General features: G+C 35.5%; 1 protein-coding gene across 2 annotated transcripts; it reads left to right on the top strand.

Moving 5' to 3' along the window:
• The first annotated feature begins 4013 nt into the window (after window positions 1-4013).
• Window positions 4014-37023, top strand: LOC149535462 (ADP-ribosylation factor 2). 2 transcript variants are annotated; one of them, XM_089807189.1, is made up of 7 exons: window positions 4014-4118; window positions 5561-5716; window positions 29232-29302; window positions 34903-35022; window positions 36279-36397; window positions 36566-36647; window positions 36730-37023. In XM_089807189.1, the coding sequence occupies exons 2-7, from the start codon at window positions 5569-5571 to the stop codon at window positions 36733-36735; spliced, it is 546 nt and encodes a 181-aa protein (XP_089663315.1). In that variant the 5' UTR covers window positions 4014-4118; window positions 5561-5568; the 3' UTR covers window positions 36736-37023. The 2 variants fall into 2 exon arrangements, with proteins under 2 accessions (XP_089663315.1, XP_089663316.1); XM_089807190.1 differs by having other exon boundaries at window positions 5442-5716.
• Window positions 37024-61067: the final 24044 nt, after the last annotated feature.

Below are 61067 nucleotides of genomic sequence, written 5' to 3'. Positions count from 1 at the left end.
ATGTATGTATATATGTATGCATGTATGTATATATATGTATGTATATACATATATATACATACATACATATATATATACATGTACATATATATATATACATACATGTATGTATATATATATATATACATACATGTATACATACATACATGTATGTATGTATACATACATACATGTATGTATGTATACATACATACATGTATGTATGTATACATACATACATGTATATATATATATATATATATATATATATAAAATTAATTAAATGCTCATCGGTCATTATTTTCATATTTGTTTCTATTAATGTCATTGTTTACTCTTGCAAATTTAACCATTGCTTTATCATATTAAGCATCTTTGGAAGCAAAGAATATTACATAGGTCTTTTCCTTCTCCATCGTATGGACATGCTCAAAATAAGTTAGTAATATTTTCTCCGTAGTCTCTGAACTATCCTTACTCTTAGCCATCATTTTATCAAGCTGAGCTCTAGTGAGACAAACTCACAGATCCATCCAAAGGCTTTCCTTTAATTCCCATATGATGAACAAAGTAAGAATGCAAGACAACATGGCTTGGATAATCCTCCAGGATTAGATCTAAGGTCACATGCATCTTCACCTTCATTGCTTATCCATCCAGCTTCATGACCTTCACCCACCCATGTCCTATGGACAATATTGCATTACCCAATCTCAAAAAATTCTCAAAACAAAGCATTGGAATCTTGAAAATAATATGAATACTATGAGGATATAGATCCATGATTTATAGGAGACAGTGTAAAATTTAAAGATAATATTCTAATCAAAATGGTTCAAGATTGGATAATATCTATCAGTTTGGATTTTCCTATCCCATTGTTCCAGATTTTTGAAGAGCGTAAATTCTTCAATTCTATTGATTTTGCATCAAAGATTTGTTTAAAAACAAAAAGTTTTATAGCTCCCAAAGTACTTCGAAAAAAATTCGAACTTGCCAAAGTTGCCCTTCCATGTGGCTTTGTAAGATTAAAAAAAATGAATTGTATTTCTGTCTCTACACAAATTGGTCAAAAAAAACCCTGAAAATGACACAATTCCACCCACATTGATTTTACTAGATTTTTATAGTGGGGAGAGGAACATTGGTTGAGTAGTTTAAATTTGTAAGTTTAAATTATTTTCAATTTATTGTAGTAGTTTATTTGGTAACTGATATGTTTACAATTGAAGTTTCATATTGGGTGGTCAATGGAAGGGGTGGGCTTGTTTACTAGTGCTGGCAGTAGTTGAGCCATTGGTGGAGACAATTCTTCAAAGTAGTTACTTTATTGGCTCTCACAATTAGAGGGAGAAGCTAATATTGATGAGGGAGAGTTGATTCGTGATATCACCACAAAGTTTCAAGTTGGGTCATCCTTAGCATGGGCATGGCGAGTGACTAGTGGTTGTAATAATTGATCGATGATTGGTAGAGATGGTGGTTAGTAAGACTCCTCAAAGTGGCTCCCTTGGTTGACTATGTTGATTTCACCTACAAAGATTGAAGACAAAGCTAAAGAGGAGGGAGAAGCTAATGTTGATGAGGGATGGTTCTTTCCCGATGTCACCCTAGACCCCATATTAGCACTTGGATCTCACCACCTTTGTCTTTTCCCTCACCCACAAGACTGAAATAACAATCATTGATGCTCAATATGGTGAGCATCTCTCATATAGAGTGCTCCACCACAATGTTAGATCCTTGAGCATGGGTCTAGAGCATCTTGGGATTTGAAAGCGTAGTTTCCATAGTGCAAAATTGGAAGTATGTTAGCTTGTGAATAGTGATGTCCAAAAATAAGGACAAAAAAATTACTCTACATTTGGTTAACAAGGAGTGTGCCAATCTTTATCAAATAACAAAATACATGCCAACATAATAAATAATATAATGCCACATCAAACCAAAAGTATACAAGCTCCTATCTACGTGTCACTTTGTTTGTTTTGTCATTTTTATATCAATATGACATAGGATAAATTTGTTAATACAGAGTATTTGAACTCAATTTTTTGTAAGACTGAAAGAAAAGTTGAAAGAGTAATTATGGATTACAAAAGAGAGGTTACCTATAAAAATAAGATCACATTGCAATCATGTGAGAAAAGTAAAATAATGATCAACTAGTATGTATATATGAAAGATAATTTGATCAATATACACACTCCCAAATCCTCAACAAAGTGCTCACACATAAATACATTTTTTTTGGAATTCAAGAGTATAAATGCATTATACATCAATTCATAATAACTAAGTGCACTAGGATTAACCAATATATTAAGAACAAACGACGTTCTCATAGGTGGGTGATTAATATGCTCACAAGTAATTAATAGTTTCTATGATTCATATTTCCTACATGAATTAGCAATATTCAAATTTAGAAATACAACTATTCTATGCCTACCCCTCTCCTCTTTACTATTTAAACAAAATAAAATCTTCAATATAACTTTGACGTACCTATTGACACCAAAGTGCGATTCCTAATTCTAGCACTCTAGTGCATCAAATTTTTGATAATTTTTAAATTTTCTTCCTATGCCACTTACATTCATATAGATTTTCATTAAATTTTAATTTTTACAAAATCGAGGAAAACACTAAGATTTGTTATACCCACAGGTATGAATAAATGATTTTGTTTTACTAGTTTACTCTTATCTCCACAAAATTTGCACTTCATCCAACACATACATCTAGATACATAATCACATCTACACTCTCAGGGCCCATTTGGTTGTGGGAATAGGAAACTGAGAATAGGAATGGGGAATGAGATTAGGAATAGAAATGAAGAATAGGAACTGAAAAAAAGAATCGATAATAGGAATAGGAATAGAGATAGGAATAAGAGTAGAGATAGGAATTCTACACTTCGTTTGGTTGTATCAAATCTGTGTAATCATTTGATTTGGAATAAAAAATTTTGTTCTACATTTTCAGTCAAAGAGAGGAGCTCGCTAGTCCATTATTTCTCCATCTTTTAAATGGTTGTATACCAGTCTATCTTTCTGACCACAACATTTGGATCAACCTCAGATGATTCAACGCATTCAATGTTGCATATGATTCAACGCTGCATAAGGTAAAAAGAGCCTCACCATTTACACTTCGTCTTCTCATAAATTCCACCATTGTTGAGAAAGGGGAGAAATGGGAGAGTCTTGAGTCTGAGTCTGTTGCAGCAAGTGATATATATTAGTGGATTGTAATCGAGCAAAGGAGTGAATTAGTTATAAGATGGGTTCGATTACAACAACAGTGGGCAACAATGGAATGAGTTCACCCGACTATGAGATCTCCGCTCGCATGCAAGCAACCCTTGTCATTGCTGTTTTGGAAATTTTGTCAAAGCATGCAAAAAATGAGGTGTATGTGGCACAGTTGCAGGGCTCCACCATGGATAGAGTAGATGATCCTTGTATTCAAACTTTACCAGTGTAGGGGCGATCTCGACGGCAAAGACTACCAGAGACTGACGAAAAATGGCTATGGAAATCTCGAGCCAGATTCTTGATGGCAGAAAAAGTGATTTGAATTTGGGTGATGTATTAATCTTCTCTGTACATTTATCTGTACAGTTATTTAGGGCAATAGAGTGTAGCGGACTTCAAAATTTATCAAATAAGAAAAAAAATTAAAATAAGAATAGGAATGGCTATTTCAATTACAAGTATTTTTTAGAATGGACACATGCTCATTTTGGGGTCAAATTGAAAATACAAATTCTATTTTTCAATTTCAATTTGACGTACCAAAGAGAAAATTAAAAATAAATTCTTATTCTCAATTCCACTTCAACACACCAAACAGAATATTAAAAATAAATTCCAACTCTCCGTTCCCATTCCAATCAAATTCCAGCAAACAAAGTGGCCCTCAACTTGACCTCAAGCCCAGCATAACCCCGTTCACATGCAATAACTACAGTAGCATAACAGCAGTCAACCGTCGTCAAAACCAAGCCATCTTTCACTCTTTTTAATATCTGCTTTCTGCCCTTCGTTTTTTCCTCCTGTCTCGGCTCTACAGTTTTCTCTCTCGCCTTTACTCTGACCAGATCTGAGAGTCGAAGCGGAGAACAATATCAGGTGTGCAACATATTTTCTTATTGCTGTAAATCATACGTTTTGTTGTTTTGACGATTTTCTTTTGTTGGGTTCAAAATGTTATTTTGTTAGGGTTCTGCTAAAAACGCTTTGATTTTGATTAGCATATACGTCGGAGGCCCAGTGTTCTCCGATTTCAGTTTCACGCTGAATTGTGTCAATTGCGTCTGAAAAGTATAGATTCGGCAGGGAGGTCCAGTCTGTTTGTCTTTGGGCAGAATTTCTAGTGGATTTAGATGGGACTGGGGCTTGTGAGGGAACTCTGACGCCTTGTTGCAGCATTGTCTCTGTATGGCCTGAGATCTTAGTGATCTGTGTTATCCGTTGAAGCCTTAAATTTCGTGTTTCGTCCAATCGACCAAATGCAAATTTTTGAACTGAGTCATTTATCTCTGGAAATGTCGGATTTGGTACCGTGGGCGTAAAGTGCTTTTCCTGGCCTAAATTGTAGTGCGCTGCTGCGATTAGCATTGTGGTTTTATCGCCAGGAGATCTCTCTCTCTCTCTCTATCTCTCTATAGAGACACACACAGAATGGAGACCGCTTTGTTATTTCACAATTTTCAGGTTGCATGGATTTGTTTAGATTTGAATTGTGTCGTTTAGCTCGGAAATATCTAGAGTTTCGCACGGAGGTTTATCATAGATATTGGTTTTAAACATATTGTGCTTTTGGGTCATACATGACGCGGTGTTGAGAAGCTGGTGTAGTTCCTTCTATGCAATGTTTCTCTGTGATTTGCAGTCTCTATTAGTATTATGTACTTTTTTTTAAAAAGGGCGATCTGTGTTTTTTGAGCGAGGCTACGAATTTGACGCTTATTGGATTTCAAAGTTCATGCTAATTTCTCAAATGAATCTTTAACCCATGAAGAATATTGGATTTGACCATCAGATTTACTTAGTTTTCGGATGTTTAGGTTTAAAACCTAAATTCTGCATGATTCATAATTGGAATTTGGGCAGCCTTATTATATTTCATGCGATCGATGTTGTTTTGTTTTGTTGGTATGTTATTTCTATTTTTGGATGCCTAAATAGGACTAAAATATTATTCTTAAAAACTATGTATTGATGAGTGATGGCAAAAAATCGGAGGATTTGATACCGAGATTTATCATAATAATTAGTTTGTAATCTTTTATTGTAGCTCATTTAGACAGGATCAGGGTTCAAAACAGGTCTATATGACATTCATTGGTAATTTTATTTAATGTTTTGGGAAGCGATCTAATTATTTAACTTAATACGGCGAGAAGTTATCTAATTACTTTCTAATATTTTTTTTGTATTTTATATTGGCAGTATTTAGGTTCCCGAGAGAGCTCTAACATTATTATCTGCGAACTGTTTATTTGCGTTGAGGAACTATCCATGTTTGTAAATCTCTGAAAGGTGCTGATCAGTCTTTTGGGATTGACCAGGTTACACGATGGGGCTCACATTTACCAAGCTTTTCAGCAGGCTTTTTGCTAAGAAAGAAATGCGCATTTTGATGGTGGGTCTTGATGCTGCTGGTAAGACTACCATTTTGTACAAGCTGAAGCTTGGGGAAATTGTTACTACCATCCCTACCATTGGTGAGTTTTCCATTTCAGTGCAATTATTTTAAATTGAACACAATGTCTTTCCTTTTGGGCCTTTTATTCTTTAATTTAAAAGCATTGCTGATGGCTTGTCCTGATCATTTGGAAACGGAAAACTAAATCACCTAGCATGACTGACTAAAATAGATTGCCTGATTCAACTCTAATTACACAACTAAATATAATTTTCTGTCTCTGACAGAATAGAGATCACCATTCGCTGGTGGCATTTGCAATGTGAATTCACTTGTCTGATTCAATGAATTTATAAATTTGTTGATGTGCTTTGTCTTGCAACTATCCTGATGCATCATCTTCAACCATTAATTGGGGGTAGCCCTCCAGCAAAGGTCTAGCAAGAAAAATGTAAATTCTTCATGAAATATTGCTTGTCAACTGTGCATGGATTCTCCTTGGCCATCTATTTTAAGACTTTGAATGTATCAAAGGTTTTTTGGGTGATCCGGTCCATGATCTTCCCAACCTTTTCTATTGACAGCAGTAGGGTTCTGAGGTCAGCTTCTTTCCTCCCAACAGTGTCTAGGTGGGCCTTAAGACCTTGAATTTCAGACTTCTTGGCATCTAGGAGTCCCGTCCTGAACTCATCAGTGAAATTCACTATTGTTTTATCTCTCATTAAATATCTAGAGTTTCTCAACTAATATTTTGATTGGCAACACATTCATTTCAAAAGGAAATAAATTATACACTATCGATGCCAGATAGACACACATTATCATGGACTGTGGCTAAGTCACAGGATTCGCTGAATTTCATCCATGAAGTTCAAATTTTAGTGATTTTTTATCCTTTCCGAACTTCATCCAAATTTTATGATATTTAATATAATATTGTTATTTATAATAATATTATGTTAGTTTAATTATTTAGCAATTTCAAACTAATTTTGACAATTTTGTGGATATATTACTTATATTTAAAAATAAATAAATCTATATATGTTAAACTGAATATTGATTTTTTTCCGAATTTTTACCCTCGTCGAATTTCATCCGAATTTTATGATCAACAAACTCGAATTTGAATTTGAACCTTATGACTTAGGACTGTGGGAACACCACATCTCAAAGCAGAAATAAGGGTTTACTAGCTTGCCTTCTACACAAAGCCTGGCTGAGGACATTGACTATGGAGCTAGCGCAGCACCTGCAAGCTTGTCCTTGACAGATTAAAAGATTTACTAATGCTTGCTTGAAAGTTGAAACTCTCAGACTTCTAGTGCAATAATGACTACTAAATGCATAAATAACAACCACAAAATACTCCAGCAACAATTATACTTCTGTTGTTATATTTTTTAATTTTCTACAAACAACATACATTCAAGGGATCTCTACCAATCTAATTCAAATTAATGGGTCCTCCCAGCTTACCAATTCTATACTAACTGATGTATACTGCTCCAATTCTATACCAATTCTATACTAACTGATGTATACTGCTCCAATTCTATACCAATTCTATACTAACTGATGTATACTGCTCATGGGTCCTCCCAGCTTACCAATTCTATACTAACTGATGTATACTGCTCCAATTCACCCAGCTGTTGTAGCAGCACCACTGGCACTGAAATGAAAGTTGAATGTCAAGTTAATTTTCCGAAAGTCCCCTCTCTTCTGCCTTATAGCCTGTTTATAGACACAGCTCCATGTTATCTTCAATCATGGTATGTCAGTTCACAAGTGGTGTCAACTAACGGACCTTTAATGTCTTCAAATGTAGGCACCTAACTGAATAACACTCCAAGTTGTTACTCTACCAATCTAATTCAACTTAATGGGTCCTCCCAGCTTACAAATTCTGTGCTGACTGATGTGTACTGCTCCAATTCACTCAGCTGCTGTAGCAGCACCACTGGCACTGAAATGAAAGTTGAATGTTAGTTAATTTCCAAAAGTCCCTTCTTTAGTTAATTTCCAAAAGTCCCCTCTCTTCTGCCTGATAGCCTGTTTTATAGACACAGCTCCATGCTATCTTCAATCATGGTATGTCAGTTCACAAGTGGTTGTCAACGAACTGACCTTTAATTTCCTTAAATGTAGGAAACTAACTGAATAACAGTCCAAGTTGTTAATCCACGACCATAAGCAATTGCTTCTGAATTTGGTCGTAGTTGCAAGATGCATATTTTCGACTACTATTCCACTGGAGAGAATACAGGGCTCAGCTAGCTTATTCTTAAAATGCTATGTACATTTCTAACTGAAGCCTGAAAGTAATTAACCTATTTAACAGCTAACGCTACATTGAAAATCCATTCCCTAAATAACAAATAGCTATGGATTGCAAAAGGGGACATAATAAATCCTCCCTCAATAGATACAGATTGTAAAAGGGAATATAATAGATTCTTCCTGAATTTTCTTGCCCTCAGGCAAACAAAGCTGGGTGATCTATGACGCCAGCCGAATCCCAACTGGATCCTACAACACTTTCTGGTATGCCTACTGGTTCTACCTTATCTTTAGCCCAATAGATTTTGCTCTTTGTTGCAGTGGAGATTCCTTCTCAATGAATTCGACTTGTTTGCCCAAGATGCTCAAGCACAGTTCATCTAGTGGAGTCATCAATGTCTTGGTTTCAAAGTCTTCATCTTCCATAGTTTCTTATTCAATCAGAAAAACAGATTTCCTATTTCCAGTAAGATTTCCCTTTTGCTGTGCTGCAACTGCTGCCACTCTTTAGTTAGGACTAACTAGAAGCTCGTTAAACTTGGCTTCTAATCCATCGTTGTTGAAGAGCTCATTGCTGTTGCAGCTTCCGATCCATGTATTGCAGATGAGAACTTTGACCTTTTTACGACTTGCTTGAGATGGTACATCAGCTGTTTGGATTTATGAATTGTTGTGGACTGACACTTACCTCTTTTTTCAGAGCATAGTGGGGTTCTATTTATTAGAATATATAATGTTTCTTTAATTGTCATTTTAGGTAGTCTTTAGTTTATTGGGTATTTTCTATTCCGTCTTTAGTTTGTGATTGTTTCTTTTAGAAACATGGTCTTTGTAAATCTATATAAGGACCTTTCATCTCCTTTGTTTAATATTACAACAACATTGATTTACCATAACACTATTGTATGTAGTTTTTATGGTCTGTCCGCACCTTAAATGCTTACATTGTAATTACATGGTATTAATAATTAGAGGGTGCAAAAATTCTGTACTGCCATTTTAAAAATTTTTTTGGTGGTAATCCGATGGGTGGTCAAAGTGGGTTATCCTCAATTTTTGAAAGATTTGTTTCAGCATCCAAATTCTCTCGATGATTTTTAAATGAACACGAATCAACTAAAAGCGTAAAAAATGTTTCGCAGATATGCACCCATCAACATGGCTGCCTTGTAAATCATTTTTGCATGATGATGGTTCCATCTTTTCAATGCTTGAGATTGACTGATATTTCAGAGTTTCTTGAGCATTGCTACCAACCATTGGAGTATCTCTTCCAAGTATTAATCTTTGCACTCAGCATGCAATGTGGATGCTTCTTCTTCTTCATCACACTTTTGTTGTCATTCTGTCCTCTTCTATTTTGAAACCTTTTTTTGAGTATAGTCAAGTAATTGAAGAGTTACTGCAGCTTCTAATAAGTCTTTCAATTTTCCTTGATACATCGAAAAAGTGTGTCTTGTTTTCCAGATATGCACCCATCAACATGTCTGCCTTGTAAATCATTTTTCCATGATGATGGTTCCATCTTTTCAATGCTTGAGATTGACTGATATTTCAGAGTTTCTTGAGCATTGCTAGCAACCATTGGAGTATCTCTTCCAAGTATTAATCTTTGCACTCAGCATGCAATGTGGATGCTTCTTCTTCTTCATCACACTTTTGTTGTCATTCTGTCCTCTTCTATTTTGAAACCTTTTTTTGAGTATAGTCAAGTAATTGAAAAGTTACTGCAGCTTCTAATAAGTCTTTCAATGTCCCTTGATACATCATAAGAAGTGTGATTTGTTTCGCAGATATGCACCCATCGACATGGCTGCCTTGTAAATCATTTTTGCATGATGATGGTTCCATCTTTTCAATGCTTGAGATTGACTGATATTTCAGAGTTTCTTGAGCATTGCTACCGACCATTGGAGTATCTCTTCCAAGTATTAATCTTTGCACTCAGCATGCAATGTGGATGCTTCTTCTTCTTCATCACACTTCTGTTGTCATTCTGTCCTCTTCTATTTTGAAACCTTTTTTTGAGTATAGTCAAATAATTGAAAAGTTACTGCAGCTTCTAATAAGTCTTTCAATTTCCCTGGATACATGATAAGAAGTGTGTCTAACTTTTATGACATTTCTGAAACGTACATTTAACTTTGAAGCTGCTTCTTTTGTTTTAGTAACTTAATCATTTTATCTTGGCTCCTCAGAATTTCATCATGTATAAAAAAAGTCTGTCCTCTCAATATTTCACAGGCTAGCAGGATGGCAGCTCGGATACCACTGTGGTAATTTACTAATTACACAAATAAGAAACACAAAATACTTAAGCAAAAATTGTACTTATTATAATATTGTATTAACAACATGGATTGAAAGAGAAATTTACCAATCTATTACAACTTACTGGGTAGTCACAGCCTGCAAACTCTCACTGATATGTACTTCTCCCAAAGTTTTCTGTCCCTTAAATGATAGTTTCATGCCTGAAGAATTTTTTCTCTAACGTTCCCAGCTGTTATAACAATGTTTACAAATACCAAAATTAGAGTTGAATAATCGTTAATTTTTTCAAAAGTTCCCTCTCCCCTGCCTTATAATCTGTTTTACAGAGCTGGCTGTAAGTGATCCTCAATTATCAGGTTTCTTAAAATTGGGCAGATAACTGAACAACAGTTCCCAAACTGTTGATCCACAATCATAAGCAGTTTTTTCTAAATTGATGGCAGTTAACTGGTCATACCCCCCTCAATCAATGTGGAGTTAAGCGACAAGCACTGTACACTTAGTTGCTGCTTAACAAATATTCAACCATTGCACCACTGCAGGATACACGACTCAGCTTACTTATTCATAAAATGAAACAGACATTTTTAACTGAAAACTGAAATAACTACCAGCTTGTCTAATTGCTAATCCTACACTGACCCATTAACGAAATAGTTGAAGTCTTGAAGATAAAGAAGCGGACATCACATTTAATTTCTTCCCTTGTTAGTATTCTTATCTCCCAGCTTATACTTTGTTATCCCAACAGATGTCAATTACGACATTTTCTTGGCAGTCACTGATTGTTCGCCACATAGATCATGTTCCTTGAATGTCTTGAGCTGTATATAAAATGTTTGTGTTTCTGTTTACCTTCCCTGCCTGTGAATCTTGCTGATCTTTCTTTTCTAATTGCTGAAAAGTATTAAGTTTTAACCCTTTATCATTTTTGCTTTCCTTGATGCCAGAAACCACGAATCAACCTCCTTTGATAAATGCCAGAGAATAATGGCCAAAATTGTGCAAGTGAATGATTGAGGATGATGACAATGTTGATGAAGAGTGTAAAGGAAGTTTCCACCATTAAGAATAGCGTATTTGTTCATCAATTCCCACATGCCCGCCCTGCTCAGCTGGAATTCAACCCTCTTGCCTCCATGTTGTCCATCATTCTCACTAGCCCCCTCCGTCTCATCATCAATCTTCCCAAAATTATTGAGAAGTATGTTTTCTTCCATTGTCCAAATTGATATAGCAGCTTAGAATGGGATGGATCACAAGTACATGTTGTATCCTCGCTAGGCATACCACCATTGGGTATATGCCAGAGTCAAAATGTAAGACCTCACTCCTGAACCCCTGCCCTAGACATATCTTTACTGTTCTAACCCTTATTAATTGCAACACTGTCATTAAATGTCTTCTATTTATGTTAATGTCTGGAATATCTGCACTTTTGGAGCTATTTCTATGATGGATCTCCTCCTTCAAATTGTTTCTTACAGTGGAATGCATTTTGGGATAATGATGATGGATCTAAATGTTGCACTGGTTTTTAGTGTTATTCTCATTAAAGGTAACTTTGTTGAAGCCATAAAATGATTATAAACGCCTGCAGAGATATATGAAAGAAACACAATCCATACCACTGCTGACTTTTGGTTATGCAAGAGTCAGGATCCAAGACTTGAGTACCTGTACTAGACATATCTCAACCTTTCTAAAACCTAATTGGAACATTGCCACGAATGTCTGATATTCATGATATTGTGTGAAATTTCTGATAGTTTTCAGGATCCAGGACTTTAGTACCTGCACTAGAACTATTTCCACCTTTCTAACCCTTATGAGTTTGAACACTGCAATGTGTTAAATACCTGATAGTTTTGGGCATAATTAGTCCTTATCCAAGACTGTTGTACTTTATTTTTTTGTCTTACCTGGTTTGACATATGATGGTCCTCCCTTTTGCTACCATCAATATTATCTCCTTATTGTAAGAAGATCTAGCTACATGAAATGGGTTGCCATTGGGAAAGAAGAACTTTCTAATTGTTAGTGTAAATAATTAATTATTATTTACACTTCACTTAAGTTTACTTAGGATAAATGCATTATTTTATTATTTTATTAGTTAGACACCTAGGAGTATGCGTACTCATATGAGTTGTCATAATGACAACATAGGAGTAAGCAACTCTAATTTAGCACATGGTGTATACAATACTGGAGTTTGCATAATTAATTGAGTTGTCACGTAGACAACACAGTCGTTCGCGCTCTATTTAAACACATGGTCTCGACAACATAATTTTACGTGACACCTTTGTAGGCTTATCCTCTCATCATCGCACTAACTCCTATGCTTAATGGAGGATAATCCACTGTTGGTGGACATAGGCTTAGTTGTGAGGCTTATCATATTGCTAACTCCTAGACATTCTAGAAGTATTGTAGAGGCCTTTATATACAAGCACTCCTAGTGTACTTGTACAACATTAATATCACATCAGTTGAATTTCATATTGTTATTTTGATCATACTCTATTGGTCTATTTTTGTGCTAGTTGTTGGGCTTCTTGGTCTTGGGTGATTTTGCCCTAAGGCAAATTCTTACATGGTATCAGAGCCATAGGAGGGTCATTTAATAGCCATTTGAGACCATTCTTGTTTCACCTCTCTGAGGACCTCGATTCTGTAAGAATTTACCTTAGGGCAAAATCACCCAAGAATAAGAAGCTCAACAACTAGCACAAAATAGACTATTAGAGTATGATCAGAATAACAATATGATATTCAATTGATGTTGATTGATGTACAAGTACACTAAGAGTGCTTGTATATAAAGGCCTCTAGAATGCTTCTAGAATGTCTAGGAGCTAGCAATATGATAAGCCTCACAACTAAGCACATGTCCACCAGGAGTGGATTATCCTCCATTGAGTACAAAAGTTAGTGCGATGATAAGAGGATAAGCCTACAAAGGTGTCACGTAAAATTATGTTCTAGAGACCATGTGCTTAATTAAGAGTGCGAACAGCTGTGTTGTCTACATGACAACTCAGTGAATTATGCAAACTCCAGTGTTGTAGACACCATGTGCTAAATTAGAGCTGCTTACTCCTGTGTTGTCTACATACAACTCATATGAGTACGCAAACTCCTAGGTGTCTAACCTAATGAATAATAAAATAATGCATTTATCATAAGTAAATTTAAGTAAAGTGTAAATAATAATTATTTACACTAACACCCCCCCTTAAGTGCAACTTAGGGGAATGCACTTAAACTCACAAAAGCTATGATGAAATGCATAATGGGTCCCGTCTACTAGGCCATGTTAGGTACCCAAGTGCAAATGCAATGAAATCTCTCTGCAAATGGAGAAAGAGAGAAAACCTCATGGGAAAAACCCTCCCTAAAAAGAGAGATATGTACAATAAAGAAAGATGCATGAATGGATGGAGTAAACAAGACCCCCCCATTATGACATACATCATGCATATACAATAAATAATCACTCGATGAAATCCCCCCCTTAGTGAAGGATCTCGTGATGATGAGTGCTTGAAGACAAAAGAGTATCCAATGCCTACAAACAACATTTCTCCCTTTAGGAAGAAGATACACGAAGTATAGGTGCAAATATGCTTCCCACTGTGGATAGGAAGATGGAAGAGGGATCCATATGTAGTATGGTGTGGATGCTGCCTTTGAAGTCTGCTCATATGTCGACAAGTCCTGGATGAATGAAGATGCCACAAACCAATCTGGTGGATGCCCAAGATAAGGTGGCAAACAAGGTAACATGTCCATGGATGAAACTGAATCAACCTCCAAAGACGATGAAGCATCTGGATAGGAAGATGTAGGAAGAGAAGCAATGTCGCCTTCCCTCAATAATGAATGCACACCCATGATTGAAGCTCCTTGATGACTGAAGAAGCTAAATGATGGTCCTCCATGTGGGAAGAAATGGTGCCATAGGTGTAGTAGATAATGCTCCCGAACTGGTAGGAAGAATCCTCAGAAGATATGATGTTTGAGGAAACTAAAATACAATCTCCAAAGATTGATACGACTCCTCAATAAGTGAAAGAGTCCTTCTCCATCTACTGTAAATAAATGTCCACAATCATGTCAGAACGATCAAGTGGTTGAGGGTCAGAGTGTGCCCTCGCAACAAGTGAAGAAGTCTCCTCAACAAAGAGAAGATTGATGTCATTGATGATGTCTCTCACATCTTCAATGTAAGACTCCACGAACAACCCTACAATGTCTGGAAGGAAGTCATCCCATGAAGCTGAAATAGGAAGACATGGTATATCCTACTGCACTGAATCAGGAGCATCTATGGCTGGAACTAGATCAGTAGAAGCAACAGGAGCATCAAAATGCATGATCTCATCTGGAGTTGAAGGTACTATAACTAGAGTGACTGAAGATAGAATGTCTTTTGGAAATGGAGGAATTGTTGGATCTCCATATGCTTTCCAAAGAGCCATCCAAATGTCATAAGGTTCAATTGCCTTGTCAATGACATCAAAGCAATATTTATTGACATTGAAATAAATGACATCTAAAATTATTTTAACAGGTGGTAGATCAATGGAAGAGGGCAATTCTTTTGAACATAGATAAGGAAATACTTCCTTATGCTCTCTTCTTAGATGATCAATTATCAAGGCACTCCATTTCTGATAATTTCTCTTTTTCGTCCTCGGTCTAACACCAAACTGATATGTTAAACAAAACTCCATGAGATCAATAAATGTATGCAACCCCCAAAATGCAGAAATAATCAATCAACCCCCCCTAATGTATGATTTGACACTTTATACGTAGTGCGTTTACAATAGCCACTTGCCAATTTAGGCCTTAGTGGACTTTTGATTTTGTTGTTTACAACCTCCTTTTGGAGTTCAAATCTGGAACTTTACAATGTAGCTCAGAAATACAACAATTTTGAAGCAATACAATGCAAAGAAAAGACCTATTTTGAAAGTGATATTTCTGTCCACACAAGCCTATAATTTGATTGCAGATGTGGAAAGTAGACAAAAAATTATTTACTTTAAAAAAAAAAAACGGAACCTGATTTGGAGTCTAGATGAGCCTGTACGAAGGAATTGAAGTTGCAAAATGTAGGGTTGGATAGGTACAATCACCAAAAATTGCAATTTTCTGACAAATCCATGCACCAAAGCCAGAAAATAATAGCACCATTGAAAAGTTCAGGAAATTCTAGACAAAATAAAAACAAGTTGCATCTGATTTGGAGCCCAGATGATTGAGATATGGCCTCCCAAAGTCGGACTATCAAATCAAAACTAAATCTAGAGAGGGGTCTGATTAGCAAACTGCGAGGTTAAATTTGACGTCCAAAAGATTATCGTAGCAGTGCAATCTAGCCTATTGATGACGGTCAAACGGTCGTTAATTTTAATGTAGTGGTTGGCTGATGTCAGCAAAAAAAGTTGCTTGGTTGACGTGTCAGGTGATGTCACTTGCTGACGTTAGCTGTACGGATCGTACGAAAGGCTGACTTGGCAGGCTGAATTGTCCGCTGACTTGTCAGACTGTGTGGCGAGTATGGCTGGATGATTGGGCAACACGTGTCGCTGAGCTGTTCGCTGATGGGGCAGGTCGTCGTGGCGGAGATCATTGTTGAGTCATTGTCTTGCTGGTGCTGACTGCCTACACGGTGGTCCACGTGGTAGTTTGACTTGACTTAGGTGGTTTGACATGGCGGGGTCAATTCGTGATAGGGTGTCGACGGGACAGGGTCTGTGTCAGTTGCCAGAACTTCTTTGATCGGTGGGAAGATTGTCGGTGGTGCGAGGAGGTCCGATAGTGGGAGTTTAATTCCACATGCGTGGTGGGATTAAACTTGGAGGAGTTTAAAAAGGAGAGCCGATGGGATTTAAACCTGGCTGTGAGGCTGTCGAATAGTTTTGAGACTGCGGTGATTTGTATGATGTCGTTGCCGGATTTGTAAGTTGGTTGGCCGGAATTGTATGTTGAATGCTGCTGAATATATTGTGTTGTAGTGCGATATGGAATATACCAAAATATTAAGGAATATTCCATCGAATATCCTGCGTGGGCTAGGATTTCACCACCTGGTTCTTGCAATTTTTTTTTCTCCAATTTTTTTTTTTCCGAAAGTAGAATCCGAAAAATACAATACTACAGAGAAAATAAAATGACAAATCTGAAACAAAATAAATGCATAGATCTAATAGATCATATCGAATTTGCAAATCGGGCCTTCGGGTACTAGTTTGCAAAAAAAATTTGCCTCAATTTTGACTATTGCTCGACAATTCACCGAATCAATGCTATAGACACAATGGTAAGGTCTGCTTTAGCTTTAGACGCTCCCAATAGCTGCGAATACTCCGGATCGGAATCGAGGTGTGCTCAGAGAGGTGAAGCAAGAATGGTCTCCAATGGCTATGAAATGACACCTCTATGGCTTTGATACCATATAAGAATTTTCCTTAGGGCAAAATCACTCAAGACCAAGAAATTCAACAAATAGCACAAAATAGACCAATAGAGTATGATCAGAATAACAATATGATATTCAATTGGTGTTGATTGATGTACAAGTACACTAGGAGTGCCTGTATATAAACGCCTTTAGAATGTTTCTAGAATGTCTAGGAGTTAGCAATATGATAAGCCTCACAACTAAGCACATGTCCACCAGGAGTGGATTATCCTCCATTGAGCATAGGAGTTAGTGCGATGATGAGAGAATAAGCCTACAAAGGTGTGTCACATACAATTATGTTGTAGACACCATCCACCAGGAGTGGATTATCCTCCATTGAGCATAGGAGTTAGTGCGATGATGAGAGAATAAGCTTACAAAGGTGTGTCACATACAATTATGTTGTAGACACCATGTGCTTAATTAAAATTACGAACAACTATGTTGTCTACATGACAACTCAGTGAATTATGCAAACTCCAGTGTTGTAGACACCATGTGCTAAATTAGAGTTGCTTATTCTTTTGTTGTCTACATGACAACTCATATGAGTATGCAAACTCCTAGGTGTCTAACCTAATAAATAATAAAATAATGCATTTATCCTAAGTAAACTTGAGTAAAGTATAAATAATAATTATTTACACTAATAGATTCAGATCCAAAGCATTCGTAGCTATTGAGAGCGTCTAGAGCCAAAGCGGACCTCACCATTGCGTCTGGAGTGTTGATTCGATGAATTTTGACTATAAAGTTGCCTATATTGGGCAACAGTCAAAATTGAGGTAATTTTTTTTTGCAAATCGATATCCGAAGCCTCAATTTGCATACTTAGTATGGTCATTTCAGATCTTTGAATTTAAGTTTCATATTTGTTTTATTTTCTCTGCATTTATTGTATTTTTTGAATTATATTTTCGAAATTTGTTTTAGGCCATTAGGCTTGCAGAGAAATTTATTTTTGTAGGAACTAGGTGGTCAAATCCCGGTCCATGCAGGTGGAATATTCCTTAATATTTTTGGCATATTCCTTAACATTCCACCAAATCTACATAACTCGACGGAACACACAAAGCAACGTTCACCAATTCCAGCGACGACATATATTCCTCCGATCACACATTACACAGTGGATCCAACCGCAATACCCAGTGGCCTGACTTCAACTTATTTTAAGTTTGACGGCTTTGTCATTTTAAATACCTCCATCCTTTCGCACACGACGGATGTGGGATTTATCCCACACCCGCCGGCAACAAAAAACTTTCCTCGGCGCCGGTCTTTGCATTTCTGGCCACCGTCGATGACACTGGAGACCCTCCTAACGTCGACGTCCTTCAAAAACTCCATGCCGCTGTTTCTGTTTCTCGGTGACATTCCCCCTGCCACGCGATGCACATCAGTCATGCCACACGACGCCCTATCAGCAACTGTAGAGTGCTACGGACGTTGACAGCCCCACACGTCAACAGCTACGCAGGATTCCGTACACTGAGTCAGTGTTCATACGATACGTCACCTTGCCACGTTAGCAGTGATGTCATTTGCCACATCATCTGGGGTGGGTCTATTTTCGATGACGTCAACCTTTCACACCATTAAAATTGACGATCATTTGATTGTCATCCGCAAGCCAGATTGCACTCTCGTGATGGCCATTTGGACGCCAAATTTAACCTCGCAGTTTGCTGATTAGACCCCTTTCCAGATTCAGTTTTGATTTGACAGTCCGACTTCGGGAGGCTATATCTCAATCATCTGGACTCCAAATCAGGTGTATTTTTGTTGATTTTGGCTATAATTTCTTGAATTTTTTAGTGGGGCTATTATTTTCTGGTTTTGGTGCACGGATTTGTCAGAAATTGCAGTTTTTGGTGACTTTACCTGCCCAATTCTGCATTTTGCAACTTCAAATGCTTTGTATGGGCTCATCTGGACACATAAATAGGATCCTTTTTTTTGAAAGTGCATAATTTTTCGTCTACTTTCTAGATCTGCAATCAGATTATAGGCTTGTGTGGACAAAAATACCACTTTCAGAAATAGGTCCTTTCTTTGTGTTGTATTGCTTCAAAATTGTTGTATTTCTGAGCTACATTGTAAAGTTCCAGATTTGAACTATAAGAGGAGGTTGTAAACAGAAAAATCAGAAATCCGCTAAGTCCATTTTTACAAAGTGGCCTATTGTAATCGCATTAAGTATAAAGTGTCAAATCATGCATTGGGGGGGGTTGATTGATTGTTTTTGCATTTTGGGGGGTGCATACACTTATTGATCTCATGGAATTTTGTTTCACATGTCAGTTTGGTGTAAGATCGAGGTTGACAAAGAGGAACTATCAGAAATGGAGTGCCTTGATAATTGATCATCTAAGAAGAGACCATAAGGAAGTATTTCCTTATCTATGTTCCAAAGAACTACCCTCTGATGATTGTATACTAGTCAAAATAATTAAGGACCTCATTTGTTTCGGTTTCAATATTGATTGCCTTAAAGTCATTGACAAGTTCAATGATCCTTATGACATTTGGATGGCTCTTTGGAAAGCATATGGAGATCCTATAGTTCCTCCGTTTCTAGAGGGCATTCTACCTCCAGTAACTCCAGTTTTGGTACCTTCACCTCTAGATGAGATCCCACCTTCTGATGCTCCTGTTGCTTCTACTGATTCAGTTCTAGCCACAGATGCTTCTGGTTCAGTGCAACAGGATATAGCATGTCTTCCTACTTCAGCTTCATAGAATGACTTCCTTCTAGACATTGCAAGGCTGTTTGTGGAGTCTCACATTGAAGATGTGGGAGACATCATTGATGACATCCATCTTCTCTTTGTTGAGGAGACTTCTTCACTTGTTGCGAGGGCACACTCTGACCCTCAACCACAAGAGCTTTCTTTTGAGATTGACATACTTGTGGATACTTCTTTACAGCAGTTGGAGAAGAACTCTTTCACTTTAGAGGAGACATATCAGTCTTTGGAGATTGTATTCTAGTTTCCTTAGACATCATATCTTCTGAGGATTCTTCCTCTTAGTTGGGGAGCATTCTCTACTACACCTATGGCACCATTTCTTCCTACAAGGAGGAACATCATTCAACTTTCATGCTGCAGCTTCTACAGCCATCAAGGAGCCTCTATCATGGGTGTGCCTACATTATTGAGGGGAGGCTACATTGCTTCTCTTCCCATATCTTCCTATCAGGATGCTTCATCGTCTTTGGAGTTTGATTGAGTTTCATACATGGACATGTTACCTTGTTTGCCACCTTATTTTGGGCATCCACCAAATTGGTTCGTGTCATCTACATTCATCAAGGACTTGTCAACATATGAGCAGACTTCAGAGGCAGCATCCACACCATACTACATATGGATCCCTCTTCCATCTTGCTATCCACAGTGGGCAACATACCTGCACCTATACTTGGTGTATCTTCTTCCTAAAGGGAGAAATGTTGGTTGTTGGCATTGGATTTTCTTTTGTCTTCAAGCACTCATCATTAGGAGATCCTTCACCAAGGGGGGATTTCATGGAGGGATTCTCTATTGTATATGCATGATGTATGTCATAATGGGGGGGTCTTGATTACTCCATCCATACATGCATCTTTTTTTATTGTACTTATCTCTCTTTTTGAGGGAGGGTTTTTCCCATGAGGTTTTCCCTCGTTCTCCGTTTTCAGAGAGATTGCATTTTCTTGGATTTCATTTCATTTCATTGTATTTACAACATTGCATTTGTACATGGGTACCTAACATGGCCTAGTAGTTAAGACCCATTCTGCATTTTCATCATAGCTTTTGTGAGCTTAAGTGCATTCCTCTAAGCTGCACTTAAGGGGGGGTGTTAGTGTAAATAATTAATTATTATTTACACTTTACTTAAGTTTACTTAGGCTAAATGCATTATTTTATTATTTATTAGTTAGACACCTAGGAGTATGTGTACTCATATGAGTTGTCATGATGACAACACAGGAGTAAGCAACTCTAATTTAACACACGGTGTCTACAATATTGGAGTTTGCATAGTTAACTGAGTTGCCATGTAGGCAACATAGTTGTTCGCACTCTAATTAAGCATATGGTGTCTACAATATAAATTTACGTGACACACCTTTGTAGGCTTATCCTCTCATCATCGCACTAACTCCTGTGGTTAGTGGAGGATAATCCACTCTTGGTGGACATGTGCTTAGTTGTGAGGCTTATCATATTGCTTAGTTGTGAGGCTTATCATATTGCTAACTCCTAGACATTTTAGAAGTATTCTAGAGGCCTTTATATACAGACACTACTAGTGTACTTGTACAACATCAATATAACATCAGTTGAATTTTATATTGTTATTCTGATCATACTCTATTGGTCTATTTATGTGCTAGTTGTCAAGCTTCTTGGTCTTGGGTGATTTTTCCCTAAGGCAAATTCTTACACCATTGTCATCATCTTTATCATCTTTTAGCTGCACATTGAACAAATCAGCTATGGGTTGACAATTTGTGTTTCCCGTACCCTTTCTTGCATGGACGGTGGAAAAAGAATCCAACATCACTCCTACTCTTGTCTGCAAAGTATGTCTAGAACTCTGTGGCTGATTGGCCTGCTGAACTTGCATCCTATGAGACAAGTAATAGGTATAAGGTAGTTGCATTGCCACCAGGTTCACCTTGTAGCTTGTTTATCTCTACTCTATATGTGAGGTTTGCCACTTGTGTCAAAAAAGAACATGTATTTGTTGGCAAGTTGGCAGATATGGGTGCATAGATGTGGGCATGAAGTTAATTGCCCAAGTATAAGTCAGGAATATGGATTGTAGAGGTACAGTTTTAGTCAGCGAACTTTACAGGAGTAATATTTATGGCCACAATTTTGTATTATGGTAGAATGAAGTCTATAGATGATATAATTATATCTGTTGGTATTATGATTACAATTGGCATATCGTTTGGATGGTAAGCATGAAGACAGTTTATCATCGCAGAGTACAAAGTATAAGGTATAGATCAAGCAATTTGGCCTAAGGAATTGAATTGCCTTGCAAATTCAATTACTTGGCAATGTAAGGACGACATTCTAGATGTTAACCCTTAGTTAGCAAGATTTGATAATATGTTTTGGACAAGTGTTTGGCATTAAAATTACAATTGGCATATGTTTTGGTTGATAAGCATGAAGACATGTTATTATTGTAGAGTACAGAGTATAAGGTAGAGATCGAGCAATTTGGCCTAAGGAATTGAATTGCCTTGTCAATTCAATCACTTGGAAATGTAGGGATGACATTCTAGATGTTAACCCCCAACTAGCAAGATTTGATAAGATGTTTTGGATAAGTGTTTAACATTTCTCATCATAAAGGCCGACTGGATAGAATAAACAGAGGGGTATATAAGAAGGCATTTTGGATATGTGAAGAACAACTATGCAATGATTATGTTATGCAAACTTAATGTATGATGGTATATTGATGTATTTATGTTTAGATGTGATTAGTTGTTGCATGGGCATGATTAGATGCGAGATACACAAAGGACTAATCAGATATTGAAGATATCAGTACAATCAATTTTAGTATAGTATCTATAACTCTTGTATAGATTGTTTATCATTGTATGAGCAACGAGCTCCATTGTAATACAACTCCTAATAGAGTTGAGGCGTCTAACAAGGTCAAGTCCTTTGACAAGGACGAATGTATTGAATGGATGTAATAGACTCCTAACTAGGTCAACACTCCTAATTTCCTAACAGAGTGTTTTTGGATTAGTGTATATCTTGTGGGTGCTATCCCCATTGGGGATTTCCCTTGGCCAAGGTATCCCTGGTTAACAAATCATGGTGTGCGAGTTTCAGTGTGGTGTGCACTTTACTAGATTTTATATCATTGTACGAATAGTGAGCTCCATTGTAATACAACTCCTAACAGAGTTGAGGCCTCTAACAAGGTCAAGTCCTTTGACAAGCACTCATGTACTGAATGGATGTAATATACTCTTAACAAGGTCAACACTCCTAAGTTCTTAATAGAGTATTTTCAGATTAGTGTGTATCTCATTGGTACCATCCCCACTAGGGTTTTCCCTTGGCCAAAGTTTCCCTAGTTAACAAATCACGGTATTGCGAGTTTCATTGTGTTGTGTACTTTACTATTCAGTTTTCTCATTTATGCAAGTATATGGTTAAGTGTTGAAATATATAGCTGGGCTAAAAGTGTTGGAATATTGATTCACCCCACCGCTCAGTATTCTCTATTTCTAATTGTATCTCCTCTTTTACTTGAGTAAAGAAGGTGCCATGAACTCTATTAATGATGGCATTAAATTCTAGATCACAAATGTGGCAGTTCCACTTCTTTGTGTTACTAGATGTCCTTGGTCTCCTTGTGATCAAAAGGTCCCTTATCATACTTCACCTGTAATGCAGAGAAACAATTAGAATTTGCAGCTTCACTTACCATTGAATTATTGTGCGTTTCAAGTTCAGGCTCAACACCATGGTACTTGCCTCAGCCTTAGGTGCATGTTCAGCCTCAGTATTTTCAGTATGAAGCTCATCCTCACTCATGCCACGAGAACTCATTGTGATAGTGCAACAAACAATATATATACAAATTTTACAAGTTTCAGCCTAGTTTGACAATTGTGAAAATAAAATTATAAATTCAATGGTTGAATCTTGATGTCAATATTACCAATGAACAATCAGCATTCAATGAATCTATGGAAATGCATTGCAGCCATGTATATTTGATTATTATCAAAATAGATTTTGAAAAAGAAAGTTGAAATATACAACAAAAAGCCATAGAAACTTACCATGTATTTGAAAAATCTTCAACTTTTTTAGAATACTCTTCTTTTTGCTTCTTCTCACCCCTCTTGCACTTGTGGCCTCAATCTCACTCTGTCTCACCTCTCTTGCACTTTAAGCTTCTCTTTAACCTAGCCAATGAAATGAAATTGTGAGTGATTGTGAGGGATTTTGAGGATTTAATAGAATTTTGACGGGATGGAGGAGGCCCACTTGCAATTAGGTTTTGACCCTCTTAATGTTTTTTAGCAGCATGAGACATCATTTTACCTGCAATGGTTGTGCAAACTCGTTGTTGATTTTCTCTTTCTCAAGCTTTCTTTGTTCAGCCATGTTGAGCCATTCATTCATTCTTTTTTTACTATTGTGAGCCTTGCTTTTCAGATTCTACTATTCTACTATCAGATATTATTATTGTATATCCTTTCTACAGAATGGGTGTTGGTTGAGCTGGTGATTGTATTTCATCCTTATGTTGAGACTTCATGTGTTGTATAGCCTTTGAGAGCTTTGGTTCATTGGAGCATTATAGTCTTGCTCTTGAAGTTCCTAGACTTGAGCTATTAAAGGGACAATGAGCATCAGTTGTGATGGAATTTTTTAAGTTTAACTGTGTGAGACTTTAGCGGGAGAGTAAAAAGAGAGCAACTTTTGTGATCCTAGAACATTGTCTATTTACTATTTTGAACACTCTATATGCCACATATTTATTCTGTGCTTGATTTAGATGTCACCCGAACTGTGATTGTTAAGAGTTAACAATCACTGGATGATTTTCTCCAGATTAAGCTTGAGAACATTGTATTTGAATTTTGAGCATCTAATAAAGAATTGAGTTTTTGGTGTGGCTGGGTTTTTACCCTCAAGTGGAGGGTTTTCCCAGGATAGATTCTTGTATGTTTTGTTCTTGTGGGATTTTCTGTTTTAGAGTATTGCATCCATTGTTTTCTGGCTTTAAATTTAACATGGTATCAGGGTGGATCTAAAGAAAAGATCCATAGCCAGAACTTTTATCTTTGAAATGTTCTTTGCTTCTTTCCTAGCTTGTTTATTTCAGCTTCCAACAATAGTGAATGGACCCAAAGTTCCAGAGTCCTAATTGTGCTTGAAGAGAGTGATCTTATCAACTATGTGAAGAGTAATGTAGTTGAATCTTTTGATGACACTGAGAAAGCTTAGTGGGCTGGGGGAAGAACAATATCATGGCAAGAAAGACATTAATTGATTGTGTGAAGGATCATCTGGTACCTACCATTTCAAAGTTGAATTATGCCAAAGCAATGTTTGATAGTTTTCAAACTTTGTATGATTCAGCAACACTGGTAGAGCTCTAGCCTTGAGACCATTCCTACCTATTAAAATTGCTAGAGGAGAATCTAATTTCTTCAGAAAGATTACAGAATTGAAGGATTAGCTCGATGCTATTGGAGATTCAATTGAGGAAAATGACTTGGTTATGTTGGCCATGGATGGCCTTCCTCAGTCCTGGGAATCCTTCATTCAAGGAATGAGTGGAAGAGATGAACTGCTCAAGTTTGACCGTTTGAGATTATTTTATTTAGGAGGAACACAAGTTGGGGGCAAGAGAAAATGGGTGTAAATCTCACCACAAAAACGACCATGTCCTTGCTGCCCATACTTTGAAAAAGAAAGGAATGAAAGGAAATTTCAAGAGGTACAAAGATAGGAACTTTGATTCAGCACCTGAACCTAATAAGAAGGACCTCCCTAAGGTTCAATTTTTCAGAGGTACAAAGATAGGAACTTTGATTCAGCACCTGAACCTAATAAGAAGGATCACAAAAAAGACCATGTCCTTGCTGCCCATACTTCGAAAAAAGAAAGGAATGAAAGGAAATTTCAAGAGGTACATAGATAGGAACTTTGATTCAGCACCTGAACCTAATAAGAAGGACCTCCCTAAGGTTCAATTTTTCAGATGTGACACACTGACAAGTATGGCCACTTTGCCAGAGATTGTTTCACAAGACCTAAGCATCAAGTTGCTGCTACAAATGTTGGAAATGCTTCCTCCTCATAGATAATCAAGTGAAGATTCAGAGGGGTTCTTATTTGTTTCTGCTCTTTCAAGTAATGTTCCTATTGATAAGGATACTTGATTAATTGATAGTGGAGCACTCATCATATCATAGGATGCCATAGGCATCTCTCGAATCTGATAGAAAATGATACTCATTTACAAGTAGCAATAAAACTATCAAGTAATAAAACCGGATAAGAGAAAAACAATAAAACTAAAAGGCAGCAGAAGCAGAGCTAAACTTACAGAAAGGAAAAACAATACCTCTGAATACCTCCCACCAGAAAACTTGCACACGGATGCGTCTTTTGCATGAGTTTTGTACATTCATAGGAAGCAAGGATGAAAAATCACTTACATTCCTCATGGAAGCCACTTTATTGTTGTTCTCTCAGTGGGATCTATTGCTTGTTGGTCCTCCATAAGGTGCTGTGATCTGGGGTATAAAGTCTTCATCTTTAGCGGGGCATGACACACCCTGCAGGAAGGGTCTAAGGCCCAAGAAGGCCAGAGGGAACTTACATAGGACTAAGAAGCCCCCTTGCAGCTTCTGCCTGATTCTGCAAGGTGGTACATGTCTTTGGGAGGATGAGACATTCATAGGAAAAGTAGGTACAAGCAAACCACTAAGCTATCAAAGAGGAGGGCTCTGGTATACATCTACTTTTTGACTTAGCGTAGAAATGGCTGGACCTATCACATTTCTTATTCTAATCTTTAATCTTCTTACATAATGTTATTGATAGTTTATGGTTATGATGTAATCTATCTCTGATCATTGAATAGGAATATTTACTTGGTAAGGTGTAAGAAGAGGGTAAAGAGGGTCATGTAAGAAGGCCATAGGGCACTTACATAGGACTGAGATGCCCCCTTACAGCTTCTAGTTCTGACTGATTCTGCAAGGTGGCACGTGTCTTTGGGAGGATGAGACATTCATAGGGAAAGCAGGTACAAGCAAACCACTAAACTAGCAAAGAGGATGGCTCTGGTATACATCTACTTTTTGGCTTAGCGCAGAAATGGCTTTGGGTGGACCTATCACATTTCTTCCATTAATCTTTAATCTTCTTACATAAAGTTATTGATAGTTTATGATTACGATGTAATCTATCCCTGATCATTGAATAGATATTTATTTGTATATGTAATTATTGCAGGATTCAAGTCTAGGATCACAATATTGAAAGGAATATTTACTTGGTAAGATGTATCCTTAACCCTTATTTGTTACAACAGTGATTCTAGGGCAAATTAGGAAGGGGACATCACACACACCTCCTGTCCTCTCCACTTTTCCATTCGACAGCAAATTCAGGAATGGACTGCTGTGTATGATTAGCTATTAGATAGGCGGGTAGTTAGTCTGAGAGGTATGTTGCATTTTAAGAACAAGTCAACAGAGTTTTGTCTTCCAGTTAGGCAGCAACTGAGTCTAGTGTGCCTATAAGTTCACTTCACTGATTGAGAGGTGGACTGAGTAGTAACTGTTTAAAAGTGATTTCCAATGATTATGGATTGACAGTTTTGAGGGAGTGTTGTACATTTAGCTCTGCTGAGATGTCAGGAAATTATTTGTCAGTTAGTTGCTATTGTTGGTGAATTGACATTCCATAAGATAGAAGGCGTTTTTTATATTTGTATTTTAGCTGCATCTCACCATAAGCCGGGTTTATTGAAGAACCTGTCATTCTGGGGACATAAAATCTCAGGAGCAGTACAACTACATATTAGTATAGCTTTTGTAAACTAGGAGTACTCAGCAAGTTGTTTTAGATTGGTAGACATGCCTTTGAATGTATGCTCTTACCAGAACATTTTATAAAATTTAAAAGTATAATTGTTGCTGGAATGCCCTCTCCACTTTTTCAATCTGCAGTAATTTAGTGAATGAACTGCAGTGCACAATTAGCTATTAGATAAGCTGGTACTAAGTTTAAGAGGTACGTTTCATTTAAAGAATAAGTCAGCTGAGTTTTGTCTCCTGATGAAGCAGCAGTTGAGTTTTGTCTTCCAGTCAGGCAGCTATTGAGTCTTCCGTGGCTATAAGCTTACTGATTGAGAGGTGGACTGACTAGTAACTGCTACCAATGTAAAAGTAATTTCCAATGATTATGGATCGACTGTTTTGAGGGACTGTTGTACACTAAGTCATAGGATTCGGTGAATCCCAAGCATGAGATTCGGATTTTGCCGAATATTAATTTTTCCCAAAATATTCGATGAAAATCGTCAGTGTTCACGGACAAAAATTGGGATTTTTAAAAAATTGTTATAAACATTTAAAACCTACTATTCTAGGCATTTGGCAACATATTTTAGGGTTTTGGAACCATTTTTTTCAGCCCTAAAACGCACAGAATTCTGAAAACAAAGGATTCAACAAAGGTTTTAACAATGGTTTGTACAGTCATGTAGGGATGGAGTGTGTGCACATGCGAAATTTCCAGCTCTTGTAGACGATTGTGCATAGGCTCCTGCAGACGACAACAATTTTCCTTTTGCCTGCAATTTTCCGGCTCCCGCGTCTGCAAATTCCTCGAATGTCTTCTTAAATTTATTTCATGTAATTATATAGTTAAGTTTATTTCATGTAATAATATAAAGTAAGTCTTTGTTAAATTTATTTTAATGTAAAAGTCTTGGTTAAATTTATTTAATAATGTTATGTAATAAAGTATTTATTAGGTTGATTTCATTGTAATGTATAAATGTATTGTTTGTTTTATTAAATTTATTAAGTACAAATGAAATAATATTCACTTTGAATGTATGCTGTTACCAGAAAATTGTATAGATTTTAAATGGTATAATTGTTGCTGGAGTATTTTGGGTTTTTCTTTGTGCATTGAGTAGGGGTAACCATAGTGGTTGAAGAGCTGTTATCTTGTTAGTTTGTGAAGCCTAGATGAAATCATGAGTAGTCTGGGAAAAGAAAAGAGGATAGATTTTTTTTCACATTGATGGAAATTCAGAGGACCGTGATAGAATGATCAAGTCACAATAATGAAAGTTGTAGTTTCAGAGTAGCATTCAGAACCTAGATTTGTCAGAGGAGTTGGGTGCATTCCATATGAAGAGAGTAGGAAGATTTCAGGACTGCAATAACTTTTGAGAATTACTTGGTGATATTAGGAAAGACTTCCCCTGGAATGTATGTTTGTAGCAGAAAATTATACAAAGTACAATTATTTTTGCAGTATTTGTGTTTATTATTTGTGGATTTAGGAAGGGGTAGTGCAACCTGCTTCTGTATTCTTATTTGAATTGACGTCCAATGTGGCAAGCCATAAGGGTTTTGGTTGGTTAGTCTTTTATAGCTGGAAGGTTGCACCTCAATGTTTCTCAAGTTTGTGGGTTACAGAAATTACTCTTTCATAACTTCAAAAACTATGAATACTTTTGTTTTTTGGGTTGAAGAGACTATGAATACTTGACACATCCTGTAATTCTACTTTGTTTTATAGAAATAACCCTACTAAATTTTCCTAAAACTACTAATGCTTTAGGGACCCAGTAGGGATAGTTATATTTTTTTTACTCATTAATTCTGTTCAACTTAGCATGTGATTTATGGATTGTGCTGGATTTTACTTTTGTTTTTTCATTTCTCATTGCGCTTTTGGCTCAAATATCTACTGTAGTGAAGTAATTGACATTACTGGGAGGCAAGTAATAAGTTTTTACTTTTGTGGAGCAGGATTCAATGTGGAAACTGTTGAATACAAGAACATCAGTTTCACTGTATGGGATGTTGGGGGTCAAGATAAGGTATGTAAGTTTGTTGCTGGTCACTTCCCTATGTGTGTTGCTGCAAATGGATGGATTTTTGGATTCATGTTGGCCATATAACTGTTATCTCTCAATTTATTCATTGTAATAAACAGTGAATGCTTATTTGGTATTTTATCAGTGGCAAGTGTATCCTTTCTGTCTCTCTCTGTCTCTCTCCCACACACATACGAATTTTTTTAATATTATTTATGGTTATGTCAGTAATTCAACACACTTAAAAGTGTCCTATTGTTTTTATTATTTTATCTCTAAGCAGCAAACTGTTTGGAACAACTTGACACACACACACACACACACACACAAAAAATAAGTTTATTTTGTGTACGGTTATGTCAGTAATCCAGCACAAATGTAAAGTGCCATGTTGTTTTTCATCTACACGCAGCAAACTGTTTGGAACAACTTCACACACATACACACCCACAGAGACAAATACAAAAATATTTAATTTTGTATATGGTTATGGCAGTAATTCAAAACATACAAAGTGTCATGTTGCTTTTTATCTCTAATCAGCAAACTGTTTGGAACTTTATAGATGGGATCCCTGTATATGCTAATTTGCAGGATTGCAGTACTGCTGTTAATTTGAGGGTTAGGGGAAGAAATCTTAACATGACTTGAGTGATCAAAAATATTAACATGACTTGAGTGATCAATTGTTCAGCAATTGGGTCATTGAATTAATATTTTTCCATTTCCTTTGTTAACAAACAGAGTGAGTGTGAGCGCCCAAAAGTTCAATTGCTGCTAATATAATAGTATTTTTTCTTTATAGAATCTTCTTTCAGTCAGTTTAAGTTGAAATCTGAGTTAATACTCTATCTGGAGTACATCATTGGAAGTTGATTTCTCCCCTTTTGTTATTGGTATCCATTATGATTTTTCTCCCCTTTTCATTTATTTATTAGTGATTCATCTTGTATCCTTTATCTGGATGTTTTTTCTGAACTAAATAATTATGTGAGTTTTGTTTCCATCAATGTTTTAGATCACACTATCATTCTTCAGTAGGATGAAGGAAAAATTGATGGGTGGATTGCAGACAGTTTAATACAACTTAGTAAGGCATGCAAAATGACTAAATAATAGGATAAGAGTGATAATAATGGAAAAAGGGATGTGTGCCAAGGGTGAAAAAATGCTAAGGAATTAGAAAAGATCTGCAAGATAACAGAACCAGTAATAATAATAAAAGTAAAATACTAATTAAATGATGAAAAAATCATAATAGGGAGAATAATGGTAATAAAAGCAAATTTGAGTAAAAAAGCTATGACGGGTATAACAATAATGAAGACAATTAAATAAAAAGGATGATAGAGCTAAATGAAAAATAAATAGAGAGAGCAAAAGCTTGGCTTGGGAGGGTGGGTGGGCTGTGTAAGGCCAAAATATGAGAGAAAAGTTAATATCAAAGAAAATATATTGGAAGCGGTGTCAGGTAGGGGAGTGCATTAAGAGTGGTGGAGTTGAGCTAAGACAAAGAAAGTCACAAATAAATTAAGAGAGTCAAATAATAAATATATAGAGCAAAGGGAAAAAAATAAGAACAAAAAAGGTGGGCCATGGTGAAGAGGCAGTTGAGTAGAGAGATGGTGGTTTCGGATGGTAGGTTGTGGAGGAGGAGAGAGGTTAACAGCAGTAGAGATGAGTAAAAACAAGAAATCAAGGAAATAATATGAAAGAATAATACCAATGATACCAAAAGTAATTGTGAGGAGTAGAAATAATCTACAAATGATGATAAAATAGTGATATATTACTAATAGTAATGATAATACTACTAATAATGAGGGTGATAATAATGATAGCAAGATAAATTTAGTAAGATAAGATAGTAATGGTACTGAGTCCTGACAATGAAGGTGATAATAATGGTGGTGTAGCCTTTCTATTGCTTGGTGGAACTTCAGTGTTGTATCTGTTCTTGAGTTTGTAAAAGTGCTTGGATTCTTAATCTTTTGTCAAAAAACAATAATAGTAAGCTAATAGTAAGGTACCCTTTTGTCAAAAAACATTAATATTAAGTAAATATTAAGATAATAAATGAAATGAAAAGTAAGGGATCATAGTAATAATGACAAAAAGACTGATAACACTTGTACCATCAATAACCATAAACAAGTTAATAATATAAATGTTGATGATATGATTGTAACAATAGTGAATTAAAGCTTAAGGTAATAATTTGTTCTTTTGTACCTTGTTAAGAGGTATTTGAGAAAAAATTCAAGCATAAAGCTACTTGGGAATTGCCAAAAATGAGAGTTTTAAATCTTAATTTTGATGGTGCTTTGAGGGTATTGATGAGGAGCAATCACAATAATGACAATCAAATAATAAACGATACAATTTAAAAAGGAACCATATGGCAGACTCCTCCCAGCACTTCATACTCTTGAACTAGGGCTTTCTCAATCACTTGATTACACACACTTCCAATCCCAACTAACAATGGATTCACCTTCACATGTACATTGTTTAATGTCTCCAATCAGCAAATAAACCCCTTGTTTGGGTAGAATCCCTATCTTGGTTAATTCTGCACGTGCTTGGTTAGTAATATATCGTACATGTTAGAATAACTCTTTCCATGAGTATTAGGCCTTCATCCTCATGGAAAGATTTTCATTTCCTTTAAAACCTACTACAACAAATAAATAATTAAGAGAAATCTACTGGTTTTGCAACAGGCGTAATAGCAAACCTATAATAACATGAAACTTATCAACAAAGTACTTGGAATGATGAAGGAAACCTTATTAATGCTCTTGTAGAGCCAACCAATCAGTTTGCGGACCACAATATGCAATTTGAGTTGCAGAATATCTAAGTTTTAATATTGCTGTTCACGAGTCCGTACATACCAGTCTTCCAATATTTTCTCTCCTCTTTACATCAGAGACTCTTTTCAATTTATAAGACACCCTATGATAACTGACTCCAACCAACTATCATTGTTGAGTTGGGTATTTTAAAATTATTACAACCTAAACTTCCCTCTAAACCAGCCATTACCTTTTTTAATTTAATGTTTGAACTTGAAAAGCCATACAATGGTTTTATTAAACATTAAACTCTTTCCTATACCTAAACCTATCTTGAAGAGCTAATATTATTTTAGCATCATTATAGGTTCCAAGACTGCCCAATTGATTTGATGACCTTGTTTATACATTCCTTCCTTCTGATTTGTTTTGAAGATCTTTGCGGTCTTTATAATCTTCAACTGTTGCTTGAATATTTGAGGTGCTCCTGCACCATACTCCCCACCATAAAAGGAACTCTTGCCCCAAGAGTTGATCTGTGATCTATTGTTCCTTTCTCCCATCTGCTGCTGCTGAGGGGTGAAATTATTCCCCAAAGTGATCTGCTCCTTCATCCTGGTTCCTACAGTGACACACCAAGGTTTAGATACAGAAATATTTGGGTTAGACTGTCCTCTTGCTTGATAGTACTGCTGCTGCATATTAGCCTGTTTGAAAGTCTTTATTTGTCTCTGCTCTGTCACCATATCACCTTCATCTTCCTGCCCTCTTAGAGGACACTTCATTGCTCCAACCAAAACAAAAGGTTGTTTAACCAGCCCTGCCACCCTTGGATTGTCCTGCCTCTTAGCTTGGCATTGCTTCCAATCAGTATCATAATGTGGAGTACCCTGATCCTGCACTGGAATATCTCTACCAAAACACATCAGTATAGATTCCTTATGACTCCTCACCAATTGATGCAACTTATACTTTACCTTTCCTTGTTGAACTACATATGTATTTTCATAGCCATTATGCATGACTCTCCTTGAACATTGCCAAGATCTTCCCAAAATGAGATGCCCACAAGTCATGTGCATGACATCACATAGTACCTTGTCTCTATAACTCCCAACTGAAAACTCAACTGTATTCCATTTTTTCCAATGTTCTTTCATTAGAGATTGGTCCTTTTTTCTTGGCACTAAGATGAATAATTAAGTGGAAGCTCTGGCACTGTTGGAGGGGTTTTAAAATGATGGTTGCTATGAGATGCAATTGTCTGATCGTGAAGGGAAAAGCTTCTGTTTGTTAAATCATCATCATTTACTTTCCATGCTATTATCTCAAATAATGTTGATTTATGCTCTATTGGTTTGATTTACTCAATGAACACTCCTCAGATACATAACCACTGGATATTGAGGCAATCTACTTAAGTCTAAAGAAAAACATGTAATGGCACTCGAGATAAAAACAAGTCGACATAGTTGAAAAAACTTTTGAAAAATCTGTAGTCCAAAAGCTATAATGTTTTGGCATAGGTATCTTCTACCTGGATACATGTGATTCTGAATGCAGTTAAAATAGCAGACCACAAGCTTGGCATAGATGGTTCACTGAGTAATTCATTGAGCCTAACTGCCTAACTCTAGATCTTGTATGGGTTATTTTATTTTAGGATATTGAAGGACAAAGTAGCACTTTTGTGAGTTACAGACGAAGATCATTAAATAATAAATAGTCTTAACGAGTCTGCCATGGAGAAACACAACATGTGCTAAATAAGTTATCACTGAGAAGCTTTAGACTGACATTCTGATGCACCATGGAAAGAAGTAAAAAGAGTCATTACTTTGCCAAGATGGAGAAGAAGCTCTATTGTTTATTATATTGGCTGAAGTACTTATTGAGAAATCAACTAACAGACAAGATAAAAAAATGCCATCTATTGCTAACAGTGAGCACTGATGAGGAGCATAATGATTGCTATTTAATGTTTAAGAATGGGAAGGTATGGGAATGCTTTTGATTTTGAGGATCATGATTTTAACAAAATGCTTAAAGCTGCGTCTTTGATTAGAGTTAGGCAAACTTACATTGTGTTTGCTTGTTCTTGAGATGCTGTATGATTAACTGGATATTAGACTGACATACTATATGCTGGAGAAATTCAACAACACAAAAATCTGATAACACCATCTCCGAAGAAGCAATTATCAGATTGGATACTCGTGCGAGAATGCTGTGCATGTTTCTTAGGCTCATATGAATAAGCACAAGAAATTGGTTAGGTTATAATTAACATGTGATAACACCGACTGCTTGATTTCTGAAGCATTTAGTTTAAACTTAGAATCCATGCTTTAATACTTCTGGAATCAGTTGTGTATAAAAAATATATATATATACGCAATCGATTCCAGAAGTTGTGTATGAAAAAATAAAAATATGCTCATTCAGAAAATCAGACAAGCATATTCCTTTTTTAGTATACTTGGGGGCAGTTGTAAGATTGCAATTGATCTTAACAAAGCACGTACACCTGCTGATCTAATGTTTTCTTAAGTTTTTTCTTTTATGATCCAGTCTAGCTGCTATTTGGTGGACAATAGAACTACCCATAAAACTCATTATTTACTAGTAGCATAAACTGCCACTGGATAGCTAATGGCGTCCTTTCTGTTTGTAATAGAACCAAAAAAAAAAAATGCATTGCTTGTTGGATCTTCACATATTGATATTTTTTATTGTAATTTTTTTATTTTCTTCACTGAGACGTTATGATATAATCCTCATGATTTCAACTTTGTTGGTCAACAGATTCGTCCACTGTGGAGACACTACTTCCAAAATACTCAGGGTCTTATATTTGTAGTGGATAGCAATGACAGAGATCGTGTTGTGGAAGCAAGGGATGAGCTACACCGCATGCTGAATGAGGTAGATAACTTTTGCAAGGTTTATTTGCTATTTAATGTCCTGCATGTACAAATAACTAATAAGTACTGCTACAAATCTCTGAATTGAGATAGCATCTGCCTGTTAAAGATGAGTTTAATTGAGAATATTGAAGTCTTAGAGAAACCATCAGAAAATTGGAGATATGAATAATAAATCTCTATATGAAAACTAGGCATTAAGATGAGTCAGGTAGTCTGAATCGTCAGAAAGATGATGCAGGGACATTAGTTATTGAAAACTCATTATTATTATTATTATATCGAGCTGTTGAAGTTGCAGAGTTTGAATTCTTAATAAAATGAATTAGTTAATAATCCATCAGAATGATATAAAAATGAACAAATGGACTTGATATAACGGAGGGAATAATTAATATCTTGTTTATGACACTGCAGACATAAGAAGTCATTTTTTTGGCTAAAATGGAAGCTTTTACATATGCTTCATCCTATAAAATAACTCTATACATCACCCTTTACACATGCTTTTACCTGAGATGTGCTGTATTCTTGTTTTTACTTGTAATCTTTATGTAATATATGTTACTTTGTCATTCAGTATTTTCCTGTTTCTTGCAATTGTCGTTCTGGAGTATCAAGACTCTAGAGGTCATGTGAAATTTTTTGCTTTACAAAACAGAGATAAGCAATGTTAGGTTTAAGTTTGCTTGATATGAGGAATTGGGAAATCTTCTCAAATACAAATTTATTTTGAAATGAGCCACCACACCACGGACAACTGTAGGTTTGGTTGACAACTTTGACATCATTGTAATTTGAAAGAAATCAAGAGTAAATATGAAGTGGAAGTTGATTGTAAGGTCATCTTTTAGCAGGGAAATCCTGTTTTATGAAGGATCATAGTTTGAAGCAACAGTGAGCATTGGATTATAGCATTTTTATAATTAGGAATTTTAATTTATAGATTGATTTTTTCAGTTCCGTTTTATCAATGCATGTTCTTCATCATTAGACGAGGGAATCCATCCACATACTTCCCCTATGAGGTATTTTGATTATGACATGTAATTGTTATCTGCTAGAAATTGTCCTGAAAAATGGATCAAGAAGATTTCCTGTAGCTTCCCAAGAGATTCCTTTTTATAGAGATTTGTGGGGCAGTTTTCCTGATATGCAACTTTGGTTATTATGTGTAAAATGGGCCTCATTCTTTTAACAATTTTTTTCATATTGCCCATAGAAGGCTTTTATCATTGATGTTTCTTTTTCTTGCAGGATGAACTACGAGATGCAGTGTTACTTGTGTTTGCAAATAAGCAGGATCTTCCCAATGCAATGAATGCTGCAGAGATCACTGATAAACTTGGGTTGCATTCTCTTAGGCAGCGACACTGGTGAGCTTTACATTGTTTTTCATATTTTCTAGTATTAAAATTGTAGATACTAATCATCTATTATGGTGCACTATTTCTGCTTTCCATATAGTTTATATCATTACTCTAGTAAACGAGCAAAAACCTGGAATGTAAGTTTTGCTTATGAATCTTGTATCATGTCCTCAGGTATATCCAAAGCACCTGTGCAACTTCTGGTGAGGGACTGTACGAGGGCTTGGATTGGCTTTCAAACAACATTGCAAACAAGGCAATTGCTGCACTCTACATTATAGTTTGTTAGAAATATTTCCTTTTATTTTAGTTCTTATGGTTTTTGTTTTATTTTGCAGGCTTGAAAGATGCCAGTGGATTGGGGTTCAAGAATTTTGTATTACAAAAATGTCTTATTTCTTTATTGATAGAGACAGTTTGAGGAGATAAAATTTAACCTATTCAGTCTAACTGACTAAGGAGAATGGCTGCTATTTAGACCTGTAATTTGACTTCTTACAGTTGGTTGATTGTTTTTATGGATTTGATTGTGCTGGCTGACTAAATTATATAGCTTACAAAATTAAATGACAGTATGAGTGGCTATATCATTTTGAAAATGAAATCTGAAGGCTGCTTTCTGTGCATAATAATGCATCTCCTGTTGCATGGTAGACTTAAATTTCAAGTACTAGAACAGGCTTCATTTCTTTGATTACCCTTTCACAATTATTCTTCTGGATGTGACACTTGATTTCAATATTTATCTACTTAATCAATATGTCAAAGATCTGAAATGAAGAAAATTCAAAGAAAGCATCTCCTCCTAACCCAATTGCAGTCCAAAAAGCAGAGTCTAGATATAGAATGTGTTTTGATTTGATTTATGTAATGTTCAGTATGCTTTATTAACACACCATTCTTATTTAGATTGTCTATAGAAGACATTGTCATCTTGTTTGCCTAATTATCAAATGACAAAAAGTATATTTGTGTTTGATTATTTGACTGTATAGTCGACCAGTGGCATTTAGCCAAGGATGCATAGTATGACATTTTTGCTACTTGAGAGCATTGCAAGGGAATGTTGAAGGGATCTAATGTTATGATCCAAGAAATTTTGATTTAGTCTTGTCCAATGAAGTCCTTGTCAATGGAATGGTTAATTTGCAATAATTCTCATTGGACATCATTCTTTTTTCAAGGGTATGCACATATCTGTAAGTGGTTTATTTTGTAGTAAATGCAAACCTTATCAATTCTGGAAAGTGAAGTACTATGGATGGCTGGTTGTGCATGTTGTATTGTATAAGGATATTCTTTTTGGGCTAATTTGTTGTATGAGAGGAAGGGTGTGGTTGTCATTGAGAACTTTTTAAAGGAAATTGTGTGCACTACATTTCTTTTCTTCTCCATTGCAACTTCTTTGAAAGGTTTCGATAACATCTCTTGATGTGCGTTTTATGACCCACCAAATAGTAGAACAAAATACCTAAATTTCTTATCCTCTCTTGAACAAAATCTTGCGTATGTTAAGATTGCTAGAAGATCATACAATGATTTCAAGGTTCTTTTAATGTTGGGTCTTGACTGTGGATAAGTGTGGTGGTTAATGTGCTTTGTAATTACGTGTGTTTACTCTAATTCATTTCAAGCCATACTGGCTGTGCATTGGCTAAACAGTCGAATATTTGCACCGGTTGATAGTCAGTGCTGTTGACACGATCAGTTCATATGCGGGTACTTCTGACAGTCCAGTCAGCTTCTCTGTTTGAAACAAAATGCGATTATTTTTGACGGTACATCTGTATTTTGTCATAAGATTATACAGTTAGGTGGCTTGATATGATATGATATGATAGATTTTAATGACGTCCACAAGACTAAAGTAGTCTATGGGACCCATGCAATCACCCTCCTGAGTTAGGAGCGGAATTAGTCAGTTGTAAAGTTTTGGTTAACTTGTCTCTCCTTCTCTGAAGTTTGGTAATCAAATCCGTTGCTCTTTTCACTTGATCTTCCTCGAATAAATAGTTGAAGTCTTTGATCTGCAGTATTTTTGTATAACTAGATCTGATGTCATTATAAGCCAGGCACTCCTTGACGAAGTGTTGCTTTGTCTCAACTGTTTCCATATTACAAAATAAACATGTTCTGTCTGCCCACTCTTCCTTTGGAACTTGCCATCGACCAGTTTCACATCGCAGCTGATGTGAACTAGTTCTAAGTTGTGCCATCAACATTTTTGCTTTCCAGTTAATAGGTGCTCTTATATAGGCCTTTTCATCATGACTAGAAGTGGGATTAAATTTTTTAATGTAATAAGATTTTTTCTGCCCTATGTGTCTTGTCCACAGAATATTGCTGAATTTTTCATTGACGAACTTCTTTATTTTTGTAATGTTATCCTGGCAAGTTTGGATTTTGATATCCCATTTTCGCATCCATTTGTCATTTTGCTTCATACATGTGCTTTTCCGCCTCACAAGTTTTTCCTCTATGATCAACTTGGGCCAATGATGTGTTTCCAGACTTTGGGTTTTCTTTAAATAGCTTATCATCCAAACCAAAGCAACGACTTCTAATGAAAAAGAACCCACCTCCACCAAAAGGATCTCATACGGAACTATGGTCTTGACTTTAAGATTGCATGTGATGAAGTGTTTTTGAATTTTTTCTACTTGTTGCCATTTCTGTTCGGACATACTACCTCCCCACACTTCACATCCGTATAGAATAATCGGAGTGACCAACAAACCAAAAAGAGTTTTCATGGTCGTCCAATCCCATGATTTTGCGTTCCTGCACTTGTTTTGTAAAGAGTATAATGCCTTCCAACCCCCTTGGATCTTTTTTGATCTGCAAGTATCCCAATTGAGTTTGTTATGAAAATCGATGCCTAAGTATTTGTACTCTTCTACAATCTCAAGTGGGCTATTTTCAAATAGAAACTCGTCTTGTATGCCCCTATTCTTATTCAGCGAGAAGATCATAATTTTGGTTTTGCTAGTACTAACTTGCATTCCTACTTCATGACAAAAAAAATTTAGTGCTGTCAAGTGCTCTTTCAAACCTTTCGCTATTCTAGCAAGAATTATGAGATCATCTGCATATAAGAGCAATCTTATCACAAAGTGGGCTAGCTGCACCCCCTCACCATTGGTCTTGTTTATCCACTATTCTAACTTGTCAATATAGAGCTCGAATAACGTTGGAGATAGCGGACACCCTTGCTTAACCTCGATGTCGTTGTCAAAATCTTCTAATAGCCTTTTTGTCGTTTTGATTTTAGCTTTGACCTGCTCATATAATTTGTAAATTGTTGACCTAAGTTCTTTAGGAACTTCCAACTCTTCCATTCTATCCCATAATTTATTACGTGGTACTGTGTCGAATGCTTTTTTAAAGTCCACAAAACAACAAAAAGCCTCGTTCTTCGGAGTGTCCCAAACTTTCTCAATCAAGTGTTTAAGAGTGATGCCGTGATCTATAGTAGAGTGTTTCGGTCTAAAGCCTGCTTGCCTTTTTGCACGTTTGTCTTCTGTTTCAACCTAGTTGTTGATTTTTTGTTTTACTAAGCTGCCAAATAACTTGCCAAATGGTGGATTAATCATGATGGTTCGGTAATTAGAATGATTGTTTATATCTCCACTTTTGTGGAATGGGATCACCACACTTGTCCATTTTACAGGGAAACTTTCTCTATTGACACTGTTGAAAATTTTAGTGATGTGTGGTGTGAGGGTTTCAGCACCCCATTTTAAGTATTCAACTTGAAGCACATCTATATCTTGCGCTTTACCAGTAGCTAACCTCCTTATGCCTTGAATAATATCCTTTTCGCTGAATAACTCACCTGTAGTCTCTGTTTCCATGGTTCTATGTTCTCTTAGATCACACTCGTAGAGTCTTGGCATATTCCAGCCTTTTGGTTCCTGTTATGTTGTTCTCTATTTGAGTTTTTCTCTGCTGAAGCTCTTTCCAAAACTTTCTGGGGCTATTTTTACCAAGATTAATCAACTCGATTCTTCTTTTGTTTACATACTTTTCTTTCTTCTTTTTAATTAGCTAATCATACTCCTTTCTACTTTCTCTATTTATGTTCTTTTTGCATTTTTTTTTTTGCTGTTTTGCATTCTTCATCAAACCACGGATTGGCCGGAAAAGTGTTTTTGGCTTCTCTTGTGGCCCTAGATCTTTTACACTCCTCCAGTGCTTTAATGATAGTAAGAACAAGATTATCCTTGTCCATGAAATGTTGTTTATTAAACTCGGGATGGTTTCTCAAAACCCTAGACAGCCGCAAAAGAGAGTTTTGGAAAGTAGCATGGTTTTCTTGTGTCATTAAAACTTTGCCAATCGGAATCCTCTTCCTCTTTTGTAAAGGTTTTGGGACAATATGTTGATCTTTAGTGAGTGGCCACCCTTATCAAAATGGGGTTATGATTAGATTTTAGCTCCATGGGGCAATCTTCTATCTCAAAGTTAATTATCTTTGCGACATATTCTTGCAAGCATATTACATAATCAACGTTCATTGTATCTTTTGCATGTGATTCCACCTGATTTAGGCCACTTTTTCAAACCATTACATATGACCATGTTATATAGGCAGCATAAGCCTAGTAATTCAGCACCAAAATGATTAATCTTTCCCATGCTATCTTATGAAGATCTTTCCCATTTTTGTGTCCCTTCTTCTTCAAGCCAAACTGGGTCTCTGCTTTCATTGTAACTCTCCTTAAGATTGATAGTTTTCTTGTTTGCTGTTCTAGCATTGAAATCCCTTATTATCATTATTTCCCCTAAAGAGCTAAAGGTTGCTATGTCTTTTTTGAGTGCAGCGAATGAGTCTTCTCGATCCAATCTATGCTTTTTATACATTTTTGAGCCTTTTGGGGTGAAGTAACAGATAACCACCCTTGTAGAAATTTGATTCTCTGTTATTTTTATCCAAATATACTGCTTGTTTACATCTTCTTTCTCTAAGTTTACAAATCTGCTCCAAGTTTCTTTTATTAGAAGGTGATGCCTCCATGCCCCTTACCATTATCTATCTTCTCATTCCATAGTGATACCTTCTTATACCCTTCAAAATCTGGGACCTTACATCCATCATGCTCATGAGTCTCGGTAAGCATAATGATGTCATTATCTTTAGCTATTGGCCCTAACCCAGGTCCTTTTCTCCAAGGATAACCTCTACAGTTCCAACTAACTATAGTTAAATGTTCCTGGGTGGGCCCGAGTTCCTATTTATTGCGTGTGATTTTTGTCGCTAATTTGGGCTTTGCCATTTTGTAGCCATGTCCACTTGCCGTTTTCTTTTGTTGTTTTCACTTTTTCCCATTCCTTCTTCCTTTCTTCTTGCTGAGTTACGGTGAGGTCATCATCGAGATATATGTGTGTACCTCTAAGAAACTTCTTTTTGCTGAAAATGTTATTTTTATCTCCTGTATTCTTCATTGTCACTCCATGTCTGTCTTTGCCTCCTCTAATCCATTTTCCAATTCTTTGTGCTTGTATGGTTGTTCCATGCCAGTCTAATTGGTCTTTAAAGAAGTCTTTAACTAAATCCGTTTTTTTCTCCTGTTCTCCATAGTCTCGTAGCCCTTTGATGACGATATTTGTTGCTTTCTCATTTCTTTCTTTTTCCTCTCTAATTTGTCTCCGAACTTGTTTTTCTATGTTGTCAATAGGAGTGTTTGTTGGTCCCTTTACTATGTTAGCCCATGATCTAATTTCTTCGATTTGTTCTCTAAGTTGATTCTCTTTTATTTCCATATTGGCCATGGCATCTTGTATATTTTTCATTTGCGGGTTTTTGTCTCCTTCCGTAGCCTCTCCTTCTCCCGTAGTACTTGCTGCTGTCCTCTTTTTTCCTACTTCTTTCTTTAACACTATTAATTCATACTTTCCTTTTTTTATATTAAATTGCAATTTTTGAATTTGTTTTCTAAGTGACTTGACCTCCATTGCCAGTTTCCAGTTATCCTCAGTAACTCTTTCCATTGTGATACTTTCTATTTGGCTCCTCTCTTCAAGTGCCCACACCCTTTCCTTCATAGCTACCAAATCGTTCACAAAGATGTCTAGATACCACGTCATAGGTGTCCTTGTGGGGGCCGTTCAATTGCATAACGCTTACAATTTATTTTAATGTTATGCGTTCCACCATTTCTTCCCTTCTCATTAATTACTCCCATTCTCTTCTTTGAACTAGTCAATATAAATTCAAAGTCAACGATTTTTTTACAAAATTTGACATTTTGATATTATAAATGGAAAGCATGGTTTAATTGAAAATATAATTCATATGATATTTTTTAAAAATATTTTAAATCGTACAATTTCTTTTGAAATTTTTTAATTTATGTTAGAATAAGGAAAAATGTAAATTGAAATGACGATATTTAATATTAATGAAGATTTATTGGTACAAGTGGAAAATGAAAATAATTTTAAATATAAAATCTGTTTTCATTTGAAATAATTTTATTCAAATAAATATATTTGTAATAAATGAATTTTTTTAATATTTTACTAAAAAAATATTAAATAAAATTTTAAAATAATTTATTATTATTAAATTAGAATAAATATTTCAATCTATTTTACAATTTAAATATAATGTTAATCTATACAATTATAAATATATTTTTAAGTTCAAATTTTCAATATATATATATATATATATATATATATATATATATATATATATATATATATATATATATATATATATATATATATATATATATATATATATATATATGAAGTGTTTTTAATTCATCTTAATTTTTACACTATATGTAATTGTTATGTCAAAGTTGTTGATATGTTACAAGGAATCATGTTATGTTAAATTAAGTCTACAATATTTATATAAACTTATATTTATTTTAACCCATCAATTGCAATGTATAAATATATAGAAATCTTTCTATCATATGTTTATGAACAATAAAATAATTATATGTGATATTTAGGTACTTAAGAAAGTTTTTGTCTTAAAAATAAGATTTGTATTTCAATATTAAAAAAAAAAAAATCTTAATAATCTACTTATCTAGATATTAAGATTTATACTTCAATAATAATATTTCAATAATATAATATTGATATTGTTGAGAGTGAAAAGGAAGATTATTTTTTATTTGATATGGTTAGAGGATGGAATAAAAGTTGACTATGAAGATCTTTTTATTCTATGTTTGACTAATAAAGTAGATCAATAAAGTGGCCAATGATGTGTCTAGTACACTTTATACTATGAAGATTTTTTGATTTATGAAATGTGAGTTTAGCTCACTCTTACTTTTTTGTTTAATTCAAAAGATTCTTATATTTAAAATAATATACTATTGTATAAAGCATGATATTTTTAAAATTAATATACAATATAATATTAGTGTATATATATATAATTTAATTTTTTAGGAGATATTTTTTAATTATCACATTTGAATTTGATTTATTGTAATTTCTATTCTTTTCATGTAGAAACTAACTAGAATCAAACAAAGTAAACATAAATCAAATTATTTTAGATTCCTATAAAATCAATAAATATTTAAAATGTAAGATAGATTGCAACAATAATTTTTTATTTAAAAAATATATTAAATAATTTTACATTTAATTTTTTTTAATTATAAAATAAAATTCTTTGATTAGTATAATTTTATTTCTTTAATAAATTATTCTAAATTTAAAAATATTATATATATATTTTTAAAAAATTCATTGTATTTCCCTATTGTAATATTAAATATCTTATTTAAATATATATTTCTTTTAATTGTTACTAATATTAAATACATACAAAGTTTTATAATAATTTTATTATTTATAATATATTTTAAAAACAATATATTTTATATTTTCAATTTAAATTGTGTTGTTCATACACAATCGTACAAAGCCAACATAACTTTATTTAACTAGTTTTAAGAAGGTTGATACTTTTTAAACTAGGTTACCAAGCCACACAATCCAACACACAAAAATTGATAAACATCAATATAAAATATATAAATCAACATTAAAAAAAATGGATGAACATCAATATAAAATATATAAACCAACAGTGACAAAAATTGATGAACATCAATGTAAAATATATAAATACTTTTACTAGGATACTCGATTGTTAGAAGTACCCGTATATAAGCTAACGATGTTAACGGCACTAGCTATCGGCTGGTGCAAATATTTAGCTGTTTAGCCAGTGCCTACCAACTATGGGAGCTATCTTAAGTTTTTGCAATGAAGTACCTTTTTGGGTTTTCACAAAATATGCATAAATGAAATAGGATAGGGTTCATGAATTCTATTCTAATCCTAAGGGTAGGGATGACAATAAATGGTGCTCTGGTGGAAAAATTCCTCAATTTACCGAGCTCTGCTTCACCAAGTTATACTACAACTATGCATGAACTGGTGCAATCTTCAATGGTTATGCAAAAGTTTTTCATACCACCACATACGCCATCAGAAAGCACAATGTATATGAAAGATAGAAGTGAAATATATGCATGAAAGGGGTTCATGCTATCCTTGCACACCGATTTAGAATCACTAAAATGTCAAAGTATGAACCAAAGCAATCCATCAATACACCATCATATTCTCCATTGCATCACAACACTCTAACCAAATTGAAGTCAACCTAAATGAGGGAATTTAAGAGAACAAGCAAGCACTAAGACACATCAAGTGTTCACTAAGCTTCAATGAAAACTTTATTATATTAGTGGCTCTTTGCAAATCTCATAAAATTCTTCCTTTACAAATGAGAAGTGAGACCTTTATATAGGTCCTTGATTACAATAGGCGGCTTGGATGATCATAATAACCGATGGCCCAGATTGTGCCACATCACCCCTAATTAGGGGTAGCACAAAGAAAATGAATCTATATTAATGCAATAAGGAATCCACTACTATAGTGGGTAATAAATGACCACTATGCATGGTTCTTTAGGAAAAGAGTGGAGTGCAATAAATATCCGCCATGCATGTCTATTACTCAATAAACACTCATTCTTTTTTGAATAAATTATTCTCGATTCCATTCTCTAAATGTATAGAAGTTTGACTTGGAGACCTTAATTCTTCATCAAAGATAATTGGATGCCATGAAATGATGGAGGCCATGTAAGTTCGAGTCCTTTCCAACTACATTATTTTATAACTCAGATCCAACTTTGACTGACTTTTCTGAAAATCTCTCGACATTCTCGCCTTCCATGTACTTGCTTGGAAATTTATCTCCCTAAAATAGATTGGAATCCCTTGTTGATGATTATGCTACTTTAAAATTTCTTCATATTGAACTTCCATCATTATGTTCTTGTATTTTTGGATTTGAACTTTGATCTTTTGAGCTTTGAATGCTTGTAACTAGATCACCTTGTACTTGGATGCCTTTGATGTTGGGACTAGAATCTGGTACTTGAATATCTTTCTTGAATTTCTAAATTTGGAGCTTTCTCTTCCTTTTTCTTCAAATGTTCTAAATTAATTGGTATGCCTTTTGTTACATTTTTGAAGAATTCCCCCTTTTTGTTTATCATCATGAATCATTTCCCCAATCATGGGTGCACACTTGAAGAGGATGAATTTTGAGATCTAGAGGAGAAATTTTCCAACACTTGGCCATTTTTTCTTCCATGAAGGAGAAACATCAAACAGTCAGGCATTTTTTCTTCCACGAAGGAGAAATTTCCAACACTTTGCCATTTTTTCTTCCATAAAGGAGGAGGTTTCAAACACTAAGTCATCTTTTTTTCCATTAAGGAGGAATTTCCAACACTCAACCATTTTTTTTTCCATGAAGGAGAAATTTCCAACCCTTGGCCATTTTTTCCAAGATTTTTTAGTTTCTTGTCAACAAAATTTAAGTGGTTTTTTCCATGATGGAAGAATTTTGCAGCAACCTTTTTTTTCCAAAGCAAGATTTTTTGAGGGATCATGAATTTTTTCCATGATGAAAGTATTTTGCAGAAACCATTTTTCTCTAAGGCGGGATTTTTTGAGTGATCATGGATTCTTTCCATGATGGAAGAATTTTGCAACAACTATTTTTCTCCAAGGCAAGATTTTATTGAGTGTACATGTATTTTGTCCATGATGGAAGAATTTTGCGACAACCATTTTCTTTTCGGAACGAGATTTTTTGAGTGGTCATGGATTTTTTCCATGATGGAAGAATTCCACAAAAACCATTTTTCTCCAACGCAGGAATTTTTGAGAGATCATGGATTTTGTACATGATGGAAGAATTTTGCGACAACCTTTTTTTCCAACGTTAGATTTTTTGAGAGCTCATGGATTTTGTCCATGATAGAAGAATTTTGTGACAACCATTTTTCTCCAAGGTGATATTTTTTGAGAGATCATGGATCTTGTCCATGACAAAAGAATTCCACAACAACCATTTTCTCCGAGGCAAAATTTTTTGAGTCATCATGGATTTCGTCCATGATGGAAGAATTCTGCGACAAACACTTTTCTCCAAGGCGGGATTTTTGGAGACATCATGGATTTTGTCCATGATGAAAGAATTTCGTAACAACTATTTTTCTCCATGACAGGATTTTTTGAGTGGTCATGGATTTTGTCCATGATGGAAAAATTCTGCAACAACCACTTTTCTTGATGTTGTCATGCCTTTCCACTTTTGGATATTTCAAAGTGATTCTAGACTTCACCATTTTTTGATTGACTATCTTGCTCATTCATTTGGATATAGAAACAGGTACCCATTTGGCTCTTTATCAACCAAAGCTCACTTGTTGCCAAAACACACCTACCAAAAATGGATTTTCTAAAAATAGTAAGTTGTTCCAAAGCCAAAATAAGGTCAATGCAAGAGGCAATGAAATTTACTAAAAAATGGACTTACTAAAAATAGATTTTCTAAAAATAGTAAGTTGTTCCAATGTCAAAATAAGGTCACTCTGGGAGTAGTGAAATTTACTAAAAATATAATTTCAAGAAATAGTAAGTTAAGACATTCAATTCTCAAACAAGCAAACAATTTTCATTTTGGGAGCCACATGGACAACACTTTCCAGACTTGGCCAATTTTACCAATTCTCATTGAAAAGAGGGAACCTTAGAAGACCAAGCCCAAGCCTATCAAGAACTATAGCCAAAAGGACAAGAACAAGAGAAAAAAAGAGAGTCCTCATTTGCAATGAGGTGATGATGTGAAAACCCCACAACAACTCCCATTTTAAATTACCCCTTGATTTAACAAGCTAGATCACTTATTTTGTAACAATGAAGGTAAAAACTTGATGGGTGTGCTTCAAATTTAAGTCATTTCTATTGATATGGCTTCAGGTTTTTAAGTTTCCATTGATCATGTTAGATTTTTTTTTTTTTCATTTTCTTAGCAAGGGATACTAAGATGTCGTTTACATGAGGTATAATATTTGCACTTGTATTCTATAAGAAACTATTGTTATTACATGCACAAGCAGAAAATTTACTTTGGAACTGAAAGAAATACCAATTGCATAGGCACTTAAAGATACTATGGTTGTTACATGTGCAAGCGGAAATATTTTGTTATGAATTGAATGATATACTAATTACATAGCCTCTTTGGATAGAGAATTTTAGGAGTAAATTTTTTTGAGGATCTATGTCTAAAAGTTTAAAACTTGTGAAGTTAATGGTGAAATTTCTAGCCATGCCGTTGCACAGAAAATCTGAAGTTGATGACATGTTAGGCTATAATTTTGTACCTTGAAATTTAATGTGCACGTTTAATGAAATACAACTTATTAGATATGGTAGAAGAAAAAATAAGACCATGGAGATAAGAAGACTCATGCAAGCCTAGGAGGCTCTTTCACGATATTAAATTCTGTCAACATTGCATTCTGATCCCTACATAAACACGTCAGTGCATTTGTTGGTCAAAGTAAAACGAAAATCATTCGATGTTATGAGACAATAGCAATGTGGTTTTGAATCAGTGATCTGAAACTTTAATCTATTGAGATCTTTTGTAAACTTTTACAAATTTGAGTAATATAAAAACAATAATAATGTAGATAAAAATATAAGCAAGAACATACACAAGAAAAAGAACACAAGAGATGTCCTAAGTGGAAACCATTCTAGGGAATAAAACCACTTGCTAATTTTCCTTATTGTATTATCTTTTGTAACATCCATTGTACAATGCCTCATTGACTGATTGTTTTGTTTCACACACAGTGTTATCTTACTAATAGTCTTTTTATATGCCTCACCACACTTTTATCAACTATATAATTTTCCACTTTTCAATTACAGAGTATTAGCTCAGTTTCATTTCAATACAGTGACTAGTCTTGCATTATCTAAGATTCAAAAAGAGTTTACACACATACATACATATTGTAATGTTCCACTTAGGAACCCAAGAGAGGTTAACTCAAAATAGTGCATCTAAGTCTATTGATTTTTCTTTCTTAAGAGCTTACCAATAGTAATGAAATAACAATGTAACATCAAAGTGGAAGCAAGTAACAATAAGATAACACATGCCTACAATACAACTCAAAACATAGATTACAAATTATAAGGGTTCCTTAACATAGAATTGAAGGATTTGAGCAATACAAATTTACAAAGCTCGAAGAATACTTGCATGCAAGAACCTGTCATAGAGAAGAAAAATAAAAGAAGAGACAAAGGTTTTGCTCTGAGAATATGCAAATTTTATTATCAGACTGAAAGAATGAGAGATATTTACACAAGATCAATCCTCATAGAAGGAGATCAAAAAACCTAAAAGGGAAACCCTAAGAGGTAAATGACATTTAATAATTACTAATTAATTATTAAATAGAAATGCAAAGTGCATAAAGTGAAATATTAAGAAGGGAGTACAGGTCTCTTAATAAATGAAACTAAATTGACGCTTTACTCTAACACCCCCCTTATGATGAGCAACAATGCAGCTACAAGCAATGCAAAAAAAATAATGAAACTTCAATACAATGCTAAAAACAAACTTGGGCCCCGACAACAAGGTCTGATGAGGTACCCAATCACAACCAAATCTCTATGAAACGAAGAAATAGGGAAAACCACATGAGAAAAACCCTACTCCAGAAAGAGATATCAAGAAAAGAAAGAAGGAAGGACTCATCACTGAGACCCCCCAAAGGACAACTTCCTTCACCCCAAGAATAGAACACAACTGAAGATATTGTGAGGATGCAAAAGGTTTAGTGAAGATGTCTACAACCTACTCAGTAGTGGGAATTTACTCCAAGCTCAGAGCGCCATCCTGAATTAGATGCTTGATGAAGTGCATGTGAAGCTCAATGTGCTTGGTCCACTAATGCTCAACTGGGTTGCAGGAAATGTGTATAACACTCTGATTGTCACACCACAGAAAGGTGGGACTATCAGGGGGAAATCCAAAATCTGTCATCAACTATGGAAGCCACAAAACCTCCTAACTAGCTAGCACATCTGCCCTGTACTTTGCCTCTGTAGATGATAATGCATGAGCATGCTACTTCTTGCAAGACCATGTGATAGGACCAAAACCAAGACAGAAGAAAAATCTAGAACTAGACTTGTGGTCATTAAGATCACCAGCCCAATCTGAGTTTGTATAACCAATAATGTGAGGATCCCCTGATGAGTAGTGAATACCATAACATGTAGTACCCCGAATGTACCTCAAGATACATTTGGAAGCTTGCTAATGATTCTCATGTGGATCATCTAAGAATCGAGTGACAAATCCAACCACAAAGGAAATATTAGGAACTGTGTGTCAAGTACAATAAACTACCCAAAAGTTGTCTGTATAAAGTGGAATCCACTGTAGGAGTAGTGCAAGTGGTAGATAAAACAACACTTGATTGAAAAGGTGTGGGAGTAGGCTTGCAATCAAGCATGTTGAATCTTTGAAGCATATCAAGAGCATACTTCTACTGGAGTATGGCTATCCCATCCTAAGACTGAACAATGTGTAGGCCCAAAAAATAGTGCAGAAGTCCAAGGTCTGTCATCTCAAACTGCTTTGTCAAGGCTTTTTGAACACTCTATGTCATGGAGGGTGAGCTACATGTAATTATGAGATCATCTACATTAAGCACAAATATGAATAAGTCAGCCTTGTGATGTTGAATGTAAATTGTAGGATTGAAATGCCACCAAGTGATGAGGAGCTTCTTTCCACAAGAGCTCACTGGCTCCACTGAGGCTTTCCTTGGCCTCCTAGGATTCTTTATTCATCCCTACACTAGGGAATCATACTCTAGATCCATTTCCTTCAAGAAAACTCCCCAACAATTCAAGTTTACCTTCTCTCGTTTCCATTCTTTCCACTAGCACATTTAAGCCTCCAAGGGAAAATCCCATCACCCTGTTAGTTCTAGGTTCTAACCAAGCTTAGACTTTCCTAATGAGTTTCTTGTTCCATTCCCCACCATTTTGCATCATTCTTTTAGGTCCAACACACCCATAACCCCAAATTGGCCTTGTAGTCCTAAGAGCCCTTATTAGCCCTCCTAAAAACAAGGGTTTCAATTTTCCTCCCAAAAACCCTTAATAAGGCTAATTGGTGTCTAAAGGACTTTGTCTCCTATGGACCTAGGCTAAATAATTTTAGTGGTCTTAGGTCATAGTACTATCCATACAATATGGACTTTGAAAACCCTTATTTTGAGGGTTTCTAGGGTAAAAGCAATGTCTATCTTCTTTCAAGGTGTTTCTCTTCACTTCCTGCCTCCTCCTTTGAATCTAACACCCTTAGTACCCTACTCTTTCCTTATCTTACAAAGATTGTCTCACACCAATCCCTTGTTCAATTCTGCACTTCTTTACAAGCATACATTGCGCCTTGCCAAGCTTTGCTAGCTTTCCTAGGGCTCGCTTTGATCCATGGTCAACTGCCTTGTACAAACTCCAACTTTCGTATTTAAAAAATATACAAGGGCTATTTCTTGATTTCTAAAGGCCATGAGAGTTTGATCATGGAAGTTCAAGCCATAGCCATTCTATGCTAACAACTCAAAACTGGACAATAGTATCACACAAAGCAAATGATTTTCTAAACCTAAGGAAATGAAACTCTTGAATCCAAAAAACTTTGTATAGTTCCAAAACATGATCCAAAGAATCCAAATCAAAGCAAACAATAACACAATCAACTCTTTTAATTCATTAGTTCACAAAAACTGCTCCAAATGCTCATACAATGTTGCACTAACAGGTGTTGTTCATACATCCAAGTATCCAACCCCTGGAACTGGACCGAGGGATGTTTAAATATTCTTCCCCCTCCTTCTTGGGCATTGAACCAATCCATAACTACTCCTAGTGGTTCATTTCCAAAAAATTGTCTGAAAAGTTGTTAAGCAACTTTGCAAAATTGAAAAGTTGTTAATGAGCAACTTTTGCAATTATTGCAAACCAAGTCTCCAACCTTGACCAGTTTGGTTCTAAACCTCTCCACGTGGATTCATATCATAAAATGACCATTTTTCACCTATGTTTAACCACTCATTGGGTCTTTTCACCTTATTTTTCCAATTTAAGCACTTTGAGCAACGTTTTGCTTCCTAGGACCTACTTGATAACTTTTAACTCTTAGATTCAAATCAACCAAACTAACTTCCCTACACTCACCTTGGAACTCTAAAATTACCCCTAGGTGGTCTTGCACCACCAAGTGAACTGTGAAGCTAGCAAGAAGGAATCCATATTCTCATACCAAGCCTGAGGGGCCTATTTGAGACCGTATAAAGACCTTCGAAGCTTGCATACCAATGAAGATTCTTGCAAAACACCATGAGGCTTCTCTATATATATCTCCTCATGAAGTCTCCATGCAAAAATTCACTCTTCATGTCCATCTGAAAAAATTGTCCATCCCTATGAAGCTACAAGAGAGAGTATATGCTTGACAAAAAGACCAGACTACTCAAAAAATATCTTAAAGATTCAAAATGAATCAAAGACATCAAACTTGTACTTCAAAAAGTACACCCATGTGCATCTAGAGAAATTATCTATGAAGGTAAGCACATATTGAGCACCTAAAAAAGATGGAGTGGGGAATGACATAAGATCACTGTTTATCAACTCTAATGGTGCCTTAGTACATGTGGATCTACTTGACGAAAATGGATCTTTGTGATGTTTTCCAAGTGCACAACCTTGACAAACAGTATTAGTACGAGAGATCTGAGGTAGCTTAACTAGCCTGTATACTCATTTATTGTAGACATTTGTAGTTGACATGACTAAAACGCTCATGCCAAATCTTTCTCACTGTGTCTACATGTGTAATAAGAGAAACACCTATAGAATCAGAGCTCTCAAAGCCATCAAATTGATATAAGTGAGACTGTAGATCAACACTCCCAGTAGCAACAACCAAGTTAGGATCATGAAGGTCTCTAATAACCACATAATGTGGTGAGAACTCAATTGTATTTCCAAAGCCAGAATGAAAAATCTAAAAGACAAACATGAGGCTTGTAAAAATGGCTGAAACCAAGAGAACATCCTATGGTGTACCACCCTCTAAAGAGGTAGTTCTTGAACCTGTGACAGAAAGATGTGTAGAATCACCAACTGTAATTTGTGTAGTAACACTCTGAGCAAGTGAGGTAACCAAATCAGGTGAGTGTGTCATATGATGTGAAGCACCTAAATCAAGAATCCAAGTAGTTGTAGAAGATAATGCTCATGCAAAAAGAGCATGTCCTTTCCCTGAAGGAGGAGGTAGTGGCTTTGGAGAAGCAATATTGTGCTGCTGCATGACCTCCTCTAAAGCCTCAAGATGTTTCCAACACCTGGGAACTAGATGTCCTTCATTAGCACAAAAACTGCAAGGATCACCTATGTACTTCTTAGTCTTGGAGGAAGACTCACCAGGCTTAGAAGATTTACCCTTCAAAGAGGGTTTACGAGCATCTGACTTAGGAGTAGACTTGGAGGAACTCTCACTGTTTGTTGAATCTATCTTGTGCTTTAGTTTCTACTTTGACTTCTTTGTAGATCTCTAAGCAACCAATGCCTATTTCTTTGAGCTGGTGATAGTATCCAACTGTTTAAGCTTGGACTGCTCTCTAGTAAAGCGATCAAAAAAGACCTCAAAAGTGGGCATGACAAATCTAGAACCCAAGGCATCCATAGTGGAATGGAAGGTAGAAGATAAAATCTGAAAGTTTCCTCGAAGATTTGATAGAATTAGATAGATGCACTCATTATCTATCTTCTCCTTCTCGCATCCCTATAAAAAATTTCTCTGTTGTTTGAACCACAAACCCTTTGAATGGAGAGGTCACTGCATATGAGATTTCCATGGGTGATAGTTATGTGGGTTTAGAAGTATGAGGCAAGAGGAGGTCTCGAGCATTGTTTTAAGAAGGGATTTTGAAGTTTTCTATTATGTTGATGTTATAACTGGAAAATATTCAAAAAACACCCCCCCACCCCCACAATGCAAAAAAATGAACCCCAACTTGCAAAAGGAATGTGTATACAAGAATAGAGCAAAAAAGACTTCAATTGTGTATCACAAATACCTAGTATAAAATACTAGTGAAATGAAAAAGAATCTAAAAAGTGCTTGAGAAGAGCTTTCCAAATTAAAAAATGGAGTTATAAAGAGCAAGTTATGTCCCCTAGAAGACTAAAGACATCATCAGACTTCAAGTGCAAAAACAAGTATCAAACTAGAAAAAATAATCCAAAAAATATTGGCACCATTGCCTCTATCTCTAAATCATCTTTCTAGTGCTTCTTTTGGATCAAAAGAATACCCCTATATGCTAAGTTAGAGTGAAAAAACCTCCAAGGCCTCCAGAATGCAAGAAAAAAATATTTTAAAAAAATACAAAAAATGCAGCAAGCGGAGCTCGGGTGGTGCAACCAAGCGGTGGAAACTCCCAGGCGATGCTTTGGCTAGGCATGGATTGAGCAACAATAGGGAGGAGGGCCTCGATGGTGGTGGTGGCATGGTGGAGCCACAACAACAAGATGGTGACGCAATGACAGTGGTGGTGGCCATGGAGCACAGAGGCCACTGTAGTTAGCACTGATTGCAAGTGGCCTCTACGGTTAGAATGATCGCGATGGTAAAAAAATTGTGATTCTTTTTGCCTCAGAGCATGTCCAGAGGCCATATAGCCCTGCTTTGCAACTTTTTTTGCTTCTCTAGTCAACATTGTCCAAAATCGATAAATTTTATATAAAAATAAGGGTTTTGACACCTTTTGAATCAAACTATGAGGTTTATTTGGCCTCAAAGTGCTCCAAAAATTAGAGACCCCCTATTTTCACATGAAATACCTGAAAAAAGCCAAATATGTTCTATTAAACCCTCATTGTTCTTTGTCTCCAAATAAGAACAAGCTACAATAGGTCAGAATTCGATACCATGAAGGACTTGAGGAATACAAATCCACAAAGCCCGAAGAATACCTGCATGAAAGAACCTTTCATAGAGAAGAAAAAACAAAGAAGAGACAATGGTTTTTCTCTGAGAATACGCAAATTGTATTTTCAAACTGAAAGAATGAGAGATATTTACAAAAGATCAATCCTTATAGAAGGAGATCGAAAAACCAAAAAGGGAAACCCTAAGAGGTAAATGGCATTCAATAATTAGTAATTAATTATTAAATGGAGATGCAAAGTGCATAAAGTGAAATCTTAAGAAGGGAGTAAAGGTAATTTAATAAATGAAATAAAATTAATGTTATACTCTAACAAGAATTATGTAAATGTTAAATTTCATAAAGTACAATTAATGAACACTGCTCACATAATGTAGATGAATGGTTAAGAACATCATCACATATGAGAATCTTGAAACCAACTGAGACAATATTTTAATACATAAAACCCTACATCCATTGCACATGTCACAGGATATGAGATACAAATCAAAGTATGTATAAATCTCATAAAGATGTCATGACCAATATGTAAATTAATACATCAGAATGAGATGAGAAGATAGAACAAATATTTGAAGATGAATCATGATAATATAACTACTACAAGCATCATCCAACACTGGAACGAGAGGTCAAAACATATCCAATGAGTAAGGTCACACTACCAACCGACCTCCTGGATTCCAAAGAAGACTCACTCCCTCCATGCAGAGGAGATAACAACAAAATCCATATAAATATCAACTACAAGACCAATCTCAAAGATCAAATAGAAGAATCTTGAAAAGCTATTTAATCTCAAGATCAATACTCAACTGTATAGGTAGTACATACTAATCTAGAGACAATAACATGTGAGAAACCTAAGATATATATAAGGAAGTTTCATCACATGGGTCAACTCTAAGGTTACTTGAAATCCCCTTTAGACCCTATCCCCCTAGTGAATCTATGTGGCATCAAAAATCATTTTGTAAAGACAAGGATACCAACCATGCAAGACCTTAACTAAGCATCATCTCAACTTCATCCTAGTCTGTACTAGAACTCAAGGAATGAGTGAAGAACCACACATCTTATTAATTCATTTTAACCTCTTAGTGAAATTTACTTATCACTTATTAAGTTACTTACAATGGGTTATCCTGGCAGCCACTTTGGGCCCCGACCCCCATTGCAAGCCACTCACATCCATACATCTAGATAACTTACCCTGAACTCATAAAATCTAAAGTCTCATGAATCAAATAATAATCAAGTATGGTTCCATAAGAAGGTAAGTAGAACACACATTGGTCCTCAAACCATAATTTTAATAAATTTATATGGGTCCTCAAACCACAATTCTCGCAAGTTCATAATGGTCCTCAAATCATAATATATTAAATGCACATAGGTCCTCTAACAACAATATAATAAAAGTAAGATTGGACCTCAAACTATCACATAACAAATGGGCTTAGAACATTGACTGGGAAAGAATAACCATGACAAAAGACATCACATAAATTACCTCATAACAACCATCGTATAAATGAGACACTTTCCAAGGCTTTGTGTACAACTCTATAGCCAACACCAACCCCCACAAAACCCACATCAAAGAAGACAATAAACATGTAAACAATCAAATTATTAGTCTTAAATAATTAAAGGTTTAATGTTTCTAAGGTTTAGTTTGACTATAAATGTCTTGTTTAATATTTTATAATATTTAATAGTTTATCAATATGAAGTTTTTGTCAAAATCTTATTGCATATTTTTTTTTTATAAGAAAGAGGTCGAAGCCATTGAAAAATAGTTATAGAACCCCACTCGAGGGATATCGAGAGCAAAAAGATGGGCGTTAGTCCATTAGTATTGTGCTTTTCCATCAAAACCATTGGAGATTCCTTAATTCCTTAGATATCCCTTCTGTTTGTGTGACTTGAAATAACACATATAAACATCCAACAAAATCTATACTACTTGTTAGGAGGTTAGAGAATCCTAAGAAAGACACTGAGATCCTAAAACGATAGACATCAAGGAGACAACAAATGAAAAATAAAAAATAGAAAGAAAAACAAAATAAACATATTAAAGTGATTTAAGAGATTTCAAAGGGAATCGATTACTGAAAAAAGGAAAATAATTTAAACACTTCTAAGGATATTAAATCTATTTTAGATAAACAAAAGTGAAGATTAATATTTTATTTTATTTTTTTATCAATCCCCATATTAGCTAGCTCATCTACTCTCTTATTCCCTTCCCGATAAATGTGGTTAATTATTATTTTGTTGAAGGCATTGCATAGTTCTAAGGTTGTTGAGAGCTTTGCATCTAGTTTCCAGTTAGAAAGAGCTCCTTTCTTAAGAGCATTTAAAATTATGGACAAGTCTCCTTCTATTTCTAACTTATATATTCCCAAATGTTTGCATAACAAGAGTCCTTCAATTAAAGCATAAATTGTTGCTTAGTTATTAGTAGCTTATCCAATGTACCTTTCTATATTGGCAATTTTAGCTCCTTTGTCATTGTGAATGCAACAACCTATGCTAGCTTTACTTGTGTTTGCTCTCGATGCTCCATCAAAGTTTAGCTTGAACCATCCTTTTTTTGAAATTTTCCATACACAATCTACCCTTGAAGGTTTACCTTCATCTACCCCTTTACCCAGAAAGGGTGGGATCTTTAAGCCAATCTATCATCCACACATATTTTCATCCCAATGAGTCATCCTGGCTTGTTTGATGTTAGAATTAAGTAGCCTATTATTTGTCAACTCAATAAGTGAGATTTCTATCTTTTTAATAAGTTGATTGACCGACATCTTCCTATCTTGAAAAATTCTTCTATTCCTTTCCTTCCATAGTTCCCAAAGAACTATGGAAGGGGGAGCTATGGAAGGAGAGGAGATCCAAAGGCTGTAAAAGATACTATCTGATCTTAAGAAAGGCCAAGACATCAATATGTTGAGTATGGAGTTAGGGAAGACCGTTAGTAGGCCTAATTGAGAGAAAAGCCATTGCCAACAAATAGTTGAATAAGGAAAATGAAGGAAGAGATGATCTGTAATTTCTTCCTTAGCTTCATATATGTATAACCCAATTTAGAAGAGTACTCTCCATTATCATTTCTAGCCTAGATGAGAGAATCCTTCCCTCCTCTAAAAGAAATTTTCCTCGAATGAAGAATAGATTTGTGGAGAGTTTTATCTTCTAGTGGAATATCCTCAATATCAAAATCTTCCCATTTCTAGTTTATCCCATTGTCCTCCAAAGTCACATAATCCCTAACCTTACCATTTTGATTCCAAATAGGATTTGGATAGATGAAGGGAAGGATACAAATCAAGGGCCTTATATCCTCCCCATGAGTCTGATCTTTCATCCCCTAGATTCCATCACAAATTATCTTGTATAATATGCTTGCATTTTAATAGGAGATTATAGAACCTAGATCCTTTAGGTGGATAAGTCTCTCTAAAAAAATAAACTAGATCTAGGGATACAAGTATTTTTGAGTCATCATCTTCGCCCATTTTAGGTTGGAGAATCTGATCATTTTCCAAATTAATCTTGCACCTAAAGCTTGCCATTGAAGTTTTATATTTTTTATGCCTGCCCCTCCTACTTCTTTTGATCTATAGACTCGGTCCCAAGAGAGGGGGGGAAGCTTTCTTTTCTCTGTACTTCCTTTCCGGAAAAAGGACCTAAGGCAACCATTAATATCACTTAGTGTACTGGTAGGAAGATCCATATAGGAGAGTTGATAAATAGGTTTAGTTGACAAGGCAAAAGAAACCATGGTTTTCCTCCCTACTGAGGATAGCCATTTGCATTTCCAACCAATCATTTTCTTTTTTAGTTTCTCTATGAGAGGGTTCCAAAGCTTTGATAAATTATGACTAGAGTTTAGGGGAAGGGCTAAATATTTACAAGGAAAAGTGTCATTTTTTATATTAAGATCATTTACATATCAGGTGCTCCTCAAGAGAAACAATTACAACTTATTCAAGCTCCTTTCGAGCAATCACAATAGAAACAACAATCGGAAGACAAAGAGTCACAACTTAGAATCCACTTCTTACAAATGAGACAAATACAACCAATACAAGACCAAGAGTCACAACTTAGAATTACACAAAGATTTTCCTCTTGGGATTTGAACCAAGGTGTCCACAATGAGAAATCATTGCTTCAACCAATTAAGTTAAAATACTTGGATTGGGCAAAGTGCCCTTTCTAAAATCAAGGGTAGCACAAATAAGTTGTTCTATATTAGGATCAGTATTAAAGAAGAAGATTTCTGATATGTCTTTGTTAATCGTCTGCCCTAATACCTCAATATATTTATTCAAGATACTTTTAAGAGCTAAAGACTCCTTTCGTGCTTTCCCCATATAACATGGTATCATATATAAAACGCTAATGAGTAGTAGGATCTTGATCACTACTTATCAAAATCCCTTTACGTTCCCTTTGGGATCTAGCCCAAGAAATTGACCTTCCTAACTCATCTCGCATTAGAATACAAACGATTGGAGAGATTGGGTCCCCCTGTTTGAGACCTTGAGAAATGCTAAAAAACCCTTATGGGGTGTTATTTACTAGAATAGATAACTTTGGGGTTGAGATAGATTCAAAGACTAGAATAGATAACTTTGGGGTTGAGATATGCTCCTAGACATTTACATAAGAAACACAAATCTACCCTATCATATGCCTTACTAATATCTAACTTTATGAACATACTAGGGGATATTTTGTTTTGAACATAATGAATCACTTCCTGAGCTATAATGATACCATCATATATAGATCTTCTAGGGCCAAAACCTGTTTACTCCTCACTAATGATATTGGATAGAATCTTATGAATTATAGAGGCCAAAATCTTGGCAAAGAGCTTATAAAGAGTATTGCATAGGGCAATACGTCTAAAGTCATTAAATGAATCCACTTTTTCCTTTTTAGTTATAAGGGCGATAAAAGTATTATTAACTTTACGAAGAAATTTTTCTAAATTCCTAACTCCTTCGAGAGCCTTAGTTATATCATCCCCAATGAAGTTCCAATATTTATAAAAGAAAAAGGTCAGGAATCTATCTGGTCTTGGTGATTTATCTGGATGCATTTGTTTAAGAGTTGACTCAACTTTTGACTTTGATATCTTTTCTAGAAGAAGATTGTTTTGTTCTTTGGATACTATTTTTGGGATGTTCAAAGGAACATTTTGTTGGAAAGTAGATTAGAACTAACCCCACCATTGTATATATCTTCGAAGTAAGAGACTTCCTCCAAGCTTGTCTCCTCAACTTGATGCAATGAAAATCTGAGGATACCCCTATTGGAGGTAATCTAGATTCCTACAAATAACCACATAGAGGAACTATAACAACAAGATACACAATCTAATATCAAATGCAACTCTTTATTCAAAAATAATTGTTTACATGTAATGTGCCCAACTGCAAGGCCTTCCAGGTTAGGGCCAAATACAATAAGCAATGAAAAAATAGTTATGCAAGATCCCTCAAGATCCAACTTCACACTAATCTCAACTAGTCCATATCCACACTTTGGTAGAAAGCCCCAAGGAAATCTCAACTTGTGCTCGTAAGCCCACCAAGCAATCTCTTGGTTTACCAAGCCTCAACTACTATCCCTTCAAAGTTCTCTCTTACACTTCATCCTATTCTCCAAGTTGGATGATCTACTATCTCCTCCTTAAGACTCCACAAAACCCCTTACTTATACCAAACTAAGCCACAAGTTGACCTAGTCCATTACAAATTAAAATAAACCCTTACATTAAATGTTTCCATAAGCCATAAGTTGGTTGCAACACAAATTAAATACCCATCCATAAATTAAATGCTAAAAGTTAGCTCAAAGACAACTCAAGTAGCACAGTGACCAAGACTAAACAGAGTGTCAGAGAAAACCATGCTGAGTGTCAGCATTCCACCAGGCATAATTGAGTTCCTTTACTAATTGAGCTCCAGTATGTGTTAAGTCCTCTAGAAGCAATCGAGCCCCTTCATTGATCGAGTTTCTCAGGCAACACTACTACCAAGCTCCCTATTGCAAACTGAGCTCTCAGTATCTTCCAAGTGCCCCAAGCATCGTCGAACATCTTCATTAATGGAGTCACTTGGTTAACACAACAACCAAACCAACTCAGTATCAACTAAGTCACAATTAATTCTTTGACTGAGTCCTCCAACTCCAAGGTCAAACCACATCAACATGTAGGATTGTAAGCTAGCCAAG

The sequence above is a fragment of the Cupressus sempervirens genome, chromosome 10 (genome assembly GCF_028749045.1).
Source record: "Cupressus sempervirens isolate cs-2001-9-10 chromosome 10, ASM2874904v1, whole genome shotgun sequence".
Classification (NCBI taxonomy): domain Eukaryota; kingdom Viridiplantae; phylum Streptophyta; class Pinopsida; order Cupressales; family Cupressaceae; genus Cupressus; species Cupressus sempervirens.
Note: the sequence above shows the minus strand (reverse complement) of the source record. Positions and strands in the feature narration are given on the sequence as shown.

Bases quoted from the DNA above. Each gene is read 5' to 3' on its own strand.
- LOC149535462 (XM_089807189.1), top strand. From the start codon at position 5,569: ATGGGGCTCACATTTACCAAGCTTTTCAGCAGGCTTTTTGCTAAGAAA. The intron at 35,023-36,278 runs GTAGATAACTTT...TTTTTCTTGCAG, and splicing joins TACACCGCATGCTGAATGAG to GATGAACTACGAGATGCAGT. The intron at 36,398-36,565 runs GTGAGCTTTACA...TCATGTCCTCAG, and splicing joins TCTCTTAGGCAGCGACACTG to GTATATCCAAAGCACCTGTG.